The sequence below is a fragment of the Leopardus geoffroyi genome, chromosome D3, assembly GCF_018350155.1.
Source record: "Leopardus geoffroyi isolate Oge1 chromosome D3, O.geoffroyi_Oge1_pat1.0, whole genome shotgun sequence".
NCBI classification, from domain to species: domain Eukaryota; kingdom Metazoa; phylum Chordata; class Mammalia; order Carnivora; family Felidae; genus Leopardus; species Leopardus geoffroyi.
In genome coordinates, this window is record NC_059339.1 from 8,617,641 (window position 1) to 8,674,325 (window position 56,685).

The 56,685-nt window shown below is 39.6% G+C and overlaps 1 protein-coding gene across 2 annotated transcripts; it reads right to left on the reverse strand.

Moving 5' to 3' along the window:
- Positions 1-1,938: 1,938 nt before the first annotated feature.
- On the reverse strand, positions 1,939-36,731 carry PPTC7 (protein phosphatase targeting COQ7). 2 transcript variants are annotated; one of them, XM_045459794.1, is made up of 6 exons: positions 36,193-36,731; positions 15,256-15,435; positions 10,022-10,220; positions 6,239-6,362; positions 4,442-4,571; positions 1,939-3,321 (listed from the first exon to the last, which is right to left on the reverse strand). In XM_045459794.1, exons 1-6 carry the CDS (start codon positions 36,413-36,415, stop codon positions 3,263-3,265), a joined length of 915 nt encoding a protein of 304 aa, XP_045315750.1. In that variant the 5' UTR covers positions 36,416-36,731; the 3' UTR covers positions 1,939-3,262. The 2 variants fall into 2 exon arrangements, 1 of the variants encoding a protein (XP_045315750.1); XR_006707928.1 differs by lacking the exon at positions 1,939-3,321 and adding an exon at positions 5,032-5,120 and having other exon boundaries at positions 4,460-4,571; positions 36,193-36,720.
- Positions 36,732-56,685: the final 19,954 nt, after the last annotated feature.

Sequence of the window (56,685 nt, forward strand, 5' to 3'; positions counted from 1 at the left end):
AAAGCTTAAAATCTAGTTTCTAATCTAGACACAGCCCGCCCCCCCAGACATGCATACCTGGAATGGATTCTTTTGTGATTTAGTACCTATCAACCACATCAAGCCAGGACAGTAATTCAGGACAAATAACTTGTTTTCCCCACCCCCATTTCTTCTTTCAGTTTTGAAGAGCCTATGGATTCTACTGCATTATCCATTCAGTAAATTTTTTTGTGCGCAGGCAGCTTAAGTTCACAGGAAGAAATAAGGTTCTGATATGTTTAGAGTGCACATTTTAAAACAGAATAAAATAAAAATTTCAAGCATGTGATAAAAATATTGATTTTTATAATACAGTATTGCTTTATAAATATAGATGGAAAAGCTATAAACTTTACTGGTCTTTGGTGCATCCAGAGAGGGATAAATAATTTGCCATTTGTAAATTAGAAATCCAAATTCTCTTTTGTTATAAAAGTCCATTGGATGAGGCAAATGTGTGTGTGTGTGTGTGTGTGTGTGTGTGTGTGTGTGTTTATACTGCTTGATTTAAAATACAACTAACACACACATCAAGTTCAAAATCAGACCCACCAAGTAGTATATCTCAGTCACACCCCCCAGAGACTTGGGTTCTGTGACCTGGAAAATTCCAGTATGGATCCAGCAGAGCCTCTGATCGCTGGGAGTGGAAGGAGAGTTCCCTGTTAAGCAGCACTTCAACTGACCACTCCCCCCAACCCCCAGTCACAAAATGAAGTGCTCAACACACAAAGGACAGGGCAAAAGAAAATAGAGAAAATACTGTGTCACTAATCTACAGGCCAGGTCCAAAGTCAGTTCCACTGTGAAACTCAATTCTTGTCCTGCTACTTTCAACATCACTGACACAAACGATGTCGGTTCCTAACAGTCATTTCTCAAAAAAAGTAAGTTGATTAAATAAATGTGTTGTGTAAAACACCACCAGTCTAGCTTTATAAAGATTGTGTTTGAAGGGTTAAATGAGAGCAGAGGAACGCCAGTGACTTGAACAGAACTGCTCTTACAAGGAATTAAATGTAGGCATTGGAAAATTAATGCAAAATATATCCAGATCATAAGGCTACATACCTCTGACCAGAAATAATTAAAAACCCAAACAAAAGAACTGAAATTGTCAGTCCAAGTATAAATGTATTCTTTCCAACAAAACCCTTCTGGATGCAACTTTCTTTACTTTTTAAATACACAGAGACTGCAAACAGTTTGTGCAAAATAAATACCCCACCACTTGCCACTCACGCTTCTGTGTTTTATCAAAGCACGATGGCTACTCATTATTTCAACAGTCTCCCCTCCATCCCCCTGCCCCGTCCCCTATCTCCTCTACCAAAGAATTCTGTTTTGTCAAGTTAGGGTAGTTAAGGCATTCTGACATGTAATTAAAGGTGATTCAAAATAGATATCTAACATTATGCCAATTTAGGAATAGTAGATAAATTACTGAACGGCTTACAAATGAATAACTCATTCTTATTATAAATGAAATGCCTGTTACAAGCATGATGCATTGAAATATAGTAATGACATGTACATGGTACATGTTAAACAATTTTAAATAAAACAAAAGCTTGACAGTTACTCAAATATACAGTACAAATTCACAAAACAAAATCTTTTAAAACAAGTTGAGGTAACCTCAAACATAAGTTTTAATGCAATAAACCAGGGAATAAGTATCTCCTTTAGAGAAAGAGACTTTCTGTATTCTCCTCCAGTAGATTCTCATCAGGTTTAATTGCATTCTCATCTATACACCAATGTTACCTGACTTATATATAAAACATGGCTTTAATTTAAGAATTTCTAAGTGTGTATATATATATATGTATATATATATATATATATACATATATATATATATACATATATATATATATATATATATATATATACATATATATATATATATATATATTTTCTACCACCAAGTTAATGAAGAAAAAAAACTGACCCAAAAATATATATCTTTACAGCAGTCGACTTGTACACAAACCTTAAAAATAAGTCTGGGCTTGCAGATAAAGGGAAAACTGAATGCGGGGTAGTTTTATAAGGAAACTATACACTGCAAGATGGCTATTCGGAAACTGTAAACATTAAGCTTGATTCAGAAACCCCTAAATTTCTGTGTAGGGCAAATGCAAATGTCAGATCATCACCAGGAGTTTTCCCTGTGGACTCTTGTGCTGTTGCCATCGCCCAAGGTGCTCTTTCCACACAGACTCCCCGAATGTGGTGCACGCTCTACGGAGAGCAAGGCTACTAATGACAGGTCTCACAGGGAGACCAGGAGTAGCACGACTGTAAAAGCCAACAAAATTCAAAGTTACAGCTGTCCACTGTGAGGCCTGTGGCCCCGGGACTCCCACACGGGGCATCGTATCTGACAGCTGGGAGGAACTTCATCCACAACATTAAATTTCTAGGCTTTGAGGAGTTTACAATATTGAATAATATTTCCATTGAAAAATGTTGGTAGGGAGTCTCCCTCACCCCTCCTGCAGATCAGGCCACCAGCCTATGATTTGGACCACTCAATAAACTGCCGAAATTTTCCTTATAGGAGTACAATTAGGCATCTTTTAAAAACCACAGAACATTTGCATCCATAGAACTAAACTGAAGTTTTCTTCCAATTTGTAACAAAAAAGCTCCTGGGATAAAGACTTCATAATCCAGAGCAGTGTTTTAGAGCAGAATTATAAGCCCCTGAAAAAGAGGAGTTTATAATGAAAACATAAAGCCACACCCAATCATCATAACAAAGACTGTATAGTACATGTGTAACGTTTCTTTTGATGATAATGTATGTTTCTAGTAGATGTACCATAACATACAATTTGTGTTAGACTTTAAAAATCCCTTTTCCACACTGTAATTTTGAATTCACGTTACCAACATCATCATTTTCAATGCCTAAACCATTTTGGAAACGCAATAGCCATTTTGGCCTTGAAAACCTCCATCCCATCGGAGAAAGGACAGTAGGAAGTGAAGGCCTATCTTCAAATCTTGATTCTCTTCAGAGTTGCTGGCAGATAATGAGCTAGCGAACAAACGACAGTAGTGGTTCTCCACAAAGATCTCAACCGGGTCTCAAAAAGACAGGCAAAGGCTTACATCACCGGCCATCGAGATCAGTGGCAAAGAAACACGGTCCCGCCAGCAGGATCAGCACATGTGGCAGGGGAGAACTTGGGAAGATGAAAGGAGAGGCCGGAGTTGACACCTAGGCGGGTCAGTCTGTATACTCAGCCACTATTGAAAGAAGGACGGTGATGTCATCTGGCTTTCCACCTAAAATGAAAATGAAAATGAAAATGAAAATGTATTCAGAGATCTTAAAAGGAAAAGTCAATTAAAAATGTAAGCCTAAGCAGGTACTAGGAGATAAAAGTTTGCAAGTAAGGCAGGTTTGATGTGTCAACATGCTCTAGTAGAAAAGTATTTGATATGGAAAATATCTGATAAAGAGAAATAGTTTAAAAAAAAATGACATGTAGTTTAACTGAGGTTTAAAAAAAACCTTCACTGCTTCTTTACCACAGGAGCTCTATCAAAATGGCTACCACATCCTCTGTCTACAGCAATCGCAGTAAACTAGACAAATCTGGTTGGGATAAATTCTGCCTGATGAGAAAGTTACAGGCTTTTACTCACAATCCTAATTTGGACAAACATATCTAATGTTTTGAAACTAGGAATAGTCTTGTATTCTAATCTGCCAAACAGCTATGGCATGTGCTTTTTTCTATTTTAATACTTCCTGGAGGGCAAGAAATGCTTTACATGTCACAATATTGTACCGGCAAGACACTGACCAACTCCACAAGTTCTGATACGACAGCTCAACATGTCACCCCAGCTCTAAGACTGAGCTGCTGGCCTGCTCCCGAAGCTACATGTCGTTCAGCAGATAGAAGGACTCTTGAGGCAAGGGCAGTTTAACATTGCTTTCCTCTTCAAAACCTGCTGTGGTAATCTGGCAGGCAAATATCGTCAACGAGTCCCACAAGGCCAGAGGAAGGGAGAAGTGAAATGTCAGACCCGTGAAGGGCAGAATGTTAAGCTGTTAGGAATGTCCAGGGCCTCTAGGCAGACTTAGAGGCCTTTTGGGCTCAGGTCCAAGCAGTGCAGTGGTGGCAATAAAGGGCTTCAGGTTCCGCCTGCCTCTACAGCCAATGGAGCTCAGTTCTGGAGGGCATCCTCTGTGGGGAAGACACGATGACAGGTACTTGCTCTTGTCCTTCAGTGCTAGGGCCTGCTGACCAGGCTCAAAGCCACGGGCTCCCAACTGAAGAGGATATCTTACCGGTCTCACCCCAGTGCTCTAGTTTACCTCACCCCCACAGCCCAGAATGCTCCCATCCTACTATGTCCCCAGTTAGTCCCTATGACCTTCCTAAGGAATGCTTACCTCTCACATTCAATCCATTGTCACATGCAAACTGTGCAAAAGGTGACATATAATTTGGGTCATAGGCCAGCTCATGGGCTTGCTCAGCAATGCTTCTTGCCGTCTGTTGTATACTCTCATAATTTGAATTCTAAGACGAAAGGATGAGGGAGTTATTTTTACACAATGCCTCATAGGATTTCTGCACACAAGTACATACACTTTTTGTAAATACCACTTTTTGAGACAGTAACATTTATCTAGCCACAGTTTCCAGCATTTCAGTTTTTACTCTAGTTAGAGAAGACATTAAAACATTACACCTTCAGTAAAATGAACAAGGCCACCAGTGCTGCCTGCACAAGATGTCAGTCAGATGTCATTCTTTGCTCAGGTGGCCTTGGGCCCTGAAGGTTGGATTTCCGTTTCTGCTTTTTTTCCCATTTGGAATTCTTAAGGTATTCTTGCTAAAACTGGACAGGACTGAAAAGGTGGATTTTGATAGCACTTCAGGGAGGACCTCAAAAGTTTCCTTGCTTAGGAATGTGACCCTGGCCAACCACACAGTTTGCTCTCCAAGTAAGAGCTGCCAGGTGTCCTATTGAAAATACCTTCAGAATTTTATATCATGATGAAAGATTCTTGTTTAGCTGTGTGATCTTGATCCATACCCTTATCCTTGCTGCTTCAACCTCCTCATCTGTAAAATGGGGATGGGAAACAAGGTCCACTTTAGCTCTAACATGCTAAGACTCGGAATAGTTTTAGTATAAATAAATAACAGGCTTCTGCTTCAATGTCGCTTCCTCAAAGAGGCCTTCCCCGGCCAATCTTTCTAAAACAGCAGCTTGCTTTATTCTCTGTTCCTTCACCCTGCTTTAGTTTCTTTCTAAGCCACCAACATTTATTATATATTTCTTTCTTTGTATTATCTTTCTCCACTAGAATGTCAGCTCCATATGCAAGGAATGTGTCATTTCTGCTTACCACTCTGTCACCACACAGAGCACAGGGCCAGCTCCATATAAGCACCTGACCTTTACTGTATCCCACAGATGGGGCATGACACTAAGGACCTCGTATACATGGTCTTAGTCTATAAATTATAATAGCATTGTGGTGAGGATTAACTAAGACCATGGTACCCCCCACCCCATTTTAAAGGTGAGGAAAATATTGCTTTAAAAAAGTTCAGCAACTTACTTTAAGTCATAACTGCTTACTGGTAAGGACCTAGGAAAAGACTAATTTTCCCCAGAGTTAGTACTTTTACAAAGCCAGGAAAATATGGAAAAACTGGTTTTCACTTCCTTCCACTCTCTATATGGGCCAAGTCTGAACTTTTAGTTACTGGGACAGCTCAGATGACATCAAGGCCCCTAGCTGCCTGTTGCCCTTGGCCTGGCTGGCTCTAGTGTGGTGATTTCTTGTCTTTCCCGACCTCAACACCTGCTGAGTCTGTTAAGAAATAAAAGGAGAAAAAGACAACCAGGAACCAGCACCATTAAAATACAATTAAAAATACAAGAAATGTCTCATCTGGACTTTCCTACCTTTACCACTCTTTTTTTTTTTTTTTTTTTTTTTTTAAACCTTTACCACTCTACTAAAAGGTGTAGGTGGGAAACCTCTTTTTTTCTCAAGTACTCCAATTGTGACTATTTCCATTTACAATTGCTTGAAAGACCAGAACTATTATTTCTTTCCTAAATTTACAAGAGTCCTTTCCTACAAAAAGAGATAATACAATTGTACCAATAAAACTTAGCTGCCCAGAGAGGGCCTCCCCTTCCACGAACTAACCTTTGAGTTAATTACCTTTAACTTTTTTAGCTCCTGAAGGATCATATAATCAGGCATGTTGTCAAAAAGTCCATCTGTTGCCGTCAGGATAATGTCTCCTAACTGGACATCAAAAGATGTGCTATCAGCAGCATCCGGGCTGTGACAAGGACAGGGTAGGGGCAAAGTTACAAGAGGCCTTCAGAGATATGGTGAAAGTTTCCAACAGGCACTATGTTATATTGTAATGAGGCTATAAGAAAAACTAATTTATAATAACAGAATAAAAAAAAAATAAAAAAAAAACCCAGACACAGGGCGCCTGGTGGCTCAGTAGGTTAAGTGTTGGACTTCAGCTCAGGTCATGATCTCACGGTTCACAAGTTCGAGCCCCGCGTCGGGCTCTGTGCTGACAGCTCAGAGCCTGGAGCCTGCTTTGGATTCTGTGTCTCCCTCTCTCTCTGCCCCTCCCCCGCTCGTGCTGGCTCGCTCTCCCTCTCTCTCTCAAAAAAGAATAAAAAACATTAAAAAAAAAAAACCCAGTTGTTCTGAAATTCCTAACCTTGAAAAAAATTAATTGAAAAATCTGATATAAATGTTTCAAAAGCTTAACTGAAACTACCAAGTAAGACTGAGTTTGATGATTAGTCACATATGGCTTAAAAGGAGGAAGGGTTCTTTTCTGAGTCAGAACTAACATGCCTCTAAAAGCCTAGTAGAAATGAGTCTTTATTTCCTAATTCTTTAGAGCCAAATTCCATCCTCTCTTATTCATTTTCTACTCATCAGTTTCCCTGCAGGCTTGACTCTGGCTCTCAGGAGGCTGCCGTAATAGTGTAACAAGAGAGCACCATGGAAGAGAGCATGCAAATCCTGTAAGAATTAATTCACATGAAATACCTACAATGGTATTTCTCACTATAGTGCCAGTAATCACTAGTATTACTACTAGATTAGTATTAGTATGGACTAGTAAGGCAGAGTAGGGACTGTGTGTCTCCAGGGCTTAAAGAGTGCTCATCATGTAAGTTTTTTTTTTTTAACGTTTGTTTATTGTTGAGAGAGAGAGAGAGAGAGAGAGAGAGAGAGAGAGAATGAATGCAAGCAGGGGAGGGGCAGAGAGAGAGGGAGACACAGAATCCGAAGCAGGCTCCATCCAGGCTCTGAGCCGTCAGCACAGAGCCTGACACGGGGCTCAAACTCACAAACACAAGATCATGACCTGAGCTGAAGTCAGACACTTAACCGACTAAGCCACCCAGGCACCCTGTCATCACCTAAGTATTTAATTATTAGTATGCCTGGTGCAAAGTAGGTCTTCAAGAAATATCTAATAAGTGAAGAAACAAAGTAACCCTCCAAATTGGGAAAAACTGTTTAACACATTGTTAATGAAGAGAGGAATGTACAGACATTGTGTGCATGTGTGTGTGTGTGGGGGGGTAGATTCATAAACACAGACGCTTCCATATGCAGAGAATAAATCTGGAAGGACACAAAGAACAGACAACAGTGGCTGAGGAGAGAGAATGTATTGCTGGGGGATGGGATAGGAGGTAGATTTTTCACTACATCTTTTTGTATGCAACTTTAAAAAAGATAGATGGGAGTGGTTTTTTGTTTGTTTTTCTGTGATAACACCTGATGAAAACAGATACAAGAAGTGGAGTGGGGGGGGGGGGATCTCAGGTGGGGAGAAAAGATCATATACTCAAAGAGTCAATGGCCCTCTCCCAAAGGCTGGTTCTCAGCCATCTCCAAAGGCCAGCTTCACTGAATCCAAGCCTCCAAGGTGAAGGAAAGGTGAAATATCTAATAATCTGCCTTAACCTGTAATTAGGGAACAAATGCAAAGAAAAAAATTTACACACTGATCCAGAAAGGAGAAGCCAGAACCAAGTACCCTGAGCTTGACAGAAAAATCCCAAAACTTGTTTGTGTAACTGATATGTTATAAAATATGTGAAGAGAAAACATAAAAACCCACCCACCCACGCCTGCTGGGGATTTATACAAAGTGCACTGAGAAAATTTCTGGTTCATCTACTCCTGACTGAGGAAAAGAAGTAGCACATTTCAAAGTTCTGTGATGGGCTTTGGCTTACACATATCACTTACACATTTGTACCACAAATATTTTGTAAAGACAGCAAACCAAAAGGAAACTAAAGGAAACCTGTAAATTAAGGAAAAATTATACTTTATAGATATGAGGAACCGAGTAACAAAAGAAATGTCATTCAGCAGGAGGAAAAAAGACTGTAAAACTGGTGGAAACCAGGTCGATTTCTTCTGTGGAATAAAGAGAAACAATGCAAGACACTTCACAGTTGCTCAGACTTTGGAAACGAATCAGATTCTAGAAGTTTAGATTAATGACCAGGTTGGCAGTGAAGCTCTATTTTCTGCTGAGGTTTTTCTTCCCCAGGAGTGTCCTTTGCTATCCTGCCTGTGCGAGACTCGCTACCATTGGACGGTTTGTCCTCTTCTCCCAACACTCCCACCCATGAGCTTGGTGTTCCGCCAGCTGCAGTTTTGCCCGTTTTGATTGAACATACTGTGCTGCTGGAAACTTTTGACTGCACTGAAACACGAGCTGAAGTCACATGCTAGCAAGCTGTCTGTGGGCTCCAGGGGGAAGCAACCTCCACCTCGCTGGCAGGCCAGAGCGCTGCCCTAACCAGACTGTCCCAAAGATAGCGTGTGAGGTATGGCAGGAGAGCTCTAGCACTCAGATGCCAAAATAACAAGAATCAAATAAGGGAAAATTAAAACGCTGCTCTCTGTAACTGTTAGCTGAGCTTGGTGTCTACCACCCCCTGGGGTTCTGCTTTCTCCTCACTCCAATATGGCTAATATGACTATATGTTAGAGCCAACTGAAGAAGGGACTATAATGAAATATTCTTTCAATTATGGTAACATACCTTAATCTGAAAGTAAAAAAAATGCTTCCCTCTCTCTAGGAGTCAGCAACAGACCTAGATGGACAATCCTGAATACCTAATTATACAATATACTCATTCCAGTTTAAAAGATGGCAGTAATAATCATTCTATCTTAGTTTGCACTCAAAATCTGGCTTAATAAGAACTATTAAGTAGAGACAACAGACCTTTGCAAGACTACTTCTATTTTTACAAAAGGTTCATTACCCATTTTACAACATTCATGAATCATAATCATAGTCTGGCACAATCAAATATGTTTGTGCCAGGTCCCATAAGGTTGTTAAAGGAAGAGGAATCTGAGACTGTCTTAGCCTTATTCTGTACTCTGATCTTAGGAAAGATAAACTGTAAAAGTTGATTCAGAAAAGTAGTTATTGTCTTGAAAGGTCTTGACAATTTAAAAGTTCTATTTGATGCGTGTAATAGGAGGCCCTGAGAATCAGGAAGTTATTCTGATAAATAAAGCAGATGTCTGTTTGAACTCTTCCCTAACAACATATGCAAATTCTCATACGGGCAGTGGCATGCATAGACAATGATTCACTTCTCCAGCACAATTTAACAAATATAACCGTATATACCATGTTGGTCTTGGTATGAAAAACTGATATTCTGTATGCTTGAAGAATATTTTCAGTCTTGTCAAATTATTGGGTGTTTGTTAGAATTCAACTTGGCTGCAATAGCCAGCAAAATATCTTTCAAAGTCAAACTAAAAGATCTTTTTGATGAGAACATTCTCAATGTGCCTTATGTCATATGAGAACTGAAAATGCCCATCTCCACTGTAGGTAAAGGGGGATGGGAGGAGGATGTGGGCGAGCCATGTCCTACTGGCTCTTAATGTAATGGCCAAGAGGGGAGATTACCTGTCACTCAGGACGACTCCCTCGGCTTCAGGTGGTGCAATTGAGAGCTGGAATGGAGTGTTGAAGTAATGCTGCTGCTCATCTGATCGGTGCACAACTTCACCACCCCTGACAACCAGGAAGCCCGAATCGCCCAGGTTTGCTGTGTGTAAGCGGTGGCTAGTTCTGTCCAGCACCACAATGCAGGCAGTACTGCTACCTAGAAACAAAAATGATCCCCGTTTATTTTTTCTTTCTACCTTCCTATCTTTGCATCCACATTTTTATCACATCACCCCAAAAAGCAATATGCCACAACTGGAACCTCCTTTGCCTCTCTTAGTCATGCTCCAAATCTCTGACAAGTGTCAATAGTAACCTGATCAGGGTCAACATAATAGGGAAAGAAATATTACACATAGTAAGCAGGCCCCTGAATCTGAATTCTTTCATTTGCAGAGACAGAAAACAATAAAAATGGCTGGTATCTAACCATACTTTTTTCATTTCAATAGCACTATAATCTGTGCCAAATGCTCAAAACCATGTTGTTGAAATTTTAAGTTTTAATACTTAAATGCCAGAATAAGAAATGTTATGTTTTCCTGACATTTCTCATTAGTCATCGGCAGGAAGCCTTCTCCATGAAATTCACTTAAATTTAAGAGGGCATATAACTATAATATTTAACCAGATTTCCATCTGTTGAGGTCATGAAGAACCTTCATCAAAGACTGACTTGCTATGAAGTGACAAGACCAATTTTTCTCAGGTAGCCTATGGGATCCACCTGTTGACCTTACAGAGACCATTAATGTTCACAGAGAAGCAAGCATGTCCAAGCAGAGAGCAAAAGCTTCTGTGTAGCTTTGCAGCACACAGCTCACATGACCTTCTGCAGATTGAAAAGGTGATGTACCACCAGTACAACTGCTTTCAAGTACTAAAATTTAAACTTACACCTACAGAAAAAGTGGCAAAATAGAAAAATAAACAGTTCACCAAGAAGTAAATGTTAAATGGTCTTTAAATATGTGAAAAAATCATCATCACACTAGTAGCCATTTTGCCTATTAGTTTAACAAGAGTCCAAAAAGAAAAAAAAAAATCCTGCGTGGTGTTGACAAGAGTGCAGGGAACATGGTCATTCTTATTCCATGATGGTGGGAGAGTAAAACTAAACAACCTTTCTGAAGGGCAATACAACATTGGGAAATGTGTGTATCACTTGATTTAGCAATTCCTAAGAAACAACTAGAGATGTAAACAAAGTAAGTACAAAAGCATTGTTGAAGAACTAGAAACAACCTCAACATTTGACATTAAGAGACTGGTTAAATCAGTTACAGCACCTCCAGGAGCATGTAACAGCAGGAGGCTGCACACTATCACAGAATACTTAGCAGTACAGACTCTGCGGTCAGCCTGGCCCCATCTGAATGCTGGCTCTGTCGCTTACTCACCTGGTGACCTGGGGCAACTCACTTAACCTCTTTGCACCTCAGTTTCCTCATCTACAAAACAGGGATAACAGTACCTACCTCTTAGTGTAGTTTGTGAGGATAAAGTTAGTTAAAGCATGTCAAACACTTACAACACATAGTAAGTGTTAGCTATCTGACAGTCACTAAAATTGTTAAGAGAAATATATTTGCAAATGAAAGATAACTTAAGCGAAACAAGTAGATTACAAGTTGGCATTAAAGTTTCCTTAAATAGGGGCACCTGGGTGGCTCAATTGGTTAAGCAACCAATTTCAGCTCAGGTCATGATCTCATGGTTTGCAAGTTTGAGCCCTGCCCCGACTCTGTGCTGATAGCTCGGAGCTTGGAGCCTGCTTTGGATTCTGTGTCTCCCTCTCTCTCTGTCCCTTCCCCACTGGTTCTCTTGCTTACTCTCTCTCAAAAATAAACATTAAAAATTTTTTTTTGTTTCCTTAAATAAAAAGTGTTCTCAAACTTAAATTGTAATTCAAAAAAAGTAAAATTTAATGTAATTTTAAAAAGATAATAGACAAAAGCTAAACTGTTAAGATGCCTGTTAAAAGCAAAATGAAAAAAAATAAACAGGCTGTGGAACCAGCTGTGTTAAATCCCAGGGCTCCATTATTTTCTAGCTGTGTGACTGTGGGCGAGTCACTTATTCTCTCTAGGCCTCAGTTTCTTCCTAACAAAATGAGAAACAGAAGTACCTATGAATCTATCTCATGGGGCTGCTGTAAGCACAATTCATATTACCGTTATTCTATGCACAAACATACACAAAAGAAAAATCAGGGAGAATAATCACTAAAATATTAATAGTTTCCTTAGTGGGATTATGGGTAATTTATTAATTTTTCCTTAATAAAAATGTGTAAGTTAATATAAAAACACTTAAAATATTTATCTCATCATAATGTTCAGAAATTCCATTTCCTTGTTATCTAATCAGACACCCTAACGCTAAGCTATTTAGTCGCTAGCCACTAAACATCAGAGAAAAACAGCACTGTAACGAACTGGCAGTGCCACCAGATAATCTGCATAGTTTACGTTAAGATCACCAATTACCTTTCCTTCCTAACTCAATGCACACAAACTCCAATCACTTTTCATTAATAGAATCACCACACAAAAGATCTTCTGAAAGCTGATGGGATTAACCTGAGGAGGAGTAGCATAGCCTTGAAAAACCTGGGGCAGGAAGGACTCATGTTGACTCATTATTACTCACTGACAAACCCAGGCTATTGTTTTGCCACCCCTGTGGCCGTCACGGTCACCTGCTGAGTTGGAGTCAAAACGGTCCTTGCGAATGACAGAGCTTTAACACGCAAAGCAGCACAAATGAAGGTAAGCCCAATCTTATGGAATCATCTGGATTTGGGAGTATATACTCCTCCTCTGCCTCTTCAAATAACTGATGTGTGCACATGGCTCAGGCCCTGAGAGCCTAATCCTGGAATACGTTATTCTTGTGTATTTGTAGAGGAACAAGCAGGAAATGAAGAAAAAACGTGCTGAGGACAACAGGGTCAAGATGTTCAGACCACTGACCAATCCAGACAGGGACCCAAGCAAATCATTCATGCTAAAATGGAAATAATTTTTATCACTGGCCCCTAATTTTGTAAACTACTATGGAGCCTTTTGTGCAGTAAAGAAAGAACCTTATATGACTCACCCCCTCAAATTCTTAAGATATGTTGGTTTTATAAGACCTAACTCCACTTATGGTTTTCCGAGAAATTATATATTGACAATTAGCCTGTGATGCTGACCTGGATATAAAAGCAGCTAGAAAGTCTTAAGAAATGAGTAGTTGACCTTTATATTGGAATTGTGTTATAGGCTTTTTAGCAATTCCCGGATTAAAAAAAAAAAAAAGAATTACCTAAAGTTATCATTATTTACGGTTATATCAGAGGCTCAGTAAAATTCAGCAGGTTGTCTTCGCCAAAAGATGCTTGAGTTTAAACAGCTTAAAGGAGTGTAGATTAGGTGAAAGAAGCGTGTATGTATCAAACATGGTAATGAAGGATTATTTCAATATGTCTTTTAGGAGAAAAGAAGTGATTATAATATTCAATGTAAGAAAACTTCTAATATGTCCTTACATTTATTTTAAGACCTTCCAACTACATGAGGGTAAACAGGAAAGGAAGGAGGGATAAGAAAGAAGCATAGCAAAAAACAAAGCTAAAGCTTTCAAAGTACAAAATCAGGATAGTTGTTGCTTTGCAATTGCTCATTCCAAGTTACAGTGAATTGATAGGGGGTGTCGGCAAAGGACTCATGGGAACAAGCAGGAGTTGGGACCTGGAATCTGTGTCTATAGGCTCTTTGTCAGATGTTAGACTTTTGGATAGTATTCTGCAATGCCCTCTTTCCCTCAACATGCTTCTGAGTATTGCATGAAGCTTTGAGTTGTTCCTTTTCACAGAAAAAGATCTCTCCATTGAACAAATGAAGCAAGGGGGTCAGAGGTTAAGTAGTTTTCCCAAAGTCATATGGAAAGTTGACAGAGGTGCTAGAAATAGAATCTAGGGTGTTTCACTGTGCCAGGCAAGCTCCAGATTGCATGTCCAAAATAGCAGATTAAGACAAAGCGGTATATTGAAACCTCAAGACAAGGTTTCTCTTCAGTTAGAAGGAAAACAAGCTGATTAGTCACAGCACTAAGACAGAAGATGGCAGCATGATAAAAAGAACGCCTTCTTATAAAAGATTTAAATTGAAGGCAAAATTTTACAACATGGAAATCTCCATTAACACTGATCAGAGGCTGATTTTAAAAATGGATGGTGACTGGGAAGGAGGCTACTTCTACTAACCAGAAAGATGCTGGCAATTAGCAGAAACTTAATAACAGCCTTCTGAGAGCTTGCTCAGAAGGCTGGGTAAGTTGTTGGGTAAGTTCCCAGGAAACCATTTAACAAACAAATGTAGAAGCTTTGGCCAAAAGATGCTCTATTAGCACACCAGATAAACACACACTAGATATTTGGAAGTTTTCTAATACAAGATTAATGGGGATCTATTTTGTGTCATGCTATCTCACAGACTAATCAGCTACCTGCTAGCAGTCTAGGGTACCTAAATGCAACTTGAACTCCCCACAGGTAATCAACTTAATCTTACATACCCAGTCCCATTCCCTTTCTTCCTCCCCTGGAGAGGACCACTATCCTGAATTATACAACCACTTACTTTTCTTTCTTCTTTTACCACATTTTGGAAACCCTGAACAATATGGTTTTACTTATTTATGTTTCTGAATTTGAAATGTGGAATTAAACTGTTAGGTGATATTCCACAATGTTCTATTTTCCCTCAACATCATGTTCCTGAATATTGCGTGCAGCTTTAAGTTGTTCCTTTTCAAAATGCATTTTTCTACAGTAAATGGACTTTCTAGATTTGTTCTGAGTCTTCTGCTGTTATATGAGCATTCCTGTACCTATCTCTTGGTATGCAAGAGCTTCTCTGGTCTAGGGTATAGACCTAGGAGTGGAACTGCTATGTCATACACTCTGTTTACATTTAACTTTATTCCATAATACCAAATTGTTTTCCAAAGTGGCCGCACCTATTTACATCCCCTCCAAGCAGTAGTACTTATGTAGAGAGTGAGAGAAGCTCAGAGCTTTTCTATCAAACTCTGCTTAATAAAGAGCCTCAGAAAAAAAGGTGGGTTGCCAAGTGATTTTCTTGGTTTTGTTGACCATCTCCTGAGCTTCTTTACAGAGGAAAACACACAGCATAGCTACTTACCAAGCAAGGGTACTTTATTTTGCAGCAACTCACAGTAGCTCGTGGTGAGGATTCCAATGGGATTACTTGGGACGAACCGTCCTTCTTTTACTAACCGTTCACACGTCCGCATTAAAGTCCCTGAGAACTGAGATGGATCAACTCCATAGTCTCTCCATCCTCCTACACCATCTGCAACCCCTAAAAACAAAACAAAAAAATTACATTGAAAGGATGTTCTTACTGACCTCTCAGGAATTTTTATTCCTGTCTCCTACTAACAGTTAATTTTACTACATACTAGTACATGTATTTACCCTGGAATTCAGAATGAAAAGTGCTCATATCTAATGTATTATACACTAAAGGGCACCTGGGTGGCTCAGATGGTTAAGCATCTTGACTTCTGCTCAGGTCATGATATCATGGTTCGTGGGTTTGAGCCCCATATCAGGCTTGGTGCTTGCTGTCAATGCAGAGCCTGCTTCAAATCCTCTGTCCCCCCCTCTCTCTGCCTCTTCCGTGTGTGCTCTCTCTGTCTCTCTCTCAAAAATAATGTATTATACACTAATACTCCTAATTCACATTCTCTACTTAGAATTCGATCTTTCATAAATTGATGAATAAATGTGTGTGTTACCACAGGGTGGCATTGCCTATTAGCCAAGAGTTCAACTTCAGCAGGATTATTGTCTTTGTATAGAAGTATTTATGTTATTACTGTGTTCTATTTTATAAGAATTAAAACTGATTTTTATTTTTTTTTTTTTAATTTTTTTTTTTTTTCAACGTTTATTTATTTTTGGGACAGAGAGAGACAGAGCATGAACGGGGGAGGTGCAGAGAGAGAGGGAGACACAGAATCGGAAACAGGCTCCAGGCTCCGAGCCATCAGCCCAGAGCCCGACGCGGGGCTCGAACTCACGGACCGCGAGATCGCGACCTGGCTGAAGTCGGACGCTCAACCGACTGCGCCACCCAGGCGCCCCTAAAACTGATTTTTTAAAAAAATGCTGATGATAGTGATAATACAACTGAGCCAGAGCTGGCAATCATTCAGGATATCAAACACAGCAAACTCTAACTTCAAATTTTGGTCAATAACTATGAAATAAAGAAATAATTAAAAACATATCCCATCCTCTTTCCTCCTCCTTCAGAGACAGCCACTATTCTGTACAGGTCAGCACTAATACAACAGCCACTACCACAAGTGACTACTGAGCCTTTGAAATGGTGCTGATCCAAATTAAGAAGTCCTCTGAGTATAAAACACACATTGGATTTTGAAAACTTAGTATAAGAAAAGGGTAAAATATCTCACTAAATTTTTATATTGATTACATGTTGAAATAATATTTTGGATATAATGTGCTAAAGATTAAAATTAATTTCACATGTTTCTATTTGTTTTATTAATGTGAATACTAGGAAATTTAAAATGACATGTGTGGTTCACCTTTTTTTTTTTTTTTCCCTGAGAGAGAGAGAGAGAGGGTGAGAGAGAGTATGCAGAGGGGAGAGGGGCAGAGGGAGAGAAAGAATCTTAAGCAGGCTCCACACTTAATGTGGAGCCCAATTCCACAACCCTGGAATCATGACCTGAGCTGAAATCAAGAGTCAGACCCTCAACTGACTGAGCCACCCAGGGGCCCCTCACATTGTACTTCCATTGGATAGCAATGGTATTGAGATTTGCATGGGTCCGTAGAGCTGCTGATGAGTTCAGAGTGTACACAAGACTCCTTTATCAAAAGGAAACTAGTGTTTAAGAAAGTCAGTAAGACACCAAAGTCAACATCATACTACCTCCTATTCAACTCCTTACAAAACCCAAAGCTAGTTGTTCAACATTAAAATCAATTTCTGTCTGCTAAATTTAAATGAACTGAGGGAACTAAAAGATCAGATATATATACATTATTAAGGCTTTAAATGACCATATATCAACCTTTCTGGAAGGATCTATAAGAAGTATTAATAGTAGTTTTGGAAATAAGAGACTGAAAATGATCAGTGAACAAATGGTGAGACTTTAGCTTTTTAACTTCATACTGTTCTGAACTATTTAAAATTTATTTTTATAATGATTATGTATTGATTTTATAATAAAAATATTAGGAATTTTATAATTCTTAAGGCTTGCTGAGCATTAAACATCCTCCCCACATACATATTTACATTTTTGTATGTTCAATTTTCACACACATTTTAAAGAACTTATTTGGTACAAAAGTAGGAGAGTGTCTATATATGCATCCTGAAAAAACTGGCTTAACATGAAATGGACCCAGAAAAACCAAACAAATATGAAATGGACACATGAAACTCTGTTTTCTCGTGACTGCATTTCTCAAACAGAAGTGGAATACATCCTGAAAAAAATGAGAGGAAACATCATTGGAAGAGAGTATAAGGAAGGTGGCAAGCAATATCCCTCTTAGGACAGCAACTTTTCCTACCTTTATGACCAACCAGTAAGCAAAATTTCACTATGGGGCAGTTCCAAATTAGTTGATTAAATGATATGGTGTCTGGGATTTTTTTCAAAACAATAGGGGGGAGGAGTGATGGAGGAATGGATGAAATAAGATTGGCCATGAATGGAAAACTATAAAGTGGAATGAGAAGCACTCTCATTTCTCTACTTTGACATATATTTGAAATTTTCCGTTATACAAATTTCCCACTATACATTATTTAAAATTTCCATTATTATTATCAATGATAATAAGAAAGAAAAAAAGATTCTTCTGCTGGCTGTGTGGAGAGCAAGAGCAGAAAAAGGGGACGAGTCAGGAATCTATCTTAGTAACTCAGTGGTGAAATGGTGGCAGTGCAGTCAGTGTGCAGAGATTGGAGATCCAGTGAAACAGAAGGACTCATTGGGGTACTGGATGGAGGTATAGCAGTGGTGGAGAAAGACAAGTATCAAGGATGACTGAGGTCTACCCTACCAGGAAGAAGTATCACTTTTTTGTTTTTTAAGCAATTTTGAGGATATCTGGAAAATTTTCACAGAATTTAAGATAGTTTAATAGGAACTTCTTTTGAGGAATTCTTATTGGGGGTAAGATTTCACCATTTTATTTTTTAAAGATTTTATTTTTAAGTAATTTTTACGCCCAACATTGGGCTTGAACTCACAACCCGAAGACCTACAGCCACGTGTTCCACTGACTGAGCCAGCCAGGTACCCCTCACCATTATTTTAAATGCAACAATTTGTGTTAATTATAACCGTTGCAACTTCATCTGATGAATCATTCGTTCTTTTCAAATTACTGCCTGCTTGAGGAAAGAATTTCTTTTTAACCAGTCTCTAAGAGCCACAATTAATTTTAAATACAAAGTGGTTTCATCTGCAAATGCCCTTCACAAGAAAACCATTAAAATCTGAGATAACGTTGAGAGTTGATCCTGGCACTCACTAAATAATCTGTCAGCAGGTTATAGAGTCTGACCTGACACAGCCCTTCAACATTAATCAGATTTCTCCCAGAATAGAGTGTAACCTTTCAAGCACCTGTTTGCTTTTCTACGGGAAAAAATCCTAGGCAAAGCTCCATTGGAGAAATCTCTTTAGGGCAAGAAGGAGATTCAAAAAGCCTATAAACTGTTCAATAAAGCTGTGGGAAAAAAACGCCTTAGTATACATAAATAATTTACTCACAAAGAACAAGTTATGTAATAGGAAGAGTCATATTTGGGATTAGAATCAGGCTAAAACCAGAATAACCTACCACATGTATATTTGAAACCTAGTTTAATTCATATTAGGCAATTATTTCTACAAGGAAATGAGTATTTCCTCTCATGCACAAGCAAAAGCTTCCATCCACAAAGGAATAACACCTTTTAAACAGTGGAATTAATCCAGATATAAAGAGAAATTTCACTCAGAATACATTTCAAAGGTAACGAAAACAACTGTTAAAGGAGAGATTGCTTAAGATCCCAAAGATATGAAACGGCAAATAAGAACATACCTAAGAGCAAAGGGAGACCACAGTAAATACTAGAAACGGGGCTGAGGGAGACACATCCTACCTATGAGAAAGCAGCTCACATTCTTAGTGGGCAGCAACTACTCACACAGGAACTAGACACACAGCTCCCATAAATGCTGCTATAGGAGGGTCAAGAACAAATGGTTAATGCTCATGGTGCCCTGTGGGAATGGAGCAAGCCTTGGTTTAGGACATAACATTCAGATTAGGCCCTGGAAGGTAAGTCACTTCCACAGGCAAAGGAAAGTAATAACAGGAAAAGAATGGTAGACAATTAGGTGTGGCTGGGGTTTGGGTGCTGAGAAGTTAAGTTGAAAAATGCAGGGCAGGAGCTGAAGTTGTGGGCTCAGAGTTGTGATCCAAGAACTTTAAACTTTACGCTATAGACTTGAACTGATATGGGAGCTATTAGACACATGTGGCTACTGAGTTTGAAATGTGGCTAGTTTGAATTGAGATGTGCTGTTAAATGTAAAATAACACTGGATTCCAAAAATGTAGTACAAAAAAACTATAAAATACTTTAGTGATAGTTTTATACTGAATAGATGGAAATGTTTTAGATATTGTGGGTTAAATAAAATATATTAATTGAAATTAACTGCATCTGTTTCATTTTTACTCTTTTAAATGTGGCTACTACAAAATTTAAGATTACATTATGTAGTTTACAGTATATATAGCACTGCTATAGACAATAAAGTCATCGAGTTTCCTGGGTAAAAATGATATAATCTAATCTATATTTTCTTTTTTTTTCTTTTTTTTTTTTCTAATCTATATTTTAGAAGAATAATACTGATAGCAGTGGAGAGAATGGGTTGGGAAGAGGATGGAGGTCAGGCATCAGCTGCAAGATTTTAGTTTAGACGTAACGAGAAAAATAGAATACTCACTAGAAATACAAAGGAATGAATACAGAAAGACACCTGGACTTGATATCAACGTACTTTATGTCAACAGGTTTCTGGATTTCAGGAATGAGTATTGATTAGATGACTCTCCAGTTGGGAAAGGAGTGGAAATGCCTCTAGAAAATATTGAATTGTCTTGGGTATGCTGAGTTTTAGGCACCAGGAGGACATTTTTAAGGAAATGTTATGTATGAAAAGTCAGGAACTGTAAGTCTGCAGCTGGGGAGGTAATCAGAGCCACATCTTTGACAAAGATTGGGAAGTAACGCCATTAGGGGTGGATTAGATGCTCAGGGAGAACACAGAGAGTAGTAAGTTCAAGGAGTCAAGTGGGGACCTTAGGAATGAGAATTCCTGGTCAAATAGCTCATTTGTGAATTGCATTTTACTCCAGGCATCAAATTACAATCACAGATATGATAACTGATTAAGTTTTTTACAACTGATTAAAGTTTAAGGAAATAGTCCAGTTTGGCAAAATGATATAATTTCTTTAGAGGTGAAAAGAGGTGAAGATGAAAAGGTAGGCCTGAATTAATGACTGGGAATGCTTTGAATGCCACCAGAGAGTTTACACTGAATATAGAAGCTATTTCCTTTAATTCACTATAATCATCTTATGTCTCCATTAATAACATTCTGTCAGCATATATCTAGCTTAAGTGTTTCCTTTGACCCCCCAAATCCAATTAAAACCATCATTAGAGTAAGATAATGGTTACATATCTGAAATAGCCAAGCAAAAGGCTGAGAGGAGACTACAGAACACAGAAAATTCACTTAGGTGTACTATTTACGTGGAAATGCCAGTTTTGTAAAGTGGAAGATAATCAACCAGAAAATATTTATGATGATTATAATTTTCCACATAATATTTTGGTAAGTTTCCTGTAGACTGTTTTTTCTAAAGTGAAGAGTTAAGAGAAAAGAAGATAGGATAATTCTGGTGTGTTTCCCATCATTTAAGTGTATCTTTCTATAAAAAGAAAATTCTTAAAGTAACAGCCAATTTTCATTTATTAACACATTTTTGTCTTTTCCTTACTTATAATCATATAAAAACAAAATTTTGCGTACCTAAAAAAAAATCATTTGGCTTTTTATTAAACTTAAATTTTTACTTAATAGCTTTGTTCTAGGCCAAAAGTTGAAGGAGAAAAGATTTCGTAAGCTGAAATTGTGGAAGCTTAACAATCCTATCTTTCCAATTACTTATGGTCACCTAGCTGCAAAAGGCTCACCTTGAAAAAGACGCTGAACTAAGCCAACATTAGTCTGTGTCTCTCTAGTATGGTCGGTCCATTATCAGCCATAAGCATGAGGTTGCCATTCTTAAGCCCTTCCTACTACACTCACCTTCGGACTGACATGCAATTAGTTACAAAGCAAACATTTTCCAGAAGAAAGTGACGCCTAGAGAATAAATTCTAAATTTCAATTTTTATGTATCAGTGAAAAAAGATTTGACAATTTTATCTAAAAATAGACTCTGGCAGAATTTCAGATATTATCTAGTACCCAAAGGTAATAGCTTTATTCTTTGCATTTTTGATGATCTTGAGGCATTTTACATTGAGCCTCACACTCTAGTGAAGCAAGACAGTTCGACAGGGATTGTTTTTCCATCAGTGAAACACATCTCCTATCTACTAAGATGGGTACTTGATAGTGAATTGAAACTCCAGAAGAGAAACTGAGTAAGATTCTGGCTGGATCACAAGAGTTGAATAAGGAGGGATCAGGATATCTGTTTTTACACTTTCTGCAGCAAGTATTCATCTAATGAAGCCCTGGCTAGGCAGTATTTATTGCAGTGCTATGGCCAGCTCCTTTTCAGATGAAAAGGTTCTTTTTCAAATACTATCATCTAGTGTTCTCCGAGCTAATCTTATTCGTCTAGAGACATCACAACATGAAGCATTATAACTAAAGAAAAATGAGATCAGAGTATAAACTCAATTTCTATCAAATAGAATAGATCATATTTGTATCAACATTGCTGAAGCCTCAACTATTTGGGCATTAAGAACACTCCCCTGTGATTCAGGACTGTGAAATGTTGTATCTGCAAATAATTATCCCAAAGGGAATAAAAAGCAGAATTACTGAAAAAAAAAATTCAACAGTTGAGTTATTCAGAAAAGTACAATTTGCTTTGACTAACAGTCCTTTCAGTTCTCTAGAGGTGAAATTATATAGATTATGATGTTCTTTCTGCTTTAACAAGCAAGTGATATATTCCCTTTGCAAAAAGTTTCCCCAAAGCAACCATTCTTCATTAATCACAACAAAACCTGCTTCTTCTGATTCTCCGGAGAACAAATCTACGTCAAGAATTCAAGATCTCTAAGCAGAACAGCAAACTCAGAGCTGAGGCCATGAAGCTGAAAGAATGGAAGGGAAGAAAGGTTCAACTCTGTGGTAAAATGTGTGAAAGTGGAACCTATAAACAAAACTCAAATTCTGCTAAAGAAAGGGAACTGCCTGAAGCACTTAAATAAGGATCCAAAGCAGAATGGTCCATTTTATGTTTTAGAATTCTAAACAATATAGCTGCTATTTCTTACTAGCTTAGTAGACACAAAATTACTTCATGATTAATCAAATTAAAATGTACACACACACACACACACACACACACACACACACACACACTCTCACCCCTACTGCCCAGAATACTTCATTATCTAGAGATGGTAATTTCCAGACAATTCTGGGCAGTTGCTTTGCCTTAAAAAAGTAGTGAAAAATGCTAAAAGGATTAGGAAATGATACTGTGAAGGCAAAATAAAATAAAATTAAAATTGAAATGTTCTTCCTCTAACTTTAGCTCTTCTGTTTAAATACCAACACTTAATGTGGAATGTCTGGCTCAGCGTGACTTGGGGAACTTGGTATCTTATAGACTTGGGTATGAATCACTACCTTCTCATCAAACTGAAGAGTTGAAGGTGAAGTCACAGAAAAGGTCACTTCACTCCTTTCTGAGCTGCAACAGTATCTTCCTCAAACGCTAAATGCTGTTAGCAGTGCTTTCTGAACCGAAGGAAGCAACAGGCAATCATGGGCTCACACTTATTGTGAGCTGTAAAGTGTATGGGCAGGGGCCTTAGTGTGTTATAGAATTAAGGGCCTCTATTAAAGCCAAGACTTCTGTTTCTAAATATTAGAAAATGTTATATAACACCTAATGATTTAATGTTTAAATAAGAAAACAACAGCAATTAAAGCCTAGTTAGTTATCTGATGTGTACTTACTTGTACTGGCCCTTTAGGCTAAAAAAGAATTTTTCCTTTTGCTTGTAATTTATAAGATTAGATCTAGAATTCTGGTCTTAAAGGTTAACATAATATTTATGACAATTAAGCTATATATCCTTGACCTAACCCCAAAGAGGATACTTATTTACCTCCCTGCTTTTCTCACCCATCTATAAAAATAAGAGCTGGCCTTTACTAAAATACCACCCTCTGGGAGAGGTCAAGAGTCACATGTAGCCCTGGCACAAACACTCTTTTTTTAAAAAATGAGAACATAATTCCTCTGAATAAGCCTGCCAAGTGGAGAACTGTCCCTTAATTTCTAAACACTAATTAATTTTTTTTTCCTACACACTGTTTCACTAAGTAATGATATTTGAGTGGTAGGACCAATAATTGTTTTTTCTTCTTTCCATTTTCCACGATATTCCCATTTTTCAGTAATGAGTATATATGTTACCTTTATGGGAGGGATTACAAAACCTATATAAATCCAGTTAGAACTATATTTTACACTTACATTCAATATTAAAGTTATTCAACAGAGTTTACTGAACATTTTCTATATGCATGACATTGTAGTGAAAGGGAGCTAAAGGGATTTACATATAATAAAAGATTTCCTGCCCAGGGAGCTTAAAATCAAGTGGTAGTGACTGTGGCAGGGAAGAAGGGTTTGGAGAGGTTTATGATAAATGGCTCTAACAAAATAAACATGCACCAATAAAAACTAAAGATCAGATTACATCTAGCTGAAGGAATCAAGAAAGTATTCATGGAGAAGAGAAGTGCCTGATCTGCGCCTTGAAAGATGAAAACATGAGTCATGGGGGAGGAGGTTGACAAGAGAGGCAATTTGGGCAGTTCCTTAAGATTCTGACTAATATGGATAAAGTGCAGTAATAAAAGTGAGGGTAGAACTCTTAGGAGCTGAGAAACCTGACCTCCAGGTAAATGCCTATTTATTACATTCCAGCCAGGAACCTCTGACCAGCAATCAGCCCAAACAATTCACTGCAGGAGTTCAGGCTTATAAAGGAGGTCTCCTGAAGGGAAGGACTGGCCTGAAACCACCAAAGTCCTTGAGGCCCACTGAACTAGTTAGTTCAAATGAGGCCTTTATTTGCTTTAATGAAGGGGCTTTGCTCAACTATTAGCCTAGGAATAGCTAATGTCAAGGTAGTATTCAGACTCAGCAAAGATCACCTTAGTAAAACAAAGTTTTAAATGATCATTTCTGACTTGAAAAGCAGTGTATATACACTAGGCAATGGCACAGGCTTTGGAGTCAGATCTGGGTTCAAACTGCAGCTCCAGGACCAGGGTAATGTGTATCCAAGGGTGTCCCTTGGATAGCTCTTTGAGCCTTAGCATCTTCACCTGTAAATGGGTGCTCAGCTCATAGTCGACATGCAGTAAGAGAGACTTATGCCTAAGACCAAATAACAGCATATAGAACAGTCTATATCAAGCAATCTTTGATCAGTGTTTGTAGTTTACAAACACTGTTCTGTGGTCACAACCAAAAGACAATTCCCACTCACAGGTAATATATAAAAGATGAATGGAGTCCATTCAACTTTTCCCATCACACATCCACCACCATTCAATATCTCATTAAACATTTAACAGGAATTAAGGAACAAACATATACGTCTCTACAAAATATACAAGGAAAAACAGATCCACCTACACTTTGAGGAAATTAGTTTTCCTTTTTCAGAAGTGATTCTGAAATAACCTTAGTGAACAAATATCTCTTCAGTGCCTGCTGTCTGCTAGGTGCCAGGGTTCAGATTTAGATATTCCTTATTTTAAATGGAAAATCTTACATAACAACTGGTGATACATAAATTGGCCTGAACCATTCCCTTCAGTCACTACAATAATCAGAGCACCTCTATCACAACTTTCCTGTCTCCTTTCTCTTTATATTGTGACTCCCCTTCAGGGCGGAGTCTCTTTCACATTGCTAACCAACCATCCTTTTCATCTCTGGGTGCTGGCCTAGTAGCTGGCATAACAGTTCTCAATTCTTGCTGCACAATGACATTACCTGTGGAATCCAAGTCCCACCTCCTGAGTCAGTATGCCCAGGGTGGACCTGGACATCCTAGCAAAGTATGGCAAACCAACTGCACAGGTGATTCTAATGAGAATCACTACTGGAGCACTCAGAACTTAGTTAAGGCCAGCTGGACTTAAACATTCTATGAGCCAGATGATTCCACCTCTGAAATGCCTCTCCCAACAAGCAATTCCCTGTCTCCCATTCCCAAATTTGATCCTTCTCTTGCATTTCCTTCTCTTGCAGCCCAACCCACCCACACTTGTAGGCTAGAAACCTTAAGGAAGCTTCCAGATGCAAAACCTCAAAATCAACTTCAATTCCTCTTTTCTCTTTCATCCTCTTTGTCCAATTATCACTAAGGACTATTGGTTCTATGTCTGCAATGAGTCTGAAGCCCAACTACTTTCCACTGCCCTAGTTAAAGCCTTTTCTAACTCACACTATTTCAGTAGCTTCCTAACTGGTCTTTTGCTTCCTGTTCTCCCATTACACTCTCTGTATCATTTTCGTTTCTTTCTTTTTTGCTTTTTACAAGCTTACTATGTCCATGTTATTCTTCTAGTCAAATACCTTCCATGTATATACACTTTTTTACTTGTATATGTAAAAACATTCTCTAGAAGGATACATAAGAAACCGGTAACATTAGTTCCTTCTGGGAGAGGAACTTTGCAGCTAGAAGACAAGAACAAGAGAGACATTTTACTCTGCACCTTTTTAAATTTATAGTATCTTTTGAATTTTGTACCATTTGAATGTGGTACCTCTTCAAAAATGACCAAACCAAACTCAAAACAAAAGTGAAAACATTTTCTATAGCTTCCTAACAACAACAAAAATGAAACACCCAATTACTTAACACAGCAATTGTGACCTTCCACTGTTTGGTCTCAACCTATTTTCTAACAATTCTCAACCACCCTCCCAAACCCACCCAGCTGGCCCAAATTACTCTTTAGCCACAAAACAGCTGTAGTTCAGAGAATCTCCAGTGTCTCTGCTGATCCCTCAATCTGGAGAGCTTCACCATTTTTCTCATTTGCCTCCATTTACTGAAAACCCATCTCTCGAGGCCTGACTCCAGGCTTCCATAACACCTGATGTGTATTCTTTATCCTGTTCCTGTGGCCTTCCCTGCCCCACTATGAAACTTCCAGGCTGAAGTCTGTTTTGTTCTTGGTCTTCTCCACCAAGGAAGCAACCTGTAAACAATGAATTCAGGTGACTGTACTGAAAAGTTACAATACCAACACTCTGGTATACAAACTTTCATCTGAGAACTCCAAAAAGAACGTACCCAATATTTTATCCCAATATTTTATCGTAGAGTTGCACAAGGTGTTGTGCTAGCTACAGGATGCTCCCATCACAGACCATTATAAGAAAGTTTGATGGAAAGAATCCTAAAAGGGAGTCAGGAGAGAACACCACTCCCAGCTTTCTTTGCCACTAACCTGCTGTAGGAAACTGGCCAAATCACTTCTCTAAGCTTTACTTTTCTTATCTGTGAAATAAGCGACAGGAAGGACAAATTCTCTCGAGTTCCTTTAAGAACTAAGATTCTGGGATTCTAAATCACACTGCAAGAAAAGGGAACCTGATTTAGAAACTATAAAATAAAGGTTAACATACAGCTATGCTTTCTTTTTCACATACATTACATTTATTGCATGAGCTAGTTTTGAAGCAAAGGCTCCATTTTAACCTTCGCAAATTTTCCTTTCTTCTTTATTACACCATCACATGTATGTTTTCAGAGACGTTGCAATAATGATTCAGAGGGTAAGAATACTGCTCCATGTCCTTTTACTTTAGTTTTAACCACTTAAAAATGTTGGAAATGTTTCTTCTTTAAGTGTTACTACCTGACAAAAGTCTAATTAAGCCTAACAAAATGTCAGGCCAACCATTTTTCCATTTGAAACTCTGATAAAAGAAGAAAAAAAAAAAAAGAATAAAAGAGGGCTATCGATTGGTATTAATTTACTTCACTGAATTCATCTGATCTGTAAAGAAATTTATATGTATACATGGAATGTATTCACAAAACACACTTTGTTATCCAAAGACCACTAACTGTTGAGTGAATTTAGCATACATGAGCAAGAAAAGCAATGAAAAGATCAAAGTTGATGCTCAAGAACTAAGAGAAGTGAATTTTTAAAAACAATGTATGCATAAGACATCTTTGTTTAGAGTTCCTCATTTCATAGAAACATTAATGACCATATTACCAATTAGTGGTTGACTTAAAGACCATGAACCGTTTTCTAGCTCTTATGCAAATAGCTCACCTCTATTTTCTTATCCTAAACTGCTATCCAAACATTGATGTGAAAACAGAAGCACTTTTTGTTTGCTTCATTCAGCACAGCTAATCTTTTTCATAGACATCAAATGACAGCATGGACAAATTCTGATAAATCAAAAAACTTGCTGGGTAGCATCCTTGAAAGATCAAAATGTACAGTCAGAGTGGCACACAGACTCGCAAAAAGAAATTCCCTTTCTTTTCAAAATAGTCTGTTAATGAGTAAAAGAAAAATCGGTACAAAAATGTGTTAGAATTGGCCTGAGTCAAAATAGTACTGGGTCTTTCAACAGAAAGCATTCTTTGTAGTAAGTCACTTTTGTAGTCTCTGGCAAAGTTTTTGCAGTCATTTTGTAGCCTGTGGGATTCATACCAACAATTCAATCAATTCTAGAACTATTCACCAAACTTATTCACCACAAAACAACTGTTTAAGAACCTGGTAAATTTATAAATTGTTAATTAAATGTGACAGACTCAAGAGCAATAATAAGCTTACTAATGAGAGCAATTTCATAACAATTGGAAAAGGATAAATTACTATAACCTTTTTGAAGGGACCTATGCTAAAATTCATATCAGAGGCCTTGCAAGTGTTTGTAGCCTTTGACACAAGAACTCTTCAAGGAGTTTATTCTAAGGAAATATTCAGATGCAGATATTCATTCATTCTAATGTTACTCAAAACAGAAAATTGGCAATTAGGCCATCTGGCTGGCTCAGTCAGTAGAGCATGCGATTCTTGATTTTGGGGTGTGAGTTTGAGCCTCACATTGGGTGTAGAGATTACTTACATAAATAAAACTTAATAAATAAAATCTTTTAAAAAATGAAAGAAAACTGGCAATAATCTAAATAACGAAAAATAGAGGACTGGTTAAATGAATTATGGACTATGCACGCAGTAAAATGTGATGCAATTATGTAAGGAAACATGCTCAATTTACATTACAAAAAATAACATTACTATTAACTCAATTTTATTTAATAATATATATATTGTTGTACATACACAAAAGCTAGAGGAAGCCACACTGACTACAGATGAATTATGATGTACAGGTGTTTTATACTGTGCTTTTCTGAACATGGGTTACTTTTTAAAGCACAAAACAAAAGCATTTATTTAAAAGCACCAGATAACCAAGCAGGAAACTTAGGCCCAAGTCCCAGCTATGATACCAGCTGTTAACGACCTTATTGAGGAGTCAACTTCACAGATGAGGAAACAGATGCAGATTAAATGGAGATAAGAACAGCTATTCTAGTTAAAAGATTAAATAATGTTAAACACAGAAATGCACTGTAAAATCTAAAGCACTACATATAAAGCACTGATGAATCATATATTGTGTCAAGATACTGAATAAACGCTTAGGAAAAACTGAGTGAAGTATTTTCACTCTTCAAGGAAAAGCTTTGTACCCCACCCCACAATCCATCCAAAATCCTGTTTGGGATCTTATTCAAAAGAATTGCACATCTTTTCTTCTTCAAAATTTTAAACTAAATTGAAAGAGCTGTGCCACTTGCCAACTCAAGTTTAAATGATTAAGTATGTTATCAGCCTAATGCCCTCTGCAATGAGTCAGCTTTTGCAAAAAGTCTTGATTTATGATGCAATTCTGTAAATTGTGTGTATCGTTTAATAATAGGAAACAAATGACTTAGCTCTCAAGGAAATAGAAAAATACCAGATTTTTAAAATATTTGACAACTCCCAAACAAAATAGATCACTAAATTTTATGACTAATGACAAAAATTAGGATCCAGGGCATCACTTCTTAAAATGAGATCAAAAGTTAACACTAATTTTGAAAGGCAAACTCACAACGCACACTGTTTTTCAGCTAACTAGAACTTCTGGTTTGAAAAGTCTAATTTCTTGTTTTTCAAATTTAAAAAAATGTTTATTTACTTATTTTTGAGAAAGCACGAGCAGGGGAGGGGCAGAGAGAGAGAGAGCGAGAGAGAGAGAGAGAGACAGACAGACAGACACTGAGAATCCTAAGCAGACTCTGCACTGTCAGGCCAGAGCCCAAGGTGGGGCTAGAACCCACAGAGTGTGAGATCCTGACCTGAGCCGAAGTCAGATGCTTAACCAACTGAGCCACCCAGGTGCCCCTAAAAAGTCAAATTTCTTTAGAAAGAAAATACTGTTAACTTACTTTCCTAAAGCATTTTCCTGAAAATTCTGAACCTAAAGCCCCAAGTAAGGCCTCTCTAAAAGGCACGGGACTTACATAAAATGCATTTGACATTCAGCTTGAACTTGACATCAGCATTTACTCAAAGGACATGGTTGTAGGTCAAATACTGTGGCCCGGATACAATGCTTCGTGAGTCACACATGAGTACAAACTCCATTTGGATACTGTTGCTACCATTCAGGTTATGTATTGCCCAGTTTCATAAAGCAGTGCTAAAGTTCAGGGAACAGCCTCCTTAGATCCAGCCCCTTCTCCTCCACCCTCCGAAAAAACCCCACCACAACCAGCTAACTAACATATGCATCTTACCTTCTGCTACAATTTAAAACCTTTTAAAAAAAAATGTATTTTCTAAAAAGTATAAACAGTCATGCTTTCAAAATTCAGTTACTTGCTCTATAAAAAAGATTCATCTAGAATCCTTTAAAAAGATTAACACATTGAGAGAGAAGCTGAGAGTTAGGAAAATTTAAAACTAAGCTTGAGAAATCTCTAGATTAAAGACTGAACAAAGGAAAAGTAGTTCTGACAGTATAACAAATGAGGACATGACTTTAAAAATAATGTGCCTTATAAGAATCTTAAGAAAAGTACAATATATCTGTATAATAAAATGAGAAAAATATCAGGGAGAAAGGGTTTAAAAAACAAACAGCAAAATTCCTCTACCCAGCAACCCTGTAATCTTATTTATTACACAATGAAAGAACACTCAGAAAAATCAGACAGCAACTAGTCAAATGCATGGCCTTTTTTTTCTTTCTTTCCTTTTTTGGCCAGTGACTTCTTAAGCCCTGTTGCTTCTATGGGTCCTAGAAGGCTCTTTTACTAAACCCACAACTCTCATATTTCCTTAATATTCCACAATTTTCTCTTGAAAGTACATAGATTATGAAATCAGGCATATTTAAAGTACTGATTAATCTTAGAACTTACATTTGATTTTTACCTTTTAAAAAAAATTTCCCTTGGATAATTATAAGTATGTAAAAATAATTATATAAAAAACAACTATATTCCTCATAAAGTTATAGTTATAATAAGACCCAATAATTCCATTTCTAGATATATACCCAAGAGAATGAAAAATATACGTTCATACAAAAGCCTGCATGAATGTGTCACAACAACACTATTCACAACAGTTAAAAAGTAAAAACAACCCAATGTCCATTAATAGATGAATGGATAAACAAATGCGGTCCTTCCATATAACAGAATATTATTCAGCCATTAAAAGGAATGAAGCACTGATACAAACTATAATGTGAGCAGATTTTGAAAATATACTAAGTGAAAAAAGCTAGATACAAAAGGCCACATTTTGTATGATTCCATTTATATGAGATGTCCAGAATAGGCAAATCTATTGTCAGAATCTACTTTCTGTTGCCAGGGGTTGAGGGAGGGGAGACGGGGAGTGACTGATAATGCACAGGGGTTTTTTTTTGTGTGGGGATGAACATGTTCTGGAACTAGTCAGTGGTGGCAGCTGAACAATCTTGTGAATGTACTAAATACTAAATTTAGTACTAAATGTACTAATTTTTTTTAAGTTTTATTTATTTATTTTTGAGAGACAGAGACAGCATGTGCAGGGGAGGGGCAGAGAGAGGGAGAGGGAGAGAGAGAATCCCAAGCAGGCTCCGAGCTGCCAGCACAGAGCCTGATGTGGGGCTCGAGCCCAAAAAACCATGAGATCATGACCTGAGCCAAAACCAAGAGTGGGATACTTAACTGACTGAGCCACCCAGGTGCCCCCCCAAATTTTTTAATTATAAAAGGTAAATGTTATGGCAGATGAATTCTATACCTCAATTTTTAAAAATTCAACCAAGGTCATGTCTGCTGTCAAGATGTAGATCAGGCTAAAATTTGGCTTTCAGAAAATTATGACTATATAGTAATAACACTGGTTTCCTGATACAGCGTAAATTTTAGCTGAGGCAAGTTTCAAAGAGGTCTTCTTCAAAGGCTTAAATTAGCATACATACACACTCTCCCAGGGTGACTACTTTGCTATTAAAAGGATAACTCACTTTTGGGTACAGAAGTTCAACCAAATACATTAAAATTATCATGACTGTTGGAAAACATAAAATTCTACCTAGTGTATTCACTTCCTAAATACACTTTTAATGTTTATATTGTTCACATAATCCTTACACCTTAAAGACAACTACTTTTAAGACTGCCATTACTTACAAAAACACTTCAGAAATCCTGGCCACGATCAAAATCATACCTAAAGGCTAGAATATGACATTGTTTTCGTTTCTCTTTAAGGTTTCAAGTTAAGTCTAGCTTAAATAAATATCCTGCAGTTTTTTAAGAATTACATTACAAATACTCAATTTTCAGAGGTCAGATTTTAGATGGCAGAGACCATGCTGCCATTTGTGAAGAAGTGGTTTCAGTTAACTGTGCTTTAGTATGCAGGGGAGTTTTTGTTGCATTTTAATTATGAGTCATAGTGTGAATGCAGAAGTTGTAAATACACACACACACACACACCCTTAAGCAGAAAAGCATTAAAAGGACAAACAGTACCTAAAGACAGACTGGTTTTGAATTCACCTATCTTTTCAAGAAAATCTAACTAGTGATGCAACGGAAAGAGGACAGGAATGGGGAGTCTGGGTGCTAGTCCTAGTGCTGCTATAAACTAGTGGAGTAACCTAAGCAAAATCATTTGACCCTCTGTAGGCGTCCATCTTCTCACTGGTCTCCAAGGTTTCTAAGTCTTACAACTCTCAACAGTCTTGGATTCTATTGTTAAGTAGCTTAAGGCTGTGGGAGGCCTAGCAGTTACACACTAGGCAGCTCTCATATTTTTGTGTACTTAGGCATCCATGCCACATAGAGTAATGAAAGAACTCAGGATTAGCCACAAGGAAGAAGAGAAAAGAAAAGTGCACATATAGCCCCTGCTGGTACTGGTTTCCTCCTGTTGGACCTAATAAAGAGAAAGCACCTTTGCCAATTTTCCAAGGGATAGGAGTGGTTCCTATGTCTCACCACACCCACCATAGTCGGTTTTTCCTAAAAGAAATCCAGTGGGGACTCTACAAAATGTTGTAATGCACCAGGTACTTTTAGTCACTGCATGACTAATAGAACAGATCAATTCTAAATTAAAGAAAAACAACAGTTTTCTTTCTAATACAAAAAGAAACAAACAGCTTTTATTCCAAACAGTCAAGGAGTTCTAAATGACCACAGTGAGTTGCACATATACTTAGCAACAAATGGTGTCAACCCAAAGAAAATGAATTATCTGTAGAACTAGAAGGTTTGAAGCACTGAGGTTCAACATAACATCATTCAACAGTCTTTTAACACATTTCAGTTTAGAACTCCAACTTCTAGAGAAAAAGCACTACTAAAGATGTGCTGAGATGCTTCGCCTCTCTCACAGCCAGAGATAACCAGAGCTGCCTGTGAGGGGATGGTGTCAATAAAATAGAAGTAACCATCACACAAAGTGGAAGCCAAAGAAAGGAGGCCAACTCAGTTGTTTCCGGTGGCTCCCAAGATGGCTCTCTGGAAGAGCTCCTCCAAAACAGGACAGTCCAAGAGAACCTGTCTTCCCTGATTTGTACGCCAAACACACACACACTCAGTCTCTCTCTCTCTTAAAATGGCTCTTTGTCAAATATGGCCAAAGACCACCCCTAGGTGACATAAGCAACACGTGTTTGGTTATGCCTGGCAGCCTCCCTTTTGGAAGGGGTACAGAGCTGCAGTTCCTAATCTGGTCCCCGTGCATGCACCTCTAGGTCGCACACAGATGGACTTCATGGGGTTAGTGAAGTCCTTGAAAGCCTGTACAAAATTTTGCCTCCATGCACATTTTTCTGGAGAGAGAGCCCTTGGGCACTCAAAAATCCTGAGACTGTGAAACAAGGATAGTTAAGAACCACTGCTTTAGCACCAAACATAAAACAGAAGAAATATACTGAAGGTACCCATGTGAGTAAGATAGGAAGTGATGCCCGTTACTTCAGATGCAAAATAGCAAAGGGTGCCGTCTTTTCAAAACAAAAAGAAAATATGATCTGATGGTCAGAAGTCCCTAAGGGTCACGTAGTCCACTCTCTACTGGTAGTCCATCCTCTAGTTTAGATGAGGAAAATGAGTCGAGAGGCTCTTGCCCAAAATCACAGATCACAGAGCCAGCCTGGCAAGGCTCAGCACCAAATTAGGCAGGGTTTCTGCCAAGATGATAGGTTTATCTTTCAAAATGGGTTTGACCAAAATTCCCCCATCCTTAGAAATACCCCCACTTCATTAAGAAAGTAGCCTTCAAAAAAAAAATTTTTTTTAATATTTATTTTTGACAGACACACACACACACACACACACACACACACACACACACACACAGAGAGAGAGAGAGAGACAGGGCATGAGTGGGGGAGGGGCAGAGAAAGAGGGAGACACAGAATCGGAAACAGGCTCCAGGCTCTGAGCTGTCAGCACAGAGCCCGACGCAGGGCTTTAACTCACAGACCCACGAGATCATGACCTGAGCCAAAGTCAGACACTCAACTGACTGAGACACCCAGGCACCCCTTTCAAAAATTTTAAATCAAGCTTAAGTACAGGGATTTGGCTCATTAAAATGTCCCCAAATCATCAATCAAATTGCAAATATTTCACAAAAGCCACTACATAGATTTACAAGGGGGAACCTTAGTGGCTCATTGTCACCTATCCTGTTGCACTATGAGTGCAATTAGAAAAAGCAGCACAGGTCACAAGCTCATTAAATGAAGCTTCTAAATGTAATGGAAAAAGACAGCTCCTGACAGCCCTTTAAAAAAAATACACGGAATCAGGGTCAAGCCGACTTCAAAGTGGAGTTGTAGGATATCTACAAGCTCCTTCACCTAAGGAATCCTCTCCCACCCTCTTACAGTTAACATCAAGAGTGTTGCCTAAACACTAAATGATTTTTTCTACCCAGGTAATGGGGTCATTCATAAATTAAAATGAGAACAACCTTTCTATACCATGTTCACAAACACTACATGTAGTAGAAACAAAGATAATAAGCAGTTATTCTGAGATCAAATTAAAAAATAATTATTGTCATAAAAAGTTACAGGACCATTTGTTCCAACGCCAAACTTTGCCCCAGCATATGAAATTTAAAGTAATCAAAAACTCAATCTCACCTGGGAAGTGAAACCAAAGTGACATTTGAACCCAATTCAATGACAGCATGTCCTTCAATTTCAAAGGAGGTGCTTTACTCATTAAAGGAGATTCAATGGCATACGATTCTATAGCATACACATTGTCTCCAAAGACGTACGTTATGACAAACTTTCTGATTGCTTGTGAATTATATCTAGCCCTTTCTGTAAGTTCTCACGCTAGTCTCCCGTCCCCAAAGGTGTAACTGGAACAGGCCCTTCGGAAGCACCTGTGGCCTGAAAAGGCTTGAACCAATTTATCAAGGCTTTCTTGGCTGCAGTTTGAAGAAGGTTCGACCATTCTATTTTGGGTCAAGGAGATTCTCTTCCACCCCAAGTAACCTCGAGCGGGCAAGATCAGTTTGGGAGAAGGTACTGTGAGTGTTTTTTCACCAGGCCAGCGCCACCGCCACCGCCTGCGAGACTCCGAAAAGGATGGAGATCTGGTCACCATCGAGGCGGTCAAAGAATGCGGCCGGGCTGTCTGGGGCTCGCGACAGTCCGCTCTGGATCCCGCAGCCGGTGGACAGGCTGCGGCGTCAGGAGTACGCGAAGAATCAGAGATCTCCGGGGCACGCAGAGGGAGGAGGCAGGGAGGGAACAAGAGCGAGGTTAGGAGTCTGCAGGTGTCTCCGGGGGAAGGGACGAGGTCGTCGGGACTAGCAGAGCCAAGTGACTAACAGTGCGGTTCTGGACTCGGACAAACTGGTCACATCTCAGGCTGGGTGACCTTGAGCACAGAGCTCGACCGCTCTGCGGCTCAGTTTCCTCATCTCTAAAATGGGGGTTGTTCCAACGGAAAACGCACCTTGGAGCGCTTGGCATCGCGCCTGGCACATAGTAAGCGCTCCCTCCCTGCAGCTACTACTGGCTCTCGGGCTCCTCTCACCGCCCAGAGAACTGGGGAAAGCCCGGAGCAGGGAAGTCCCCAGGAGGCGGATCCGGGGCTGAGACGGGGGGACCCGAGCCGGGGACTCACCGAGCACGTCTGCTGAGCGGTGCCGGGCCACGAAGCACGCGTCGTCCCCGTAGCACGCGCCCTTCTTGAGAAGGCCCTTACGGAAGTCTTTGCCGAAGCCGCAGCCGGCCGTCACCAGCCCGTAGTCACCGCCGCCGCCGCCACCGGCCCTGGGGTCGGTCTGCGAGAGGCCGCCGAGGACGGCGCGGGCCACCAGCCGCCCGTACGAGAGGACCGAGAACATCGCCGCCGCCGCCCCCCCGAGGAGGCGGGGGGCCCGGGGAGCAGGAGGACGCGGAGGCCCGGAGCCGGCTCTCTCTTCAGCCGCAGCAGCGCCGCTGCCGGAGCGCTCCTCAGGGCGGCGCACAGCCGCCGGCGCCGCCCCTGCCCGACGCGCGGGGCCTCGCACACGCTGCGCCGCGCGCACCGGAGCCAGAGCGAGGTCAGAGCCGGCGGCTCCTCCGCCTCAGCCCGACTGGGGTCCCGGCTGCAGCCACCGCTGCCGCCGCCATCTTCCGCTCCACTAGCGTGTTCCGGGCCGCGCCGGCAGCGCCGCCCCCCCCGTGGCCACGCCTATAGCCCCGCCCACGGCTCGCGGCTCGGGCCCAAGCCACGCCCTCTCGGGCCCCGTGCCTCAGGCTGCCTTTGAGGTCGAGCGTGCGCAGAGGGAGTGGACACAATGTCTCCTGGGAGTTGTAGTCTCTGTTTACTTCACTGCCTACCATCCAGGACGTTTGAGGATTCCAGAGACGCGGGACCTAAATTCATTTACTGAGAATTACAGATGGGCTGTTTGAAAGTTTCCTCCCTGTTTTAACCACGTATTTTAAAGGCTATTGTTTTAAATAACGCCACCATCCCTTAAAAGAAAAATCCAAAAGAAACTAGAGTCAGGTCACATAATACTACTCTAGTGACATCTCCAGAATTTATATACTGGAAGGATTAAGAGGCAGAAATCTGGAAATAAGAGCCGTTTTGCATATTATTTAGGAAAATTCGGGGAGATGTTACTATCCTTATTAGACTAGGGGTTGAATGAGAAGATAGTGATGTAGATACAAAAATGGTCACTGTAGATATGGCTATATAGAAGTGTTTCAGACTTTGCAGATGGTTCTGCCAATTTGGTAATAAAAAATTCCAAGCCCCAAACTTCTTTGCCCCAAATCTTAATTATCTTGAGGGTCCACCTGTATGAGCAGGTCTTCTGACCTCTAGCTTGAGTTGCCCAGAAGAGGTGCAGTGCCAAAGACTTGCAAAGATGAGGTCTCTCCTCTCTCCTTCTATGGCTGCTACCTCTTCTCTTTAGAAGGACAGCCCTTGGCAAGAAAGGCAGTTCTTTTACTTTTTCTATCAAGCTCTCAGCCCACCCCTAATAAAAACAGCACAGTAGCCTTCTCCAAAGTTTGACTATTAACACACTTCTTCTGAAATTATTTAGGTTAAATAACTAAATTTAACGGCGAGTTTGTAATCTAATGGAAAGGTTAGCTCACCCAATATGTGCAATATGTTTGTATGTGTGTATGCACGTACAGATTACATACCATACCATACATAATCTAGCTCTGGGTACCTCTCCATCCCATTTGGTGCCATGTCCCCTTCACTAGCTGGGCTCTAGCCATGCTCACAGCTGCTTCAGGACCTTTGCTCTTGCTCTTCCTTCTACTCACTAGAATGTAATTTTATTATCTCAGGGTCCTATGTTCTTTGTTGCTGTATACCCAGAATGTATGCGCACACAGTGGATACTTCAGTAAATGAATGAAAGAATGAATGAATAGTTCTATTTGCTAAAATTTCAAGGGCAAGAATCATTTGCCATTGTATTATTAGAATCCAATGTAAAGCCTGGCACATGGTAGGGAGTTTGTAATTGCATGTTGAATAAAAGAGGAAATAATTGAATAGAAACCATAAATAATATAAAAAATAACATTGAATACAAGAATGATTGAAGGGTGGTTACAAAAGAAAATTGAGATTTGAGGCAAGTGATCCAATTTGGAATAATTTTTAATTTTATTAAAACATAAATATCACTCAGATGCGTTGGTCTTCTTCCGATTCACTTTTGACAGAACTGCAGTTACTCTGGGGACTCCCATTTCATTCTTTAAGTGATTCTTTTTTTTTTTCCTTTTTTTTTTTTTTTTAAAGTATTTTGGCAGGAGTCACTCATTCCAACAGTGACATCTTTTTTTTATAATTTTTTTTTCAACGTTTTATTTATTTTTGGGACAGAGAGAGACAGAGCATGAACGGGAGAGGGGCAGAGAGAGAGGGAGACACAGAATCGGAAACAGGCTCCAGGCTCTGAGCCATCAGCCCAGAGCCTGACGCGGGGCTCGAACCCACGGACCGCGAGATCGTCACCTGGCTGAAGTAGGACGCTTGACCAACTGCGCCACCCAGGCGCCCCTAAGTGATTCTTTTTTATATATCTTTATATATACCTATCTTTATATATATCTATCTTTATATATTTGATATATATAAATATAAATATTTTATATATTTTTATAATATATATATTTTATAATATATAATATATATATTTATATATAAAATATAAAAAATATATAATATATATATTTAAGTGATTCTTAATATATCTAAAGTCCTGCCAAACATTCACTCAAAGCACATTGTTGCATTATCCTAATTACTGTCATCATTAAACACTTCTGTGTTTCTGTGTGCCGAGTACTCTATATTTCTGTCTTTAAGGGTTTTCATAAAAATTGGACTGAATAAATCACTTCACATAGCAAGGGCATTTTGTCAACTATGCAGACTAAATAAAAGTTCATTTACTGGATAAAAGATATGGCGATTCCAAGAACGCAGTCCCGCCTTACTATTCTTTATGGCCCACAAGAATTGGAGCACGTCCAGAAGAGGGGGTAGAGTCTTGTGGATCCTCTGCTTGGCATTTATGTCTATGCCAGCTGTGCTAAAGGTTGTTCTTTCAACCACACACACCACTACCAAATCCCAGCCGGGCTGTCAGGTAATTCTACCCCAAGGACAAACTTTTTAAAATAGCATGTCAACCCCTATTCCTTGCCTCGTCAAACTCCTTCAGACTGTCCTACCTTTCATTTTCAGAGCATATATTATCTAATTTCCGTGTCACTCACAAGAACCGGTTGGATGAGATGAGTGCCTCTGAAGCTGGTAACCTCTGCTCTGATGGGGCTGCTGTGTTCAGTTAAATGATACGGGTGCCTTGAGTTTCCTGCAAATGAGTTTCCTGCAAGTGAGTTGCTCACTGGAGCACAATGTGAACAGAATCCTTTCTCAAAACTCCTTTGCAGTTTTTAGAAAGGAGAGGAGACAAGGTTCCCTTGAATCATTTATCCCAGAGATAGATCTGTAAAGTTTCACCATCATGGGGAAGCCAGAAGAAGATACTTTAAATTTTTTTTAATGTTTATTTATTTTTGAGAGAGAGAGAGAGAGAGAGAGAGAGAGCGCAAGTGGGGAAGGAGCAGAGAGAGAGGGAGACACAGAATCTGAAACACGTTCCAGGCTCTGAGCTATCAGAACAGAGCCCAATGCGGGGCTCAAACTCACAGACCCCAAGATCATGACCTGAGCCAAAGTCAGATGCTTGACCGACTAAGCCACTCAGGCACCCCCAGAAGAGGGTACTTTAAAAAAAAAACACCTTCCTCTGCCCTCCCCCAGAAGTACTATTCACTTTTGACATTTTGATAGATTTAAAAATCCCTAAGAGTTTTCTTCCTTAACAGAATTACATTCCTAGCACTTCAAAGATTCCTGGGAGGTCAGTTGTCACTCTCAAAGGCGAACAAGTGGTGAAAATACCATCTGTGTTCCCAGGGCACCTACTATGGCATTAGGAAAGAGGTTTGCACTGGAGTTACCCTCAGCTCCTAAAAAAAGAAAAAAAATTCTTTAATAAGATTTTCTGCCAAAGTCATACACTGATCTCTCCTAACTTCTTTTTGCTAACCTATTCAAAAGGAGCATTAATTAGTTTGTGGCAATGTTTCTCAACTTTGCCACTATTGACATTTAAGGCCAGATAATTTTTTTGGTGTGTGTGTTAGGGGGGGAGGGGGGCGGTGCGTAGGGGACTACCCTGTGCATTGGAAGCTGCTTAGCAGCAACCCTGACCTCTATCTACTAGATGTCAGTAGCATACCTCACCTCCTAGTTAGGGCAACCAAAAAGCTCTCCAGATATTGCTAAATGTCCCCTGGGGAACAAAACTGTCCCCAGTTTAGAACCACTGGGTTATACCAATGCCATGCAAGTTAGCAAATATTTGATGAGCACTTGTTACATTTGAAGCTGTGGGAAAGGGATTTTAAAAAGTTAGTGCCTTCATGGCAATCACAGTGGAGTAGGAGGGATAAAGTTAAGTAAATATATAGAAAAAATAAGCATCATCGGTTGAAATTAAAAAAGCATGGGGATGGGGCGCCTGGGTGGCGCAGTCGGTTAAGCGTCCGACTTCAACCAGGTCACGATCTCGCAGTCCGTGAGTTCGAGCCCCGCGTCGGGCTCTGGGCTGATGGCTCAGAGCCTGGAGCCTGTTTCCGATTCTGTGTCTCCCTCTCTCTCTGCCCCTCCCCCGTTCATGCTCTGTCTCTCTCTGTCCCAAAAATAAATAAACGTTGAAAAAAAAAAATTTAAAAAAGCATGGGGAGGAAAAATGGGACCCTTTGTGGGGGGAGGGAGAACACTCGGCACTTTGTGAAGAGGTGACATTTGTGAGAGGTGTGAATGCACAGAGAGAGGTCTGAGGAGGGGCAGGAAATGAAACAAAAGGGGCGCCTGGGTGGCTCAGCTGGATGAGCGCCTGACTTCGCTCAGATCATGATCTCACAGTTTGTGGGTTCAAGCCCCGCATCAGGCTCTGTGCTGACAACTTGGAGCCTGGAGCCTGCTTTGGATTCTGTGTCTCCCTCTCTCTCTGCCCCTCCCCGTCCCACTCCTCTGCTGGCGCTCTCTCTCTTAAAAATAAACATTAAAAAAGAAAGAAAGAAAGAAAGAAAGAAAGAAAGAAAGAAAGAAAGAAAGAAAGAAAGAAAGAAAGAAAGAAAGAAAAAAGACAAAAGCAGAGTATGGAGAAGGACAAGTAATCCAGTGCAGCTCAACCTTAGGGTTTGAGTGAAGAAAAATGAGAAATGGGGCTAGGAAAGTAGTTTAGGAACCATTCAGCCATTAAAGGAGAGAAGCACTAATACATACCTCAACATGGATGACCCTTGAAAACATGATGAAACCAGTCCCCAAAGACCACATGTTGTAGGATTCTATTTATATGAAATATCCAGAGTAAGCAAACCCATAGAGACAGAAAGCAGATTAGTGGTTACCATAGGCTAGGGTGTGGGAGAAATGGGAAGTGACTATTAATGGGTGTGGGGTTTCTTTTTGGGGTAATGAAAATGTTCTGGAATTAAATAGTGGTGATGGTTGTACAACCTTATGAATATACTAAAAAGCATTGAACCGTACACTTTAAACGGGGAATGTTATAGTATGTGAGTTACATCTCAATTTAAAAAATAGTTTAGGACCTGGGGCGCCTGGGTAGCTCAGTTGGTTAGGCATCTGACTCTTGGTTTCAGCTTAGGTCATGATCTTGCAGTTCATGAGTTCGAGCCCCACATAGGGGCTGCACTGTCAGTGCAGAGCCTGCTTAGGATTCTCTTCCCCCCTCTCTCTCTCTCACAATAAACAAATAAAGTAAAAAAAAAAGTTTAGTAAAAAAATAGTTTAGGACCTATGGCAGAGGGCCTTATATCCTAAGCTGAGGGTTCTTTTTTTTTTTTTTAACTTTTTTTTTATGTTTATTTCTGAGAGAGAGAGACAGAGCATGAGTGGGGGAGGGGCAGAGAGAGAGGGAGACAGAATCAAAAGCAGGCTCCAGGCTCCGACCTGTCAGCACAGAGCCCGATGTGGGGCTCAAACTCACGAGCTGTGAGATCATGACCTGAGCCCAAGTCGGACGCTCAACCGACTGAGCCACCCAGGTGCCCCCTAAGCTGAGGGTTCTTAATGCTGGAGACACCAAGGGGTCACCCAATGCTTTTAATATGCCAGTAGTAATAATAAAGTAATAAATAATAATAGAATTATATAAAGTAATAAATAATAATAGAATTATAATAAAATAATAAAAAACAAGAGTGATGAAAAGAATAATAGAGTGAAAATAATAGATACCATAGACTGAACACTTGCCATGTGCTTTACCTATACCATCTGCTGTGACTACCTCACCATGGGATGACCCAAGAGTCCCACCTGCAGTTTCCTTCATAGCACGTAGGACTTACTTATTTTGTTTAATGTTTGGCTCCCCCACTGACTAAAATGGAAGTTCCAGGAAAGCAGGGGATTTTGTCTAATTTTTTTTTTTTACTCACGTGTCCAGAACAGTGCCTAGCATGTATATAGATGCTAAATAAATCAAATTAGTGAATGCTGTTGAATAAAAGAACTTTAGAGATCACATTAAACAAGCAACTTATTTTACAGTTAAGGAAAGGGAGCAAGCAGCATGTTCATCCCATATGAAGTTAATGGGTGGAGACGGGGTGAACAGGAGAGGTGTCCAGGAAACTCTTGGCGCCTGCCCTGTAAAGCCCTTTGAAGGAACTAGCCACAGGCTGTTCTTTTCATTGAACTTACCCTGCTTTGCATTATGTGCGACGGTCATGTTTTTCCCACCTAGAATCCGTTCTCTGATAATGGTATTTTGATTTTCCTTGGAGGTGCACTCCAACACCCCCTTGGTTCGTGCAGACTGGGCGGACCTGGACCAGCGGTGGACGCATGGCCCAGGTATCATCAATCAGAACAGTACATTCTCTTGGTCACAGTGATTAGTCCAGAGTGAAGGCAACGTAACCCAAGGTGAGTCAATAAAATTCCACTATGGAATTTTGCTGGAAGTATTAAGAAGGAGAAATTCTCACCAGGGTTTGTAAGGTGGTGAGACTGCAAGAATGGAGCTGCGGATGGCCATTTTTGCCACTACCTAGGAGGAGCTAGCCTGAGAATAAAGGCAGTAATACAAAGAGAAGCAGAGCCTACAGATGGTAAGAAATGGAGGCCTGGGGACATTGAGCAAACCCCTGAATCCAGCTTTACCTGAAAAAGGAACTCGTGTTAATTCCCTGTTTTGCTTAAGTCACTTTGAGTTCAGCTTGCAATACGGTGAATCCTGACAAACACATCATGTGATCCAGGTACCATGGCTACATTGATTGAACTGAGAATAAGTCCTCAACCCAAGACAACTGTGAGAAGAGAATTTATCCTCTGCTTATTTACATAGAGGAGGAGGAGCTCCCACTTCTCATTAGAAAAACTAGTGAAGGAAAAGCTCCTTCCATGGGGTGAGGAGTGATTGGTCTGATCAGTGTGTTTGGGAGAAGATGCTGAGCATGTTGCCCAGTCCCTTTCTCTTTTTTTCTTTCTTGCTGTGGCCTGACTCTGGGGTACTCGTGTTTCCTCCTCCACCTTTGGGAGCCTGTCCCTCTGGAGGAGGCTTGCAGTAATCCAGCCCGGGATCAGGTGAATCAATGTAATCCGGAGGGGGAACTGAGTGCACAATGAAGCCACATTCTCCAATCAGCCTTATAAAGCTGATACTTTTGAGCCCCGGCAGCCTGATTGATACATCTCCTTCTTAGTGGGTTTAGAATTTGGAAAGGCTGAGAAGGGTATAATTAATTATCACCCCATAAACCCCCAACATGTTAGTTTTCTTTTCGGAAAACTTTGAGAGGCGGGCATGCCGACTGACACTTGGGGGGCTAAAATAGCACATGGAGATCAGGTTTCTGGTGCAGTCAGGGCCCTAGGCTTAAAGGTAATTGTGGGTCAAGTGGGTTTTTGACCTGGGCAGTTTGTGACAGCTACAGTTGTTTGGCAGGATTTTAACCGGCAGGGGCCTGAGTACAAGGGCCGCTGGGGCAGGCCTTGACCTAACCCATGTGAGCACAGCTTTGACCTCAGCAGGTGGCGGGGACAGGGATTAGGCCATTGGAAAAAAATCTTTTTGTCCCAGGAAAGGCTTACCTTAAAGAGGGCAGAACTTTAGTCTCCAAACATTTAGGCTCTGGTGGGCAGACAGTTTTTGCTTCTTGTATTATGGCTTTCAGCAAAGCTTTAAGCTAAACTTTAAAACAGCAGAGGCAGCTAAATTATACAGGGTCGGCAGAGCTCTTGTTTGTGTGATTGTAGCCTCCTGGCAGCACAAATGCAGGGTGTAGGTGGACACCACAAAGTTAATAGCCCCAAATCTGTTCTTCTGTAGGTTGTTCTGAGTTTCATTCAGGGCCATGAACAAGACCCACAGAGGGGCTGATTTCTTAACATTCGGCTTGTCACATGCTGGTAAGACTCATTTCACTACTGAGATCCCAGAATAGCTTTGCTTTGTTCATTACATAAACCTTGATCACGGCTTTGGCTTTAGGGAGCTCAGACTTCAACTTTACCCATAGAATGGGGAGTATATTTTATTAATGAAAACAAAGAAAAAGAACAGGGCCCCTATTAAACAGGAGATAATGTTTCTTTATGGGTTGAGGTAGAGAATGCTAATGAAAACCTAACAGCTAAGAAGGCAGTTAATGAAGCTTATACCCAGAAGATTTTGTCTCTGGGAAACAGGTTTGCTGAGGAAATCAGGGAGGGATGAGGTTGTTTTTAAAAATATGCTTCTGTCATACTACCGGAACAGAACCAGCGGAAGAGTGACAGGCAAATAAAGGACTGGCTTACTAAACTGGATGGAGTAAGGTGGGGATTTTTTAAAGCTAGAACTGTGATCTTAGTAGACCAGATAGATATGAAAGGGAAATGAGTTTTTGAAGGCTCAGCTAGGCAGGTATTAAGAGGGAGAAGAGACTCATGCATATATGGAAACTTGAGAGGAAGCTGAGGTAATATTACAGATTAATGGGGGAAATGGTACTTATTATTTTTAAAGATTTTATTTTTAAGCAATCTCTAAACCCAACGTGGGACTCAAATCCACAACCCCAAGATCAAGAGTTGCATGCTCCACCGACTGAGTCAGCCAGGTGCCCCAGGAAAAAAATTATTTTTAAATGATGTGAGGACATTGGTTATCCCTTTGGAAAAATTTAAAAAAAACTAAACTGGACCCCTAACTCACACAATATACAAGAGTAAATTCCAGGGGTCAAAAGCAAATCTTTAAAGCTTTATAGAAGAAAATATAGAATATTGAGATAGGAAATGATGACTTCAATAATACATAAAAATACACATATTGTTAAGAAAAATTTTGATCAGTGGCACCTGGGTGGCTCAGTCGGTTAAGCATCTGACTCTTGGTTTCAGTTCATGTCATGATCTCATGGTCATGAGTTTGAGCCCCACATCAGGCTATGCGCTGGCAGTGCAGAGCCTGCTTGGGATTTCTCTCTCCCCCTCTCTCTGCCCCTTCCCTGCTTGTTCTCTCTCTCTCTCTCTCTCTCTCTCTCTCTCTCTCTCAAAATAAATAAAAATAACATTTTTAAAAATTAAAAAAAAAATTGACCAATTTGATTATGTTAAAAGTTAAAATTTCCTCAAAATGGATCAAAGACCTATACATGAGAGCTAAAACTCTAAAACTCTTAGAAGAAAATAGGGAGGAAAAGCTTCACGACATTGGATTTGGCGATGATTTCTTGGCTATGACTCCAAAAGCACAGGCAACAAAAGAAAAAATAGATAAATTAGATTAAATCAAAATTTAAAACTTATGTTTATCAAAGATCGTAATCAACAGAGTGAAAAGGCAAGCATGGGATGGGAGAAAATATATTCAAGTAATATATCTGACAAGGAGTTAATATCCAGAATATAATATAATATAATATAATATAATATAATATAATATAAATATATTTATATTATATATTATTAATTAAATTATATAAATATATATATTTATACTATATATATTTTAGATTATAATATAATAAATACAATATAAAGAACTCTCACAACTAAACAACAACAACAACAAAAAGAAAAAAAAGATTTAAAAATGGGCAAAGGACTTCAACAGACATTTCTCCAAAGAAGATATACAAAATGGTCAATAAGCACAGGCAAAAATGCTCAACATCACTAATCATTAAGGAAATGAACATCAAAACTGCAGAGATAGCACCTCACACACATTAGGATGGTTACTATAAAATAATAATTATTTTTATTATTATATTATTATCATTATTCTAATAAACCGGAAAGTAACAAATGTTACCAGGGATGTGGAGAATTGGGAACCCGTGTGCACTATTGGTGGCAATGTAAAATGGTATAGCTGCTGTGGAAATCAGTACGGCAATTCCTCAAAAATTAAACATAGAATTACCATATGATCCAGCAATTCCACTTGTGAGCATATACCCAAAAGAATTGAAAACTGAGACTTGAACAGTTATTTGCACATCCATGTTCATAGCTGTATTATTCACAATAGCCAAAAGAATACCCAAGTATTCATCAGTGGATGAACAGATAAACAAAATGTGGTCTTTCCATGCAGTGAAACATTAGTCAGCCTTAGAAAGGAAGGGAATTCTGATGCAGGCTTGAACATGGATGAATTTTGAAGGCATTATGCTAATGAGACAAGCCACACACAGAAAGACAAATACTATATGATTCCACTTACATGAGGTACTCAGAGTAGCCAAATTTATAGAGGCAGAAAGTAGAATGGTGGTTGCTATGGACTGGAGGATGGAAGGCATGGGGAGTTATTTTTTCATGTAGATGGAGTCTCAGTTTTGCAAGATGAAAAGAGTTCTGAAGATGGGCAGTGGTGATGGTTGCAGAACAACGTGAATGTACTTAATGCCCCTGAACTGTACACTGTACACTTAATTTCATGTTATACATATTTTATGTTAACATAAATTAACATGAATTTTGTTATGCGTATTTTACCCATTAACAGGAATTTCATGTCATGCATATTTTACCACAGATAACATTTTTTAAAGCTTCTATACAACAGAAGACATCATTAAAATATTTCTCTTAAGTTTTTTATTTATTTAAGTAATCTTTACACCCAATATGGGGCTTGAATTCATAACCCCAAGATCAAGAGTTGCATGTTCTTCCAACTGAGCCAGCCAACTACCCCCAAAATGTTTTTAAATAAAAAGATAAGCCATAGACTGAGAGATGATATTTGTAATGCATAAAGTCAAAAAGGATTAGTATCCAGAGTACATAAAGAACTTCTTCACATTAATAAAGAAAAAGAGCTCAATAACAAAGTAGAAAAATATGAAAAATGCCCAGTGGGGTGTTACATTAATTAAACAAAGAAGCCATTAGAGTGAGGTGGCTTAGTGCCCGAGCAGCCTATATAAGTGAACCAAAAGCTAAGTCTGTAAATGCCTCAAGGTTAAGAAATTGAAACCTAGGCACAAACAGCCAACTGGGCTCTCTCACATAAGGCAATCACTTAAGGTACAGCCAATCAAGTAATTGCTTTGCTTTGCTTCCTGGTCTTCTCTTAGAAGTCTTGCTCCTAGCTCCTGTTGGTGGAGCTCTCCTAACCATTTCTGGTTTGGTGCTGCCTGATTCAAATGGATTTGTGTTCAAGTAACTTCTAAAACTTTTAATGTGACTCAGTTTATATTTTAATGAGGAAAGGCATTTCTTTAAAAATTTTTTTTTTTTTTTTTTTTTTTTTTTACATTTATTTATTTTTGAGAGACAGAGAGTGAGCAGGGGAGGGGCAGAGAGAGAGGGAGACACAGAATCCGAAGCAGGCTCCAGGCTCCAGGCTCTGAGCTGTTAGCACAAAGCCCAACACAGGGCTCGAACCCATGAACTGTGGGATCATGACCTGAGCCAAAGCCGGACGCCCAACTGACTGAGCCAACCAGGAGCCCTGAGGAAGGGCATTTCTGAAGAGAAAAGCCAATTGTCCAATAGACATGCAAAGAGATGATCTCGTGATCAGGTAAATGACTACAGTGGGGAGGCTACATTAGGGTGAGCAGAGAAGGCTACTCTGAAAGGTATCATTTCATCTGAAACCTAAGTGAAAATTTGCGGAAAAACAGCCAATCATTCATAATTCTGGAAGAAGCGCATTCCAGGCAGGGGGAACAACAAGTGTAAATGTCCTGGGCTGGGAACACATTTGGTGATGTCTTAGCTTTGGCAGCCATAGCAAAATACCATAAACTGGGTGGCTTAAACAACAGACATTTATTTTCTCACAGTTCTGAAAGTCTGGGATCAGCGTGCCAGCATGGTTGGGTTCTAGTGAGGCCTCTCTTTGTGGCTTGCCTATGACCTCATCCATAATCACCATCCTTATGACCTCATTTAACTTTAATTACATCTTAAAAGCCCTGTTTCCAATTTCAGTAACATTGGGGATTAGGGCGTTAACATATGAATTTTGAGGGACATCAACATTTAGTTCATAACACCATGGTGAGGAGCTTGCTTTAAAAAGTAGATTTGAGGGGTGCCTGGGTGGCTCAGTCGGTTAAGCAGCCGACTTCAGCTTAGGTCGTGATCTCGTGGTTTGTGAGTTTGAGCCCTGCACAGGGCTCTGTGCTGAAAGCTCAGAACCCGGAACTGCTTCAGATTCTGTGTCTCCTTTTCTCTCTGTCCCTCCCCTGCTTGCTCTCTCTCTCTCAAAAATAAATAAAAAACATTTTTTAAAAAAGTAGATTTGCGGGAGCCAGGATTTCAGGACTAAAATGTGGAAGTGAAATCCTAGAGGTCAACGGAGGTTGGGTAAGATAGAATGAATCCTCCCATAGTCTATTTTTTGTTAATATAAAGAATTGTTCCATATTCATGCAAGGGGAATCAGGGGGAAATGATACGGTCTTTTAAAAAAATTCCTTGCCAAAGACACAAAAACTCTGCCCCTACCACAGGGGGTTTCTCTTCTCTGAGTCTGACAACAGATTAGGATGAAGTTCCTAAATTCTTTCTTTGCTACCCTCCATGATAATGAGGGAACAATAATTGCTAGGGAACAACAAGAGTATAACAAACAACAATGTCAAAAGTTACAACATGACTCATTCAAATACAGGATAAACGTCAAAAATTTATTTAACTTGTTAAAGAGGAGACAGTAATATAGTAAAGCTGGTTCAGAGAGCATTTTGAGAAGTAGGAAACTTAGATACAAAACTGGTTAATCTCCACAGGGTAATAGAAACTATAAATTTCAGAGTTTATTTTTTTGTACTGGTTAGAAATAATTTGAAATTTTCTACCAGACAAAAACCTGAGCCTTTAACCAATAGTAAATAGCTAGGCAAAAAAAGTTACACTCTTTGTCTTATATATATGACCAGAAGGCCAAATCTGGCCCTGCTGCTTACATTTGTAATAAAGTTTTATTGGAACACAGCCATAGCCATTTTACATATTGTCTAAGGCTGCCTTTGCTGTACAATGAGAGTGCTAAGACACCAGAGTTGAATAGTTGAGAATATAGCCTGAAAGCCTAAAATATTTACTATTTAGACCTTTATAAGAAAAGTTTCCAGACCCCTGTTAGAGAATTCATCCTTGGGTGGGCTTGTTAAACAATGTCCCAGATAACATGGAAAGAACTATGCCGCCCTCTTTTGGTCTTAATTCCAAATTCTGGATAATGTTTTCTTCAAAAGGAGATGTCTGGCTTAAAAATTTGGGGGACACTTTGAGAGTTGTTATCTTTGGCCTGTAATTCCTAAATCCTCCCGTCCAGCTACTTCAACACTGCAACACCCCTTTCTGCACTGGTGACTATCTCAATGTCTCTTAGTCTCCCAACCCTTTCATTGGAGGGTGGGACTTAGGAAAGTCTTTAAGTGCAAGAAGGCCTGAGAAAGTATTGGTGTTAAGTAACGTCCTTTACAGCATCATTTTTGCTCCAGAGGACATTCTGTTTCTTAGTAGAACTCTAGTTAGGGCTTGCACACCCAAGCACATTCATATGGAAGGTTTTCTTGGAAGAGGGATGTGGGGGGAGGGAGGGTCCTCTCAGCTCCTTTGAAGGAAGTTCCAGGGCTATTGCAAACCATTAAGTTTGAGAAGGCAGTGCTGGTGTGTACTTGACCACTACTGTTTCCCTGGTTCCTGGCACACAGTAGGTACTCGGTAAATACTTACTGAGGAAATGATCAAACCAATGAAAGAATAAAGTTATAAGGTTTATTTCCCCACTCAGGGTCAGCCCTAGCTGAGGAACTAAGTTTTGGTGACAAAGGTTGCCACCTGCAGGGAAAAAGTGAATCTGCAGGATTCAAAGCCGCTAAAGCCCTAAGGTAAATACAGTCAACTTCACGACAAGATTTTCCAGAGAATTAATTGTTCTCTTCTAGCTTTTGGCAGAATTAATCAACATCATTTTGTCTTTCCTTTTTTTTTTTTTTTTAAGGTAAGCTCTATGCGGAACGTGGGGTTTGAACTCATGACCCTGAGATCAAGAGTCACATGCTCTGTTGACTGAGTCAACCAGACATCCCATTTTGACTTTTCCAATTGAGAAAACATGTACCCTTTCTTTAATAACATTTGTAACCTTTTGGAGTTCTTAATAAACATCCATTGTCATGCCACACACACCATTTTGAGACTGGTACCACTATTATCCCTATTTTATAGATGAGGAATCTGAGCATAGAAAGCATGCCCAAGACTACACAGCTAGCAAGTAGCAGAACTAGGGATCTGAACCCAAACACCGTGGGTCCATAACGTATACTTTTAATCATTTTTCTATGCTACCTCTCTACATCTGATATGGAAAATGCTTACATGAAACATACAGAAATACATGGACAGAACCCGGCCACTTATTTCTGTGCTCTCCTGAAACACTACTAACATGGTAAAAGAAGCAACAAAGAGGTCTGACCTTACCACACAGAATCGGAGAGCTGATGACTGCTCACGAGAGATATCAAATCCTTTTTGGAGGCTAGAGAGTGGATGGTTGATTTGGCTGAGTGGAAAAACCCTAGGTTTTGCAGAAGGAGATGCCAATGAGGAGCAAGCCAGTCGCAGCTGTTGAGCCCCAGAAGGGCTCAGGGATTGAAGGTCCCAAGTACCTGGGGTGAGAGGTGGGAGTGAAAGCAGAGCATTAATTGTACCAGTAACATACACTAAGATTCCAATAACATAATCTCAGATTCCCCTCCCGTGACTCCTTGCACTGATCCTTGCAGAAGATTAGGTGTTTATTTTTTGGAGAACATCAAACAGAGCAGCTCTAAGTTTAGAGATAGCATTCAGAGAAAGGAGTGGAGACAACATGCTAAAAACAGAGGGATTAAATGAAAGCATGCAGCTAAAAAGAAATCTCCTGGGTTTTTAAAATATAAACAAACAAACAAATAAATAATGTTTATTTATTTTAGAGAGATAGTGTGAGCTTGGGAGGGCAGAGAGAGAGAGTGGGACAGGGGATCTGAAGCGGGTTCTGCGTTGACAGCAGCAAGCCTAATGTGGGGCTTGAACTCATGAACTGTGAGATCATGACCTGAGCTGAAGTCAGATGCTTAACCAACTGAGCCACCCAGGTGCCCTTTCTCCTGTTTTTTCAATAACCATGTATTTAGCGATAATATTGACATTGTTATTCTGAGATTTAACACTGTGTTAAGTGTATTTTTTGGGATAAATCAAATAATGAATTATATTGGAGCTATTGAGAACCAACCTTTATGGTATGGGAAAAAAGAAATACACATGCAAGATCAATGTGTTTAAGTAAAACCCCTCTAGTCTTGATTTTATTTTTACCTTTTTTTTTTTTTTTTACTTTTTGGTTTTTTAAAGATTTTATTTTTAAGTAATCTCTACACTCAACATGGGGCTCGAACCTACAACCCAGAGATCAAAAATCGCACACTTCACTGGCTGAGCCAGCCAAGCGCCTCATAGTCTTGATTTTAATTAGAAACATCAGCATGATGGATTTTATCGGAAAAGTTAAGTACCCAGTTAATAAGAGATGGAATTAGATTAACACAAACTGGTCTTGCTCTGAAATTTGTGAGGGTCTGCCTCCTTGGTGGGTCAGGGCAGGAGGGCCTCCTGGAGGAGGTGAGATTTGAGGGATAAGGCAGAACAATAAATGGACATCTCTTCTTCTGATCTCTGGAAAATCTGCTTACCATGACCCAGTAATGATGGGCTGATCTGAAAAGATTTTGTTTCTGAAATGTCAGAATGGAGGGCCAGCCTGCAGATCACGGTGACCAGTGACCATCAGAAGTTACCCGTGTAGTCAAATGGTCTCCCTCTGTGCCATCCCTTTAAACAATTTTTAAGAAGAGTGACATATTTTCAATAATTCTAGAAAGTAAGCACTTCCTGTAGGACAAGCCTACAGAATTTGTTTGAGTCTAATTTTATTTTAGACTTGAAAATGTTCAAACCTTTAAAATTTGCTTTCAAGTCTAGTTTAAGCAGTAGACACCGGGCAAAGCTGGCAGGAAGGAAGGATATTTGCCCTATTTTCCAATTGCTCCCCCTAATGGAACATAAGAATAGGTTAAGAGAGGGAACATAGGCTTTAAAATTTTGTTTTATCATTGTGTTCATTTAATTTAAAAATTAATTTCATTTTACTATTTTTTAAAAGTAAGCTCAGTGCCCAACATGGGGCTTAAACTCATGACCCTGAGATCAGGGGTCACATAATCCACCTGCTGAGCCAACCAGGCACCTTGAAAAAAAATTCAATTTGATTTTAACTGAGAAGTAATGCATGCACAATAGATTGAAGAGTGACTTCTCCTCAAGAAGAATTCACTAACAGGCTTCCGGTAAGGGGTGAATAAAAGCAGAACTACCTGCAGGTCCTGAGGGCAACGATGAAAACATGTTTACAGCACAGACATAGAAATAGAAATGGGGGAGGAGAGAGCAGTGCCCCTCAGTTGCACCAAGAGGCCAGCTCACTTCCATTTTTCTTGCGGCTCTTCGCCTGCAGAAAAATAAAGAATTCATTTCTTCGTTTAGCATTTAACAAGTGCTCCTGGCAGCCCCAAGATTAAAATGTAATGGAATCTGTGCCATCACAAAATGACTGAGTTTATTAAAAGCCAACTAATAAAGCCACAGTGAGACACCACCACGCACTTATTAGAACAGCTAAAAACAAAAATGAAAACAAAACTGATGATATCAAGTTTTTACGAGCATGTGGAGCAGCTGGAAATCTCCTACGCTACTGGTGAGAATGCAAAATGTGCAGTTGCTTTGGGAAAAAGTTGGGCAATTTCTTATAACATTAAACACACACCCACTATACAACGCAGAAACCTGACTCCTAGGTATGTGTTCCCAAGATAAATGAAAATAGATACTCGCACAAAATCTGTATGTGAGTGTTTACAATGACTTAATTTGGAATCGCCCAAACTGGAAAGACCCAAATACTTTCAACGGGTGAATGAAGAAATGGTGGTATATCCATCATGGAATACTTGTCAGCAATAAAAAGGAGTGGATTGAAATAAACCTTTGCATCTATGGTCAAATGATTTTCAACCAGGGTGCCAAGACTACACAAGGATAATACCGTTGTATGGTAACAGGTGTAGCTACACTTGCAAACACAGCATAATATATAAACTTGTCCAGTCACTATGCTGTGCACCTGAAACTAAGGTAACATTGTGTGTCAACTACACTCAGATAATTTTTTTAAAAAAGAAATGCGGTACATACCTGCAATGAAATATTATACAGGCTTAAAAAGAAGGAAATCCTGTCACAGGCTACAACCTGGATGAACTTCCAGGACATATGCTAAGTATAATAAGCCGGTCACAAAAGGACAAATACTGTGTGGTTCCACTTATATGAAGTATCTAAAGTAGAATCACAAAAACAGAAAAAGGAAAGGTGGTTATGAAGGGCTGTGGGGAGGGGAAGGGGAATTAGTAGAGTTTCAGTGTTGTAAGATGAAAAAGTTCTAGAGATCTATTGCACAACAATGTGAAAACACTCAACATTACTGAACTTAAAATTTACTATGATGGTAAGTTTAATGTTATGTGTTTTTACATTGTTGATACAAACAACATGGATAAATCTCAAAGGCATTAGGCTAAGTGAAAGAAGCCAGGACCAAATGGCTGCATGCTGTATGAGTCCATTGATGTGACATTCTGGAGAAGGGAAAACCTTAGGGACAGAAAATAGATCACTGTTATGAAAGGCTGGGCCAGGGGGAGGGGTTGACTATAAAGGGGCATGAGGGAAACTTTGAGGGTGATAAAATTGTTCTGTATCTTAAAATTTTTTTTCATGTTTATTTTCGAGAGAGAGAGAGAGGGAGAGCATGAGCAGGGTAGGGGCAGAGAGAGAGGGAGACACAGAATCTGAAGCAGGCTCCAGCCTCTGAGCTGTCAGCACAGAGCCCAATGCGGGCCCAAACCCACAAACTGCGAGATCATGACCTGAGCTGAAGTTGGACGCTTAACCAACGGAGCCACCAGGGCACCCCAAATTGTTCTACATCTTGATTGTAATTGTGGTCACATGACTGTATGTGTTTGTTAAAATTTATAAAACTATGCCAAAAAACCCTGTACATTGATGTGTCAGAAAAACCTGTACATCAAAAATTGTATACGAAGAGATTTATACTGTATATAAATTATCCCTCTTAAAAATTACTAGAAAGAAATATGAGTACATATGTCAAAATGTCAAACCTGATCATGGTACACATCATGGTGTATGTGCTATTCTTTTTTGTAACTTTCATTGTGATTGAAGTGTTTCAATTCATAAATAATAACACTAAAAATGATTCTTAAAAAACCAACTGGTTTATTCCAACTACAGTATGGTCCATTAGTAGGAGGCAGGTTTAAAATTGTCTAGTAGGGGCGCCAGGGTGGCTCAGTCAGTTAAGTGTCTGACTTCGGCTCAGGTCATGATCTCGCGGTCCGTGAGTTCGAGCCCTGCATCGGGCTCTGTGCTGACAGCTCAGAGCCTGGAGCCTGCTTCAGATTCTGTGTCTCCCTCTCTCTCTGCCCCTCCCCTTGCTCGTGCTCTGTCTCTCTCTCAAAACTAAATAAACATTTAAAAAAAATTTTTTTTTCTTTTCTCAACGTTTTTATTTATTTTTGGGACAGAGAGAGACAGAGCATGAACGGGGGAGGGGAAGAGAGAGAGGGAGACACAGAATCAGAAACAGGCTCCAGGCTCTGAGCCATCAGCCCAGAGCCCGACGCGGGGCTCGAACTCACGGACCACGAGATCGTGACCTGGCTGAAGTCGGACGCTTAACCGACTGCGCCACCCAGGCGCCCCTAAACATTTTTTTTAAAAGTGTCTGGTAAACAAGGAATTCTTATTTCATTCCTGTAAATGTATGTCTGTGATCATATTTATTACATCATTTTCAGGAAAGGTCAAACTTGTAAATTTGGGACCTTTCAAGAATGTGAAGTCTGCTCAAATAGTCCTCCTGTCCTCATAGTGTTCCAGAACAAGAATAGCACCTGGTGGTTGACTGGACACATGAGGAATGAGAGGAGGAGAGAAGCTGAGGATTATTTTTTTCCCCCCTGGGTGTTGATTTAGAAATCAATTACTGGTCTGTTCACTTCAGTCAAAATGGTAGAGTCAATCCTTTGTCCTCACATAGCCTTAACTCCTTGTGGTGCTAAGCAGTTCCTTTATAAAGCTTGATGGTTCTGCCTCCCCATTTGTAAAATATTTGTCTAAATGGAATAAAGATAGGAAAAACTGGATACGTAATTTTAGACAGGTTAGAAACCAATGTACCCCAAACCATACCAAAGGTCAAGAAAGAGTGGCTAACTCTGCCTTAAAAAGTCAGCCTTAAGGGAGGGGAGGGTGGGCGATGGGTATTGAGGAGGGCACCTTTTGGGATGAGCACTGGGTGTTGTATGGAAACCAATTTGACAATAAATTTCATATATTGAAAAAAAAAAAAAAAGTCAGCCTTAGCTACTTTCCCACCTAGCCACTCCTGTCTTTGGTTTTTCAGCCTCCTCATATGAGGCAGCTTCCAAATTCAGAATTCCAAAAAGCTGAATTATCTTGATTCCTCCCAACGTTGGCACAGACTATAAGGAATTCTCAATGCCAGTAATCCTAGAGAAACAGATGGACATTTTTAATCACAAGCATTTATGCGCAACCCAAAAAATGATGCAGTTTTGGATAAATATGGAAATTGATCTTAGCCTTCCTTGTGTCTTTCCATCCTAATGAAGGAACCTGCCAAAGGCAGAGGAGAAGGAAGGGAGAAAGGATCCTCTGGGTTGAAAGATGAAAAAAGCCTGGCAGAAATGGGTCACCTGTGAAATGAAAACTTTCAATGTTCCTAAGGTTTGCAAAATTGATTTGAGTTGATTGTAGCCCTCATTTCAACTTTGCAAGATGTCATAAAATTGCCTACTGAATGTTTGAAATTGGACAAAAAGGGTGGGAAGATTATTTCCCAAACCATAAAAT

Bases quoted from the DNA above. Each gene is read 5' to 3' on its own strand.
- PPTC7 (XM_045459794.1), bottom strand. From the start codon at position 36,415: ATGTTCTCGGTCCTCTCGTACGGGCGGCTGGTGGCCCGCGCCGTCCTC. The intron at 10,221-15,255 runs GTAAGTAGCTAT...TTTTGTTTCTAG, and splicing joins AAATAAAGTACCCTTGCTTG to GTAGCAGTACTGCCTGCATT. The intron at 6,363-10,021 runs GTAATCTCCCCT...TCCTTGTCACAG, and splicing joins GGAGTCGTCCTGAGTGACAG to CCCGGATGCTGCTGATAGCA.